Source organism: Diadema antillarum, unplaced genomic scaffold (assembly GCF_040938485.1).
Source record: "Diadema antillarum isolate AM-2024a unplaced genomic scaffold, OU_Dant_1.0 seq00000358_RagTag, whole genome shotgun sequence".
NCBI classification, from domain to species: domain Eukaryota; kingdom Metazoa; phylum Echinodermata; class Echinoidea; order Diadematoida; family Diadematidae; genus Diadema; species Diadema antillarum.
Window position 1 is genome coordinate 942,735 of NW_027271364.1, and position 72,089 is coordinate 1,014,823.

General features: G+C 39.2%; 3 protein-coding genes across 3 annotated transcripts in view; 2 read left to right on the forward strand and 1 right to left on the reverse strand.

Moving 5' to 3' along the window:
- Positions 1 to 4,410: 4,410 nt before the first annotated feature.
- On the forward strand, positions 4,411 to 13,015 carry LOC139731148 (uncharacterized). Its single transcript, XM_071642029.1, has 6 exons — positions 4,411 to 5,392; positions 6,125 to 6,253; positions 7,243 to 7,488; positions 8,552 to 8,787; positions 10,829 to 11,071; positions 12,831 to 13,015. Exons 1-6 carry the CDS (start codon positions 4,411 to 4,413, stop codon positions 12,906 to 12,908), a joined length of 1,914 nt encoding a protein of 637 aa, XP_071498130.1. The 3' UTR covers positions 12,909 to 13,015.
- Positions 13,016 to 23,695: 10,680 nt separating this feature from the next.
- LOC139731117 (protein tyrosine phosphatase domain-containing protein 1-like) lies at positions 23,696 to 45,075 on the forward strand. The gene is given in 14 exon segments (XM_071641998.1): positions 23,696 to 23,922; positions 31,717 to 31,797; positions 32,379 to 32,494; positions 33,805 to 33,905; positions 34,623 to 34,738; positions 36,529 to 36,618; positions 37,191 to 37,290; positions 38,393 to 39,007; positions 40,395 to 40,424; positions 41,401 to 41,502; positions 42,833 to 42,940; positions 44,594 to 44,647; positions 44,649 to 44,741; positions 44,743 to 45,075. Coding segments are annotated over 14 exon segments (2,166 nt in total).
- Positions 45,076 to 55,070: 9,995 nt separating this feature from the next.
- The window catches only part of LOC139731149 (acylamino-acid-releasing enzyme-like), a 20,662-nt gene continuing 3,643 nt past the window's right edge, over positions 55,071 to 72,089 (reverse strand). Inside the window, exons 5-21 of the mRNA XM_071642030.1 lie at positions 72,077 to 72,089; positions 71,208 to 71,437; positions 68,815 to 68,855; positions 67,597 to 67,718; positions 67,230 to 67,287; positions 66,371 to 66,471; positions 65,672 to 65,812; positions 64,836 to 64,962; positions 63,998 to 64,087; positions 62,537 to 62,617; positions 60,073 to 60,161; positions 59,050 to 59,160; positions 58,264 to 58,312; positions 57,439 to 57,469; positions 56,499 to 56,601; positions 55,971 to 56,077; positions 55,071 to 55,170 (exon numbers count right to left, since the gene is read on the reverse strand). The exon at positions 72,077 to 72,089 is cut by the window's right edge and continues 136 nt beyond it. Of these exons, the coding sequence (XP_071498131.1) occupies positions 55,071 to 55,170; positions 55,971 to 56,077; positions 56,499 to 56,601; positions 57,439 to 57,469; positions 58,264 to 58,312; positions 59,050 to 59,160; positions 60,073 to 60,161; positions 62,537 to 62,617; positions 63,998 to 64,087; positions 64,836 to 64,962; positions 65,672 to 65,812; positions 66,371 to 66,471; positions 67,230 to 67,287; positions 67,597 to 67,718; positions 68,815 to 68,855; positions 71,208 to 71,437; positions 72,077 to 72,089 (1,594 nt within the window). The remainder of the gene's footprint in view (positions 55,171 to 55,970; positions 56,078 to 56,498; positions 56,602 to 57,438; positions 57,470 to 58,263; positions 58,313 to 59,049; positions 59,161 to 60,072; positions 60,162 to 62,536; positions 62,618 to 63,997; positions 64,088 to 64,835; positions 64,963 to 65,671; positions 65,813 to 66,370; positions 66,472 to 67,229; positions 67,288 to 67,596; positions 67,719 to 68,814; positions 68,856 to 71,207; positions 71,438 to 72,076) is intronic.

Here is a 72,089-nt window from a genome sequence, read left to right on the forward strand (position 1 = left end):
CTGTTTTGACAGACACAAAAATCGAATGCCTGCAGTATATTTTACCAATAGCGTGCATCAGATCTCTGAATTTCAAGCCTGAAACGCAAAATTCTTACTCTTGTGGGAGGGGGTAGCCCCCCCCCCCCCCCCACACACACACACCTCCCCCCCCCCCCCCTGCACACTTCCCTGAATAATCTATTATGTATCTTTTTGTTATCTTTTTAAAGAAATAAAAGTCGAATATTTCACCAATGGCGTGCACTAGATCTCTGAATTTGGTCTGAAAATGAAAAAAAAAATCTCCCACGTGTGGGAGGGGTAGCCCCCTCCTACTCCCTTCCCCTGCCGGTTTCCTTGAATATTACTTTATACTTTTTTTAATGAAACAATTGAATATCTTACCATTAGTGTGCACTATATCTCTGAAATTTCAGGTCTGAATATAAGCAACATTTCTCTCGTGTAGGAGGGGGTCAATCCCCCTTCAAGTCTGAAAACACCACCCTCCCCTGCCCGTATCCATGATGAATACTGTATACAGTATTACAGTAGTGTACTTTACACTTGCTCTATTGATATAGGAAACAACTGAATATCTTACCAAAAGTGTGCACCGAGGGCAAATGGTTGTAACCATACCCGAAAGCTAAAAGCAGTTGATATTTGTTATACCGCATTCTACTTAATTTCAAGATATTTATGCTAAATAAATGAAGCATTGAAAATGAAGTCGTAGCGCCACTGGTCAGCGAGGTTTATAGGTACAGCTGTATAAGGTATAATTTCACAATGAGCAACTAAAGGTATTGTTTACCATCAATAGCAGTGATATAAGAAAATGTTTGAGTTATCACATTTGAGGGATGGGTCAGTTATTTCACAAAACATCCTACCATATAAAATTTCGAAATATAGCCTAAAATATGAGGAAATATCACTATTTTTTTTTCAAGATACCATAACAGTATAGACGGCTCAATACAAATTTATTATAATTGATTGTTCACATTTTGCATATCTAACAATAATCACATAATAACCAATGATTATACTGATTAACACTTTTTTTACATTAGTTGTTTCTATCCCTAACTCACATTTATACAACTATTTTGAAGCACTAAATCTGGATTTCTGTTTCAACTGTAAATGGTAAATCAATGCTTTTAAATTATTGATACACCGCGCGAACGATAGACTTATGCACATCTAGGGGACTATATAGCGAAAATTATTAACTGCACCTCTGACTACTCAGAATCGAGGTTTCATCAACGAAGGTATAACGAAAACTATATTGAACCTTGGACAAATCAGAACAGATAGTCATTTTATCAAATTCGGTATTGTTGATTCTATACGTTATGGTATGTAATCTTCTCTTTGCCTCCTTTGGATGAACTACAGCTTAAATGCTGTATGTATGTATGGTTAAAAAAAAAGAAGGAAAAAATGTGCCTGCCCTGTTTGTGCTCCTTACATTACCTACTAAGTACTAGTATATGACACACAAAATCTTGTAGTGTTCGCTGTGGAGGAGCGGCCGGCACATAAAACGTTGCAAATTCCTGACTTCGGAAGTCGGAACCAAAATCAAGTGTTTCGTTTATTTTTTGCGATTACTGAACCATGATTCTTGTATGGTTGTGAAGCTTCTCCTTTGATTATGAACAACATAAAGAGAATGTCATATTTTACTTTAAACACCTGTTTGCTTTGTTGTTGCTGCTGACATTATCAATTCAGTGATATTATTCCTATTGCATTCTGAATGATCGAGGTGAGACAATTCAAGAGCTCTTTCACTTTGCTATAGAAATGAAAAAGCATGTTAAATATTCTTTGTGATTTACCATATCGTTACCCTTCCGTTGATCTGTTGCATATTATAATTATCTGTAGGACCTAGGCATTTATGATATAAATGACATTTGCTGGGTCAGTTTTAGAAGCGAAAAACTGACCCAGCAAGTGTCATTATTATAAATGAGAAGTTTTTCGCGGAATTAGACATCCCATTGTCCGGTCAAATATAACAATAACGGCATAGGCCTATATTCGATCAAAACTTAAAAACAAACAAACAACAACAACAACAACAACAACAACAAGACGACAAACGAAGTGAAGTAGATTTCAATTTCATAGCGACTCGACTCGCTCAAGCAGCCCACCTGGGCCCCAGTTGCGTGCGTGCATCATGCATTGCCTGTGTGTAAAAACGTGTTGGTCTAGGTTGCAGCATTAGCATGCACACTAAAAGGCAGTTCACAGTATAGTATACTAGTATACAGTGCAGGCAGGCCCGAACCTCTCTAAAATTCTAAATTGTTCTAGCAGAGCTGGAAGAGGACCCGCACTCTAACGATAGATTGGGTGAGCTAATGACACAAGCAGGTACATAACATCATATATACACAGTATTTGTGTTATTTTTGGTATCGGTAGTGTGTTATTTACCTCGTTTGAGCTTTGATTGTAAGTTTAGTAAATCGCGAATTGCACGTTATGTGATGAACCACACACGATTTTGAGTATGTGGGGATTAATTAGAGGCATGTTTTGACATTGCCTTATCGGTGAAACGGTGCGGCGCGACGAGGTGGCGGTTTTTCTTCCTTGTGAGTGGAGCTGCAAATTGTATCCAGATATGTCAGCGGTCACAAACCTCTGAAACACAGTAGGCCGGCATATGTTAGAATTCATGTTAGACCAGCAGCTGTTCTTCGTCTTCTTCTTCCGTTGAAATTCATTCCTCTTTTTGTGTTACATAGCGTCTAAAAATACTCTAAATTAGGCCCAGAGCCCTAGACGCGACGTTAAGTTTACACGCTCTCATGTGCTCTAATATTTGTTGAGTGACACTGGGTGACTGATCACTGACGTGACAGTTGACATGCCAACGCCATATCGGCATCACCATCGCTCGCCTTTAATCCTTTCACATTTATTTCATTGATGAATTGCGTTCATAATGTCCTCGATTGTTAGAGTGTGACATGTGTGTTAATTGTGATGCGATGCATGGGGTTGTTGTAAAATTTATTCTTGGTCCTCTGCCACCATCTGCCAAGGTCTCACAAGGAAGTACATATCTAAATATATTCTAATTAAGTAAGGCATTATCGTGATATAGATGTAGTCCCCACCTAGATCCCCACCACAGTGTGCGTGCACCCGTGCATTTGGTTTAGGGTTAGGGTATAGGGTTAGGTAGGGTTTTATTTAGTACGGACACGCAGTGGTGGGGACTATATCATGATTATGCCATTAAGTAATTTGTTACATGCTTTTAGTCTTTTGCCGGCATTTGCTGATTTGTTTGTTCGTAAAATAACTGAAAAAAAGTTGAGAACAGATTTGGATAAACCTTGCACTGATAAACCAAGGGAAAGTTGGTGATGACAAGGAGCAGATGATTGAATTTTGATAGTGATCTGGGAATTTTTGAAGATTTTTATTTCTTTTGGCAAATTCTCATGGTCGGACATCCGGGTATTTTGCGTGTTACGGGTTCATGGATAGCGGTGGAGTGAAGACAAACAGTCGCGTGAGTCTGGAGTGGTAACGCTGTACGTGTTTTCTGCCGGGGCGCCCCGCGAGCATAGCGCTAGCGCAAGCTGTACTACTGTAGCTGTGCGGGCGGCAGGATTAGGCCCTAGGCCTACTCTAAATTAGGCCCTACCCTAACCTACTACAGTACTAACGTTAGGCCTATAGACCTACCTGAAGTTTCTATGAGGTACTAAGTATGCGTAGATATCGGGGTAGGGCCTACTCAAAGAGGTTCTACTGCACATCTGGCCATTTTGTCGGGTCGTTGATCCAGAGTCCTGCCGCGATTTCATACGGGCACAGGTCCAGTCCGACTGCCTTCAACTTAGCAAAATACCGGGACCGATTGATCGACAGGATCCAGATTTTTAGAATATTGCTGGCAAGACATGATGCATGTATCTCATGAATGATGGCACAAATGACAAAATGAATAATGAAAAACAGTCCCCATGTCTGCGTAGAGTTGCACATAAGTTATACGCGTCGCACATGCACAGCATGCAGTATGCGCATTTATATGCAGGCTTAGCGCATGCAAGCTGTTTGTTTTCACTCCAGTCAACCGGAAGTGACATGTAGCCGACCGCGAGAATAGGTACAGGGTACAGCGTGCAGTTGAGGTTTGCTCTTCTCAAGACACTGCGCCGCAGGAAGCTGATGTCATGATGAGGTATTGTGTAAAAACAAGGCTGGCTTCTCATTAGTTTTATCAGTGGGAAATTGGGCAATTTTTGACGTGTGTGTATGGGTCTAAATCCACAAGGTTATCTTTAGATGGGCATTTTCTTCATTTTTTGAAGGCCAATCAAACATTCCGGGATGTCCTCTACCTTTTCAATATCACAGGTAGCATTCCGGAGTTTCATCATGGCAGAGGACAAGAACAAGACGATGACACCGACCCCAACCCTGACCCCAGCATCAACAGCAACGCAGCAGGCAGCAGCTCTGTATCAGTTACCACCTGACCTGATTGCTCAGCTATACAACACTGCTCAAACAATCCTCAACGAAACAATTGCTGCTCATTCTAGTCCAAGCTCATCTGGGGATGTGGCGACAAATTCCAGTCAGTCGACTAGTACTAGTGCAGCTGTCAGTCAATATAACGTTGTTTCAGCTCCTGGCAACCGTAATGGAGCTCAGACATTCAATGCACCACCAGGTTATGGTATTGCACACCAGCAAAACTCATCATTTGGGGCAACATATGGACAGAACACAAGTGGCAGTCAGTTAGACAGGACACAGTCATACTCTGATCAGCAGCCGTACCACAGTCAGTGTCAAGGCACTTTTGGCCAAAACAATTACTACAATTACCAGACCCAGGAAGGGAACGCGGGACAGACAGGCTTCGGCCATGGCCAGAACCAGAGAGGGAGAGGGCGAGGTATGTACAGTCAGGGGTGGGGCAGGGGAGGGAGAGAACAAAGTACAGGCTGGAGCCAGGGAACGTCCCATGAATGGAGCAGCAACAGAGGGAGGGGAAATGTGCAGCAGCAACGGGGACGGGGTTCACGCGGCAGTGCCTACCAGCGGGCAGGATGGACGACCAGTGCTGGTACCCATGGCAGGACGGACAGAGGGCGGGGTACATGGAACACGTGGTCCTCCAGGCCTTACCGAGGAGGCTATCAAGGAAGTACTACAAAAAATTCCTCTGAGATCAGTGTGGGGTACAATTTTGAAGGCAAGCTGGTTGGGCCAGAAAGGTCTGCTACGTCCTTTGGAGAATTCAAAGTATGCAAAATCTGCAACGTGAAAACCAATTCCTCAGTTACAGCAGAGAGTCACTACTCTGGAAAGCAGCATCTGAGAAAGTTGAAGGAACTTGAACAAAAGAAAGGTATTTATAATCACCATACCTTTTTCCCCTAGAAAATAGGATGGACTCAGAATGTGCCAATTGCTTTTCATCAAGATTTTTTTTTTTTTTTTTTTTTGGGGGGGGGTACATTTTGTTGTTGAGCAATTACTACTTTTACTTCAACTACTGTAACCATGCCTGAGCTATATGAGAAATAATGTATTACAAATCAGCCAATGTATGGGCATCCAGTGGTTTGACACCTATTGTAGCAATGACACCCGTCATGCATATGGTTTGGATGAAAAATCTCAAAAAGGGAAAAAAAACCTTTGTGTATTCTCATTGACCTGCTTGCAGTCTGTAAATCCCAGCATTTCCCGGCACAGTAGACCTACTCCATGTATACAGTGTAAAAGTTTATTTATTTTTGTGTATGTATGTTTGTATGTATGTACAAGTATGTATATATATGTATACTTTTATTTATTTTTTTATTTTTGTGTATGTATGTTTGTATGTATGTACAAGTATGTATATATGTATATATTTATTTATTTATTTATCTATTTATTTGTTTATTATTTTATTCTATTTTAAGTTGGGGGAAATCACAGATATATAAGTAAACTTAAGATTTATTAATTATGTATTCATGCAATGCTACATTTTATGTCTATAGGCTTTCATGTAATGCAGGACAAGTAGTAGAACTGTTAACAGGCACGCTTCTTTCTCTTTTCTGCATTGGAATTTTTTTTGTGCCCCCAGAGCTTGAAAGCAAGTACAATTTGCATGGGGAAGACATGCATTGCAAGCTATGCAATGTGTCTTTTACTTGCGTGGATCAGATTGAGAAACACTATGGCGGAGCAAGACACAAAAGAAATCTTGATGGAGGTATGTTGACTTTTCAGTTTGCTTGTTATTTCTTTGTTGAGATAGACATATTAATTTAGAACCACGGTTCATCCTTCCGAGGCACTTTGCATGACAGCATCCAGTTTGATATGCAGTGAAGTCTAGCCATCGTACATTTTGATAGACTACAACGCACACAAATCTTTCAGCAGGTTTCTTTTTCTTTTAAAGATTTTAGCTGCCCTCATTGACATATGCTTTATGTGGCAAATTGGTCTGCTTTATGTGGCAAATTGGTCTGCTATATCTCCACCTTACTTTTACCAAGTGATTGCGTGTGTGTTATGCTTCTATCAGTTAGAGTTCCTCTGATGGCTATCACATGGAAAAAAAAATGTGAAGTAATCTCTTTCTACAGACTGCTATTAGTCAGCCAGTTTAGGTTTACATGACTTCACAGCAGTTCATCAGATGGTTTGGTTTATGTGCATGAAACTTGCATTCTTCGAGTTTAGGGAAAGTGCAAGTGATGAAAGGATGTATTTCCTGCGTGCAGTGTTACAAAAACAACTAGAGATGAGTGGAAAAAAATAGACAAAGCTTTGATTTTCCATGTGTAAGTTTTGCTAGCAGGGTATTTTGTGGACACATCTGAAGAAGTGCCTCCCTAACACACATTCAAATTTCTCAAATTCCCAATCAATCAATCCAATCAATCAATCAATCAATATATCAATCAATCAATCAATCAATCTATCTATCTATCTATCTACCTATCTATCTATCTATCTATCTATTTATCTATCCATCTATCCATCCATCCATCCATCCATCCATCCATCCATCCATCCATCTATATATCTATCTATCCATTTTTACGCTACGCAATTTTGTCTACATATCTGGTTCATTCTAGTTGTCTCTGTATATATCTTGTTTTCTTTTCCTCTGCATCGTAGCAGAATGTAACAGTGTTGATTGTTTCTATCTCATGTGTCAAATTTGATTGTATAAACCATCTGCATTAGGTGATGCCAAAAAAGATGACTCAGAAGCTGCACCTGATACAGGGGAAGATGGCGATGAACCACCCACTAAAAAGCAAAGAGGCCCTGAGCAGTCAGCTAGTGGGGGCGCTGGTGATGACGCAGCCAGCCAGAAAGAGTCTGAAGGCAGTGCAGAAGCAGCCCCACGCCCTCCCCCAAAACTCTATGTCTGTGACGTCTGCAACATCAAGACGACATCTCAGGGACTGTTGGACGGTCACATTGAGGGTATGTTTTGTGAGAAATGGCGCCACAGGGAATCCACATTACGACAAGGTCACTGGGGCTTCCTATTTTACCTCATTGTAACCGGTACCTTGTCACAAATGTGCTGTAAAAGAGACCAGTTAAAAACAGTAATAGGTAAATCCTCTACAAAAGTGGTCCCTCATAATCGAGCTTGTTGTAAGTGTGTTTCTCTTTAGCGTGTAGTGCCAATATGCAGGTCCTCTTTTGAATACCTCCGCCGCGCTACTGTATTAGACGTTACTATTTTAATTTGTCTGTCCATCTGACCATGTTTTTGTTACCTCCTCTCATCGTGACAACTTGAATCATGGTTGCCTAATGTCTATATAAGATCATACAATGTGTACAAAAATGAATAGACATGATCTGATTGGCTTATGATGTCATGCATCACTAAACAGAAGAGAGTGAGACTCCCATCAGAGTCTGATATTTTGCATAATCTCACGACCATCAGGATGCATGAGGTGAACTTTAATTGAATCTGCTTCAGGAGTGCTATGTGTTTTTGTTTAGTGCTGATTTATCTGGTAATGACAATAATCAAACCACACCCTATTGGATGTCTTGATCTGCATGATGCCTCTGCATGTAATTCTCCAATTAAAAATCCACATAGATGTAACACTTGTATGTACATCTACAGCTTCTAATGATTGTCCTTGAACATATCATGGGTACATACATTTATTTATTTTTTCCACCCGAACCTGATTTTGTAATTGTGCTACTGGTACTGGTATGATGATGGGTTTGTTGTTGTTGTTATTGTTGTTGTTGGTTTGTTGTTTTTTTTTTTGGGGGGGGGGGGGGTGTATCTGTGTGTGTTAGTCTATTCTTTTTTCTTTTTCTTTTTTTTCTCTCATTGTCCTGTGGTCTTCCAACTCCGGTGATATCATGATAGCATGTGCTTTATTGCAGTCTACAGTCATGTGGCTCAAAAGCTCTCAAAAAATTAAAATTGATTAAGATTGATGTATTGTATGAATGACATGACATGTGACTGTTCTGTGCTGGTATCTTGGATCCTGGTTTCATGCAGGGAAAAAGCATCAGAGGAGACTGAAACAGCTGAATTTGCCACAGCCCATCAAATTTCTGCCACAGGCACAAGCAGACAGCACCACAATGGCCGATTTCACTCAGTTTCAATTCAGCCCAGCTGAGCTAGAGGCAGCGAAAATTGTGAAATTTGGGCCCACTGGGAGGGAGAAGACATTCTACAAGTGTCATGTATGCAGCATTGAGGACATCAATTCTCCCACACAGTACAAGCAGGTACTTTCCTTTCACTGTGATTATCAGCAAAAAATAAAAAAAGAGTCAACCAGCTTACATTGACCACTTACAAATGAGTAGAAAAAGAAAACAAAAGCATGGAAGTTTTAACCCTAAAAAGACTGGGCTATTTTGGTAGCTCGAAAGACTGGGGGGGGGGGGGGGGGGGGGGGGCCTAAAGGCCCCCCCTCAAGATCTCGGCCGTGGATTGCGCGATCGCCGCGGAAATTTGCACAATGGTAGTGTGCGATGTAATCTACAAGATCGTTTACTTAAATTTCCCAAAAAAGACTTCTTTTATTTTATTTTGATTAATTATGCTAATTTATGCGAGAAATCAGACTCTTTGACCTAAATCAGTAAATAAAGCTCCAAAAGTGCTCATCTTTGGTCAAATTATTCTTTGTGGCATTCTTAGCAAATGTACTGGAAAAAAAATTCGGTATCAAAATTAATTTCTTATCTATTTTATTGTTTTATGAATTTCTTATGTATTTCGTTGTTTTTTCGACCTTTTGTTTTGATTTTTTTTAAACAAAATTTGTGGCAGACACTTTTTGAAGCATAATACTCCTAAAACAAATTAATTTTAGCCATTGAGAGTAAAATAAGCATATTTATATGAACCATGTGGAAAAACTCAATTTGCATTGACTTTGTACACAAAATCACATTTTTGAGCCATTTTCGGCCTCACGTGCACATACAAAAAGTTATGTAACTTCAGAACCGTACCCCCGGGTGTCACGAATTTGGTGTCAAAATGTGCGGGAAACTCGAAAGAAAAAAGTCATAGAGCATCGCGGCGAGAGCATTGCGTGTTGCAGATTAATCTCGCAAAATGTATAGGGGGGCCTTTTAGGCCCCCCCCCCCCCCAGTCTTTTTAGGGTTAAGATACTGTAAAATGAGGAATGTTCATGTGCATTTTAATTTCGCGAATTTTGCAGGAACCAAGATTCACGAAATTAAAATGCACGTGAAAGTTCTTGTCTACACTATAGGCATTGAATGTTAAAGGCAACTCGCGAAAATTTCATGCCGCGAAAATATTATGTTTTACAGAAATTGCTGACCTAAATATCACATAGGGTAAGCCCGTCAAAAGAAGACAAGATCAAGAAAGCCCTTTTTATATCTCTGTATGTTGATTCATTTACCAGGTTAGGTCATGATAAGATCTGGTCTGTCACATATCGTTGAATCTGCTTAACTTGTTTCTAGCCGATATGTCATGCTTTTCATTCACTTGTAAAACAATATGTCACAAATTTTGTGAGAGTCAAGATTTGCAAAATTAAAATGCCTGCAAAATTTCTTGTCTACGCTACAGGCTGTATATGCATTGAATGCCAGTGGCAGTTCGCGAAAGTTTCATGCCGCAAAAAAGGCTGTCGGCTCCAATTCGTGAAAATTTAATGCCGCGAAAAATATCTTGCTCTACGGTATGTTTGGATTTTCTTCAAAGCAGCACAATTCAGAGCCACACTCATGTTAACTTACACTGAACCTTGTCAGATGGTATTCTGCATTTCTTTGATGATGGTGTATATGGGTTCTGTTAATAGCAATATTGATACCTAAATTTAAGAATATGATTTCATTTTATATTAAAAGGAAAGGTGCCTGCAATAAAGGTAATATAATGCTGTCACCTGATTACTTCAGATACATTAGGTAGAAGGGAACATAGGACCTTAAAACCACAACAATTACTGTGTTGTATCAGGTTTATGCACTATATCAGGGTACAAAAATAAAGAGAAATGTAGAGTTTGGACCTGGAAAGTCATATAATACTTGTTAAACTAGGGTTTTATTATAATATCTGGGCCCTGTTTTATGAAGAGTTGTAATTGATTATATAGTTGATTTCAATCATAAGTCTATGGCAGCCTGTGTGTAAAGGAAATTTAAAATCGAATATATCTTTTGATAAAACGGAGCCCTGACCTCATTTTACAATGTTCAAAAATGTATCTGTAAGTTGATGTAATGGATTGTCAGTGAAACTTTTTCCTTGGAATATTGCGTGATCAACAGCACATGAAGAGCAAGAAACACCAGATGGTCCTGATGAAGAAGCTGACTGAGGCTGGGGTCATACAGCCGCAAGATCTGCCGTCCAGTGCTGAGAGTAATGAGCCAAGTTATGACCCCAGCTTTGAGCCATTGATACAGGCTGCCAAGATCATCAAGCCTGGACGATCTGGGAGAGAGCGGGCATTCTACAAGTGTGACATGTGCTGCATTGAAGACATAAACTCACCGACTCAGTTTGTACAGGTACTTCTGCCCTCCCTCGCTCTCTTTTAGTACAATGAAACACCGCATTAAAATTGGCATTCATAAAATAAAGTCAGACACACAGAATGCAGGAGATTCCATAAATAAAAAGATAAAGAGAAACTTTGGGAAAGTAAAGTTTCATGTTCCCCCCCCCCCAAAAAAAAAAAGCAACAACAACAACAACAAACAAACAAACAATCAATGCAGATACTTTACTATTAGAAACCATTCATACAAAGTATATAAGGTATAAATGATGTAATGAATCTGTATACAAAATTTGCAATAAAAAGTTTCCTTCTTTTAATGGGAAATCAAGTATAGCACTCAATACTTTTTATCAGTTTTGATTGGTGTTGCCATACATTGGTAATGATGATGTTTATGGGATAAAGGGTCGTATGCCTGTGTTTCATAAACAAAGCCCCACAAGATGATTTTTGACATTTATTGCTCAAACCACTGGGATAGTAGTAAGTGGATGACCTCATTATTTCTCCTAATTTGTAGATGTGGTTGCAACCAAAATCACCAGTCAGTGAAAATACACAAAAAAAAAATTAAAATTGTAAGACTCTGTTTTACTCAATATCTGATTATTTTGCAGCTCCTTATTCTTCGTAGCAGTCACCTTTATAATTATATGAAATTGCATTTATCCAGGCTGAAGAAAATGTTGCCAATCCACAGAAATGTTGAGTCATAGGCCGTGTCTGAGGACTTGAGAAAGTGAACGGAACCAAACTACATCATATCGTACCATACCATGCCTTGCCATAGTGGGAGCATTCTAGCACTCTGTGGAGGTAGCATACTTCACAAGCTATTTTGGGACCAAGTCAGGGATCACATTTTGTATTCACCTCATTCACATTCACCTCACACACCTGCACTACACACAGGTGTCTCTAACAAGGAGAATATTCTTTGTATTATGGTGTACCCACAGTGGACTCCCTTTATAACAAAGTGCTTGGGATGGGCAATTTTGTTACAACCAAACCAATAAACAATAAAAAACATAGAGCAGATAATGTTGACGTCTGAATTTTTGCGTTTCGTTGTAACCAGAATTTCTGAAGGAAATAAAGCCAATCTTCTGTCTCACGATGTGAGGTAAACACACACGCACACAAAAATGAATACGACGTTTCGGCTGCAAAATCTGCTAGCCTTTGTGTGGCAAAGTAGACCGAGCAATGCAGTGCGTGCCTATTTATAGTGGCGTTGGGAGTAGCTAGTTATTGTTCTTTTGTCACATGTTAAGGTTGTGGCGGGAATTTCGTTTTACTGTGTTTGCTATAACCAGACTGTACTGTACTGTATGTTAAGTGTATTCTTTTCATGTCAACCGTCAACAGCTGTTACTACTCTCTTGTATGGCATGGTATGGTATGGTATGCCTATGGAGCACATTGGTAAGCAGTCCACTTTTGTCTTGGTATGGTACGGTACTGTACACTTTGAGGGCCGTTAAGAGCCCCTCTGGAGCAAGTATGCTACGCTTTAGGACAGTGCTCAAATGCACCCTTAAATGCCTTAAAAGCTGACTGCCAAGGATTAGATAAATACTAATTTAGGACTTAACATTTACTCAGGAGTTCAAATCTTGTCTGCCAAAGGTGTTGTTCTTGTATGAATGTGTGCCATGTGATACTGAATAAGCTACAAATAGAGACTGACGTTTTTTTTTTTTTTAAGAGAGAGTTCTGACAATGTCGCTGCATCACTTTGTTCAATTTGGCTTCATCAACAGCATTTGTGCAACAGTAAACACCAGGCAGCCCTGAGTAAGAAGGAGGAATCTAATGCAGTCACGGAGCCACAAGCCTAAGAGGAGCTCAAGGAGAACAGTGGATGCCATGCAGCTGAGCAACACCACAGTGGGGGACTACCATGGTCAGTAGTTCTTGGACCAAGGCCCATCCCCCCAGTCTTGCCCACTAGACAGCAAGTCGCACGATGAGCTTCCGATGACCATTCTCGTAGGATCTCTACAGGACTGGGCATGTTGGTGGTGGTACGCCGTCATTTCCTGAGCAGTGCGTCCACCCACAAGCAAAATAGGACCTGACCAGAGAGAGAACGGCGCATGTGGCCGGCCACGGTTCTGTTGCTGAGCGTGTTGGTTGCTTGACATGAGATTGGATGGATGCTCGCCTTCCTTCAAAAAAATGTATTCAGACTGATTGTGATACAAGTTTGGAGAACTTGCATATGAGGGCTACTGCAGCAGATTTCCCTTTTCCTCAATCTCTTATACTGCATACAATATACAACCCATGGCCCTGATACCCTTTTATGTCACTGAAAAAGCATCATATGAGGAGGTATGTGTAGGAACCATTTATGTTACATGGCAGCCAACCACTGTAGTTTTTTTTTGGCGAATGGCGGTGTTCACACAGAGCAATATCACATAGAATTTATCCATTTAACCCATCCCTTATGGGAATCTGGTACACCAGGTTCCTGTGGGAGCAACTGATATACGGGAACCTGGTATACCAGGTTCCCAAGATGAAGACAAGAATGCCTGCTTTCGTGGCCTAAATTCATGCTTCTTTGTGTTATAAAGTCTCAATAAAAAAGTCTGAGAGCCCATCAGCGCACGCTCTATTCATACATCGCACCCAATTGATATTTCTGTTGTTCAAGGGCACATTAGTTGACCATGGGGAGGGGATGCATGCACCGCTTGACTGCTTTCGCACAGGTGGATTACCAACCTGTCTGTTCTCTGTCGACGGGCAAAAAGAATCTCATTTTGGGACATTAAAAGGTATTTAGAGAATTGTGGAAGGAACGGGTTAGGAGGTGAATTACTATAACCTAGATGGGCAAGGGATATTTGGGAAGTTGGGGTCCCAGTTCTTCTCATTGATATCAGTTGCCTCTACAGAAAGGGAAATTTGCACATGCATTGATCAGTACATACATTTTTGCTTTTATTGAAATATTCTATTTTGTTTGATTTCCATTTTTTCTGAGCAGTTTTATTACTGTGTGCTATGCATATTTTGACATTTTATAAGCATCTCAAAATTTGAACATATAGTGGTGTTTTTATCTGAAAGTGCACAAGTTGCTTCCTTTTAAGTAAAGCTGCACAATGGCAATCATATGGAAGGGACGATTTCTATGCAGATTTGTTCAATAATCGACCTGTTTTTTTCTCATCTTTGTATTTGAGTTTTTGTTTTTGTTTTTGTTTTTGTTTTTGTTTTTTTTTGTTTTGTTTTTTTTTTTTTGGGGGGGGGTATGATTTCTTATGTGTTTCCTTATTTAGGTATCCATTGTGTTGTTTTTATGACCAATCCAAAATAACACCACAATAAATACATTGATAGAAGTGTTAACGAAAGCTGAAAGTGGTTCATGTATTGACTTTTTGGAAGCAGACAATACTTTGCCAATAGAACATACAAGCAGATGCCTAGCAAGTGCATTTTTTGGTGGACATTAGATCAGTTGTGGTCTGACACCCATACATTTAAACAACCCCCACAAGTGTGGTAACCAAACATCCGTGTAAGTTCAGTATGCTGTAATAGTTATGTATATTTTCATCTATGACATGTGAATAGAAATTCTATCATTTCCATAATGTGCTAATGGTACCATGTATAAATCGAAACACACACACACACACACACACACACACACACTCGCACACTGAACTCTTTTTGTGCCAGTATGCCATATTCAAATTCCCAACTCAGTCAATGGTTTGCCGAATTCACACATTGTGTTCGAACACACAGCCGCACACAAACCAATTGATAAATCACAATATGCCACGGTACCTTGAAAGTGTTCTGGCCATAGCCTTGTCATAAAATTCTCATCACAGCAAAGCTTGCAATTTTATCTACAACTTTCCTGTAATGCTTGTCTTGCAGAAATGCTTCCATAAAAAGTTACATGGCTTTGAAGAACAGAACGTGTTGTAGAAGTGCTTACTATGCATTGCGGTCTCAGAATAATTGTGGCACATAGGGGGTTCACTGTGGCACACAAAGATTTAACCTTTGATAGGGTGGTTGCTATAGTGAGTTACATTCATGACAGTGGAAAAATGTTGCGGTGAAAGTACCAGTCAATGAAGACACAACAAAACTAGAGAGGGGCCGTCAAAGGCGGCAGACCCACGCCTTGTACAAAGTCGGGGTAAACATACTGTGCATTCGGTCATCTACCAGAATTCGGTCACTTAATTGCCAGTGTCCTTTATCACCAGCCACTGCGTTCTACCAAAGATCGTACACTGAAGTGTACGATCTTTGGTTCTACAGTCACATCACACGCAAATCACAATACATTTCACATACGGTAACACTCATTCACCACAGGAAAGTCCTTTAGTCTCCTCCAAAAATCCATCGAAAATCCCAAATTCCACCGTCAAAAGTGCAGATTCGGAACTTTTCCAAGCGCGCGCGAATTAAGTCCAGTTTTAAGAGTATTGTCTACGCGACGGGTCGCCGAAAAAGCGCTAAAAATCGAGAAATACGCCGTTTTCTTGCGGGATATTTTGCTTATAGCAAGCCAAGAGTGTGTTGATATCAAAGGTCGTATGAGTGTACGATCTTTGATGGTATCCACAAAAGCGCAAAAGAAAAACAAAATTTACGTACCCCCTAGGCAATTACCCCTATGATTAGTGTCTACGGGAATTATTCAATGCAAGGGTTCAATGCAAATGTCTACTGCACCAGTATTCGGTCACCAAAGAGCGCCGCAACGTCCCCGATGCTATTTTGCACCAACAGGGTAGAGCGCGATGCATTTTCAGCGGCCTTGCACACGCATTGACATTGTACATTGAGCGCGCATATCGTGCAGTGTGACTGCGACCGAGCAAATGCTCCTCCAACGAAAAAAACAATCAATTTTAATTTGAAAAATCATCAAAATACGGGCAAGTTTGTGACGACGGAGAACGAACTTTCATAAATCCAGAAGGACATAGTCCTTCAAATAGGCCTAAACGTAAATTTCGGAATTCTTACGAACATTTTAGCAGCGAAGTCCGATCGTTTGGGAGTTTATGTTTTCGTATGGTAGCGGAAAATCGCAAAGTGAGAAACGGGAAATTTTCGGAGTGGTCACTATACCATGGGGTCAAAACTTAAAGGTCGCACAGAATTTGCAAGGGTCAACCGATTATCACCAAAATCTAATCGATTCTTTCCTGTCACTATCCAGACATCCCCTGAACATTTCGTGCAAATCCGTTTACCCGTTCTCTTGTTATCTTGTACACAAACAAACAAACAAACAAACAAACAAACAAACAAACAAACAAACAAACATACGGAACCCTTTACATAACCCCCTGCCGATTTTCATCGGCGTGGGTAACAACACAGGAACCACAATATTTGTCTCCCACAATGGTTTGTAAATTAGGAGGGATAGAACTTGATAATGGCAGCCTGTCAAACGAGCCAGTTTTACTGGTTTCTGCTTGCACTAGATTTGTTATCATCATTATTATCATCATAATTCCAAGATCGCAAGGGAGGAAAACATAAGTTTCAAGTGCTTTAAATCATATTAATCACTGTAGGGCATGCTGAAGATTTTGAACATTTTTTGCATCCTCTGTGTAATGATTTTATTTGGGTTCTTATCTTGTGCGCCTATATTATTTTCTCACATAGGTATCAAGATGGGAGTTTTTTTCCTCAAATTCAGTTTTTGTGCATGTTTGACTTTCACAGAGCTGACACTGCATATTAGTACACTGTAAGTTGTCTCCTGTGAGACAAGAAGGATTTGAATATGTGACTATTGCCTTTGTAAGTCTTGATGGTGGATTTTAATGACATCTGGTGCATCTAGGTCATAGGCTGGAGCAATGTTGGTACATCTTTGTGTTGGTGAGTTGATATGTGGATGAAATATTTTATAGTGAATACGATTCAAGTTATTACGTGAAGTGTTATCAAGTGGAGTGAACATTATTCCAGTCATTTGATACATATCATCTGTGCAGCTACATGGCAAGCAGCATCACCCTGCTTTTTGTCATGTAAGTGAGTATGTGTAATTGCTGAATTGCTAATTTAAAAGGAGACTTTGTTGTAATTACTCGTTCCAATATAGATTTGTTGACAATTTGACTTGTTCTGTTTTGTGTTTATAATGTGATAGTACTGTAGTAAGTTTGGCCTTGTGTTCAGTATGTCAGAGTAGATGATTTTAGTTCATGCTGTTGTCAGCTGGTACTTGCCACATCATTGTGCAAACAGTTTATCAAAGAATTACCAACAGATTGTCCCGACGAGGACGGGAGAGTCGTGAGAGTGGAAATGGATTCTCTTGCACATTTGTGAAGATCTAGGCAGCATATCAAGAAACTTGTCAATCACTGTTTTAAGCTACTGAAATCCTTGCATCTGATTGGCTGAGAGTAAATTTGTCTGTGAAAATTACTGTGAAAACATTTTTATTAAATGCCCCCCTGCTGCTGGATAGTTTGCATCCTAAGGGTAAGAAATAATCTGTGCCAAAAATGTGGTCAAGTGATCACTGTCGTGATGAAATTCTGGAAGCAGGTGTGCCACTGCTTGTGTTAGAGGATATCTCCACTGTTTTTTACAGTGCACCAGCTACCAGTCATGCATGGATGCTGCTACAAGGCATTTGTAAATATCATTACTGACTGTATGGGCTGCTATTTTCACGAGGATTCAATTTTCACAAATTTTGCGAATCACTGTTAGACCACCAATTTAAAAGCTCTCGAAAATGTCTTTAATGGACAGGCATTAGTGCACTTATGATAGAGTCAGGGTCAAAATTGCGAGAACAACATCTTGTGAAAATGGCCGTGACCTCATTTGTGAAAATGTCTGTACACGGAAATGACAGTTTGTACAGTATCTTGTACTCATCTTTTTCTGTTGTCTGTACCTCCATATTCTGCTGATTGCATTAAAAATGTTTTGGGCAGTGACATGTACAAGTATTTGTTTCAAGGGTGTCTTCCTTGTATGTCTTGTCTGAATAAGGATTTTTTTTTCAATTGTAAAGAACTGTGAAAGTACTTAGCAGGAAGCTTTCTAACTTTATTCTCTGCGGCTGAAAGATTGGACCAATATCCCAAGACAACAATGTTTATTCTTATGAAGGTTCGTTTCTCTATTTTCAAAAGAGAAAAAAGAAAAAAAAATGAAAAAAAAGGTTCTTTAATCCAGAAATAAAATCCGGTTCATATTTCCGAAAATGGAAATTTTCCGTTTTGTCCAATAATGAAATAGGGTTTGTTCGTCTTAAAATGCCCCCAAGTCTCCTTGTATGTACAGTACAACTATTCTTTGTTATGCATGATCCACCATGATGATGATGATGATGATGATGATGATGATGGTGATGAAGAGGAGAAGGATTTTAGAATGAGGAGGTCAAGAATTAATGGAAAGGGGAGGAGGAAGAGCACATGAGGGAGGAGGAGAAACACTTATCTGTTGATTTCGTCAGTGATGGAATTACAAATTACAAATTACAATAGCTTTTTCTGTTTTCCAGTTGATCAATGAAAGCGTATGTGTGTGTGGGCATGCATGTGCTTATGTCTATAATGGAGGTGTAAAACCTGCAGGCATTCCTCTACAAAATTTTAACTTAAACTTTACGTCTCCTGAAAATGTGATTATTTCATTGAAATGCAAACATAAGGGTGTGGATGCAGAGTGTGGTGTACAATCTCCCCACGCAAACACTTCAAGCTAAATGAAATCAAATATGCTTTACCCTTACAAATATTATACAAATAATACACCGGTGAGAGTGCGTTTACTTAGTGGAGATGTAGCGCACTCGAGGGTATTTACAATTGTGAAACATGCACGAGGCGAAGCCGAGTGCATGTTGCACTACATTGTAAATACCCGAGAGTGAGCTGCATCTCCACTAACGTCACAAAGTCAAACCTGTGTATTATTTGATTTATAAAATGGGTCGAAAACTAACAGCATTTTTCATGTACCTTTGTTGGTCAATACCAGTCAGCTACATGTAGCACTCGCTCAAAAGTCAAGATGTCCGAAGATGTTCGTCCCAAACATTTACACACGTCGCACTCGGAAATCCTGCACATAAAAGTACTGTATGTATAAGAGTATACGTACGTGGTATACACCATGCCACATGTTATGCACAAGAAAGGCCGGCTGGCATCTCGAACTAGAAGTTGTTTACAGGATTGACAGCGCATATAATAGCGCGCGACACACTTGTAACAAATCATTGAGTGTGCACTGCTAGTGTAAACATTGTGACGTCAGTGACTTTACGCTTTTTTGCACGGCCGGCCGTGCATGTTAGTAAGAAAATAATGCACGCGCACGTGACTCATTTCAGCGCTTCCAATTGGCTACATTCTTGAACCCATTTTATAAATATGATTATCACTTTTAAGCCAATAATCATTGTTATTCTAATTATTATTAGCATCATTATTTCTGTAAACATTTACTAGCTTTAATGATATTCTTACTGATATCATTATAAATTTGTTATTGCTACATTATACTACCACTACGACTACTACCACTATTACTACTTATTGACTACTCTGCCATCATTAATGTAATCATTGTTAATTTATATTGGCAAGACAAAGTGCAGTTGAATAAAGTTTCTTTAGATGAATATTCTGTATAAAGATAGTAAATGATTGTAGGGCCTATATGGTATACAAAGAGAGGGAAAATCATACAGATTTTTCCAATGATGATTTGAATTGAACATATATGAAAAAACACAGTATTATTTTGTTAGAATGGTTGCCATATGGACCATTTACCCAACACAGCCAAATAACATGGCAGAGAAAGCTTAGACTATTATGTTTGACTTAAAGCTATTTATTCACTTACTTATCTATCTATCTATCTACTAAGTATCTATCTATCTATGTATATATATATATATATATATATATATATATATATATATATATATATATATCTTTCTATCTATCTATCTACTAACGAGTATTTATTTATCTTTAGCCAATTCTAACCAATTCACCAAGAAGCAGTGGTCTTCCGTGGGGCCCTGAATAATATGAATGAATATATGTTCATTAAATAGCAAAATGTACAGAAGAAAACACAGATATATAGGGCCCTCTATTGCAAAGTAACATGAAACACATATTCATATGCCACAATGAGTTCACCAGAATGCTCAAATATATTGATAATATGTGGATTCATTAGCTATCACAAAGATTTGCTTGTGTTACTTACAAATAACAACTTTGTTTAAATAATACAGAATGTATGAAGAAGCTGATCCGATTGAATTATCTGGCTTACTCTTTCAAGGAAAGAAGATATAATTGGGCTACACTTAGGCGTATTATCTATTAGAGGGAAATCTTGGCACACGCAGACTTCACCGTCCATTTGCCTTGTGTGATGTTCGGTATTAGGTGCTAAGTTTATGAACGCATTTAATATCACCATAACGCGATTGAACTCGAAACGTTCGTCAGACAAACATCTACTCATCCATAACAAATCAGTCGACGGGTTTTGCTCATTGTTGGTGTAACTGTAACATACTCAGTAACCATCTTTTCCCGATCCTCCAGCTGAGGAAATTCGAGCGTGGGCGGGGGTTCGTATCTCCCCCCCCCCCCCCCCCCCCCCCCCCCTCCACACTACACTCCGTGCCCACTTACTGTATTACATCGTACATGCTATTACCTATATTGTATGCAGCGCGGATCTCATCTCCATAGTACCTGTAGTAAACCAACCACGCATTCCGATCCTTTGAGCAACCAACCCGCGAGCTAGTCCGGTGCGTGACGTGAGTGGATGCCAATGGCCTGATGATCAGTCTTTTCGTGTTTCCCTCGACTAAATTAAGTGAGTTTGTAAAATTAAACAAAAGATTCTCATTGAATATATTTTAGTTAGTATCCCTCATGTTTGTGCGCTGAATGGTATTTTGAGATGCTGCAAACACCGATTTCAGTTGCCGTCTGTGAGAACAACCGTATCATATCACGTACTCACCATAATAGTCCCATTCGTTTGTTTTGACGTGTACGTCTAAATTGTTGTACAGTGTACTTGGAACCATGCAACATTGAACAAGCGCAAGCCACGGCAGTGCATGACGTGCATACGTGCAGTGGCAGTGCAGTGCAGTGCCAGCCGAGCCGAGCTAGCGAGAAAGGTCTAACATGTTACGATATGTCAAACACTACAGTATCTAACAACATTTACTGGTTTTTTTTTCATTCGGCTTTTAACGTTTCAGAGTTTAAATGCCGACTTTTTTGGCCAGAGTTGTAATTGCCCCGGCTGAGTAAAAATTAGAACCCGACAGATAGAAGGGAAAAAAAAAGGTGATAAAAAAAATACTGTTCTAGTCTGTGGATGTGCACGGTTACAACGAAATTCCAGTTACAACGCAGTGAAAATTCAGGCCGGAACATTATCCGCTTGCGCTTTAGTCTATGTCTTTATTTGTTCAGTTATAAATGGAATTTGGTATTTCGATTATAAATTCACGAAACTCGAAAGAAAACTGCCAGTCCCGAGGATTTTGTTATAACGGGAGTCCACTGTAGTGTTTAATATTAATGATAAAAGTTATTTACAGACTGTAACGTTAGGTCTGGGCCCACTAGGTCTATACGTCTTAATACATTTTGAGTACATATCTAGTTAAGATCTGTCTGATATTATGCACTTGTCAATGTAATGACTCACCCCACTACCCCCGGACATGGGTGCGTCATTTCCTCGTTTGGTCCGTCAAATTTGTGACCCAGGTGTTCGTCATTTTACCAGCTTTGTCCGTCAAATTTTTGACCGAGGGGTACGTCAAAATCCCATCATTGTCGGTCAAATCTTTGACCGAGGGGTGCGTCATGGTACGTCACTTGGCTATGGAAAATAACACGCATTATTTTAAACCGAGGGGTGCGTCCTGGTACGTCACTTGGCTATGGAAAACTGCATGCATTTTTGCACGCTACCAGTACCGGATACACGATACCGCGAGTGAAATTACAGTGAGCAGTGTCCCGCGGCAAGTGAAAATCAAATTTGGGAAGTGTTTTGGAATAAGAGGGAAAAATGCTTGCCAGAATCTGGCAAGCACATAATTTAAAAGCCACCCTTTCTCCTTACATTTTCCCTCCAACAAACCAATGAAATCTGTGGTGACAAAGGCGAATTCTTGACAGTAAAAGAAGCGGCAGCAGAAGAAACTGCCTGCAGCATGCCATTTTCTGCTCGCGGGGATAGCCCGACCAGACGCGCGACGCTGTTAGCTGTGCGAATCTCTACGTACAGCGACTAGGCTGTATGTAGTTACTCGCGGGAATGCCGTGGCGTGGTGTGTACCTGCGCTGCAGCTGCAGCAGCAGTATGCATCCATCTAACATTAGACACTAGAAGCTAACTCCATTTAGAACAAACAAACAAACTGTAACTGTATAGGCCTAGTGTATCTGACTAAGCAGTAAAGTCTGTAACTATAAATTACACATCCCATGATCGCAGTCGCTTTATAAATAGCGGTATAGCGACAGCCCTCAGACAGGGCTGTACCAGAGCGGCCCACAACACAATAAGCTCAGCGCGAATTTTACGATCGCGTTGAGTTTTGATATTTGACATCATTTTTTGTCACCTCAAACTCATTAAATGTAATCTTTATCGATGACCCTACATGGCTAGGTTTAATATCGATATTGACATGTACACATTTCACAACTTACCAAAAATGAAGATTTTATGCAGCATGTGCGTACAGTACATCTGATAATTGGGAGTTCACGCAATCTGAATGCACTTTTAAAGGTCAAGCTATCGACCGTGCTGCTACCAAAGAGCGCACGCACGCAAGAGATCGCTGCACTTCCAGTCACACATGGGCGCGCATAATTTGCAGAGTGGTCAACGCGCCATTTTGAATTCTGCAATGATGAACCCCGATGGTCAGGGATTGCACTAGAAAGTGCCTTTTTTTGTTCCATGGACTTATCGCGAGGGCTCTCTATGGACTTATGTACCTTCTGTAATGTAAGCATGCACTTTACATGAGTAATGTTTAAATTTTATATACTTATTTTTTTATAAGTTTTGTAGTTGCGTTGTGGTTCCATGATGTGATGGCGAGGCCCTGCTCGTCTGACGCCGTGCTCGGCACGGCATCTGGTCTGGCTATAAAGTCTGTAAATATAGTTGCAGACATTACCAGAGAAACACAAGCTGCCCATAATTCGACCACAACACGGTCCCATAAGTTGACCACCTGCGACATGTAAAAACCTGTATGCTTTTGCACACAGTCGAATCTTGGCACAGGAGGTCGAACCTTGGTGGGCATGCGGGTGTCGATACTGTAGGTCCATTGAGTATCTTTTAGAGTATCATGTTTATAACTGATATTTTTTTCAATGCCTCTGATCACTATCATGAAAAGATTGGTCAAAGTCAAACAGAGGACATTTGTCCAATTCTATGCATTCAACTCTGTTTCAGATGCCTTACACATCAAAGGGTGAGTTCAATCCTCTGAGCACCATGTGATTACATTTGTCATCATCCTGTGCTGAGTTCAGGAGGTTCCACCATCACCATGTCCTCCGAGGGGAGCAGGAGCGGGGTGGACAGGAGCACGGGGGAGCACATCAGCACCACCCAGCGCCCCACGGCCAAGTACAGCGCCCTCACCGACAGCCTACGAGTGCTCACCACCGGCTCCATGCAGTGCTCCATGTTCTGCGGGGGGAAAGGCTGCAAGTACGACAACCCTGCAAAGTGGAGCGAGGACCAGATGGCCATCAAGGGCCTCTTCTCTCACTGGTGAGCGAAGTTTGCATTGCACATGTCACAATGGAGGTTGCAAAGCTAGACTTCAGGGAATGTAGAACTCCTATTTCATGCAGACACAAAGATACACATAGTAATGTGTAAATACATTATGTGTATCTTTGTGTCTGCATGTAACAGTGCCTGAGAATAAAACTGAACCACCTTTTATTTGATTTTTTTAGTATGTGTTCAGATTCTAGATTATCCATGAAATACTCTGATTTTACTTTATTATATTCAACTTTCTGAGGTGGAAAGCATTTCTTTTTCAAGTATTGCTGATGCTATATTGTGATAAAGTTTCACTATTGTCTTTAGTGGTAAGGAATTACAATTCCTAAATTATGCGAATAATATTATGAAGTATAATTAGAATTCTATTAATAACAATGAAGTACAAGATGAAGAGGGTTAGCATATTCCTGCGTGCTTTGGCAGAGAGATCACACCAAGGAAATTCAAAGTCTTTTGTTATGATAATGAGTTTGGCACCCCAGTCCCTATAAATAGCAGGTATTCCCACTATTCGACATCTTTTTAAAGTATACGAGGCAGTATCCAAACATTCACACGATCACTCAACGTCAGTCTCCACTAACATTGAACAGAATACGTATCAACAATTATTCATCCGGATCAGTCATATATATCTTACAGGCATGAAGCCATACAGTAAAGTAATGAGCCTGGTCACGGAAGTTGCGACTGCAGGTAGTATGGCAAATGAGTTGACAGTTTCTGTGACGAGAAGAGAGAGGGAGGGTTATCCAACAATATGTTATGAACCCGCAACGCGTTCATGGGTGGGACCCTCTTCATCTTGTACTTCATTGTTATTAATAGAATTCTAATTATACTTCATAATATTATTCGCATAATTTAGGAATTCTATTACATAACACTTCGTACAAGCTTTCAGAGGGTTAGCATCTTCAAAGTAATACGCAGAAACTGTCAATTGAGATATGTTTCAGGCAAATGAAACAAAAAACTGCTGCACACGAGCGTTCATGATAGGTCAAATTTTATTCATGAGCAATCTGAGTAGTACCATGACAAGGTCTATGTTCCGTATGAACACATGATCACAAGGAGGAAAGAACAGTATAGTTTTGTAACAGTATAGTAACTATGAGTTACATATGTATCGTGTCCCCCATCTTCCTTATAACTTGTGAAGATGAGCTGAGAATGGTTGAAGCGAATTTTGCTTCTTGAACTGGCTTAGAATAAAAATCTCGAAAGGTTTTGGCATTGGCCACTCCTCCATGGTAACGCCTTGATTAAAAGCTGCAGTACTCGAGGCACTGCGGTAAATGTGAGCAGAAAACCGATGTATCTATGCCTGCTTATTCAATGTGCCCTTTTAGCACCTAGACAGGGTAGAAGTGATTACTTCTTTGTGAGGTTTTCTAGTAGAAATAAAAAATTTAGTCACAACGTGAACCTGACGCAAGGGTTCTTTTCGACTTAAGTACCCCATGAGCACTGATAAAACACACAACTTCTCGTTTGTGAGGAAAGAAGACAATTTAATAGATTGGTTGGCAATACCCTTCTTCTGTAGTTGTTTTCAATAACTCAACCACTTGAAAGACTGTACTGTCATTAGGAATTGACATGATGTAATGTCCAAAAAAAACTCAGAGTCTGCGAAAACAAGAGTCGCCAGAGCAATCAAATTCTCGCTTAGAAGTAACAGTCTTGCATTATTACCTAATGAACATAATTGAGAAACTTAAGAAACGTGGTGTTGTACCGTGGTTTGGGAGGTTCTACCTTTCAACACAGGTACTACAAACGGGTGCTTTCCCACGGAAAACCCGTCAGAAGAGGGCAGCACAGATGACAAGGCTGATCGATACGAATCTACCTTACTGTATTTTCCCTAACACATGCTGGTCAGACAAACATTACGATATTGGTGATGGATGAACTAAATGGCTCAAGCGATTGTTTGCGGCATCAACTAATCCACTGCTTTCAAGCTGAGTTATAATGTTTTTTGGTGTTGTGCCATGAATTTGCGATGAGCTCGGAAGTGTGCTCTGAAATTCCTAATGCTCGCCAACGTTCGCTGAGATAGGTCAGGCAGGGAGGTGGGAAGATATATCTCCCTGGGTCAGGCGAGTAACCTCAGCTCGGGCATTGGAATGGGAAGGGGAACCAGGCAGTCCCCTGGTAGGAGGGGTGGGGCTGCCAGGATCGCGGGTGAGCGGGAGCTACGATTGTGTCCTCCACAAAAGGGGTAATCGAGACTGCTCTCTGGCAGTTAATATTGTCCCTGCGGACTTGGGAAGGACCCTGGAAAGTAGGCAAAAAACGAAGTGGAGGAAAAACATAGTAGGGATGTAAAAATTCCCATGATATTGGAAAGGCATCGATAGCCTTAGGGGTCTTGTTCCCAAGACAAGTACGTAACCAATTTCCTATTGGCACTGGATGCGAAAAGATCAATTTCGGGTCTGAAGGAAGGTATAGATAAGAGCAACGAAAATATATATCAGGACGAAGACTAATTTACTTCATATCTCTCCGAGATAGATTAATTATCTGCTTCTATATGAGCAACACCAGCCAAGTGGGAAACAGATAGCCAAGAGTAGCGACCCAGCGACCACGCCTAAATGTCATATGACATTTTATTAAGTAATGGAATACTACCACTCATTTTCCTGACGTAACTGACAGCTGCACTGTTATCTGGATGAATGTGTTGCTTATGGGAGGTGTCGCACAGGGAGGCAAGGCCTCGATGAATAGCCAGTAATTCTAGCGCATTGATATGCAGATTAGCTTCCTCTCGAGACCCGACACCTTGAGCAAAGGAATTATCATTTACACAGAGTGTACCCCATCTTGAGGTGCTGGCATCTGTACGAATATTGTCAATGGATGACAGGAATGTCGATGCAGGATCCAAATTCCTTGCATGGCAAGGGAAGTCACCAACGAATTTCGTCAATGGCATTATTGTTTATTGAATTAAAGAGATGCATCAAAATTACCACCTGATTCTTGCACTGCTTTGGTTCTGCACGACTCTAGAACACGATAATGCCAACGACCCGCCGGTACGGGGTCAAATGGAGAAGAAAGAAACCAATGAACTTTGCTAAATCTCGAATTTTTGTCGAAGGAGACGACAAAATAGGATGCCCAAGATTCCTTATCTTGTCATTTTTTTTTTCGTCTAGATGGCTCGCCACCAAATTAAAGCCTGAGTAGGTCGGAGATGTTGTGACTTCCCAAAATTAATGACAATCCCAATGATGCCAGTAAATCCAAAACACAGTTTGTGTTAGCAATACTCTCCTCTTTAGAGCGGGCAAACAATTAGAATATCGTCCAAATAAATCATTATTATCATGCCTCTGCTTCTAAGAGAAGCAATAACGGGTTTCATTCCTTTAGTAAATACCCTTGGCGCTGAACTTAACCCAGAGGGTAAGCAAGTTAGACAATAAAAACGACCATTCCACGTAGAACAAATACTTTGATAATCTTCATGAATAGGAATGGAAAAATATGCATCCTTGAGATCCAGTGACGTTAAGTAGTCGGATTGCATTGATTAGGATTTCTTTAACACTTCGAAAAATTTCCATCTTGAAATGCTCATACTGAACGAACGAGTTCAGATTTTTCAAATCAATGAAGGATCTGAGATCCTCGGTTCTCTTTGGAACTGTGAATATAGTGGACAGAAATGAAACTTCCCCTGGGGAAATTTCTGATGTTGCCCCTTTCTGGTTAACAACAAAAGAAATTCCAAATTACAATGTAATTGCCGCATTTTCCTCCTCCGACAGTAGTAATTAAGGAGGAATAATTTTTGTTGGGATAACCGTCAAATAAGATCTTGTAACAACAAATAGTGTCTGAAATTCAGGGATCAGAAATAATGAGAGACCACGTCTCTTTGAAAAAATCTGGGTCGTCCCGCATGTAAACGGGGACTTACTAGTTTTTCTACATTAGATGGTGCGATGCTGGAAAATACGACGGTATGTTCTACCCGCGTGCTACCGAACGACCGACGACGCGGTCGGTCGGAGAAGGTGACTTTTTGGCCCTTGCACGAGGGGCGACTCGCCAGCATTTTTCATGTTGTTTGCAAGTCTTTCTCAAATAGCGTTTTCCCTATGGAGATCGATCTACTGCATAAATCATTATGCCCCTGTACTTCTGATTGAAAGCAAGTTTGAGCTCCTCTCGGGTCTCATGTTCATCTCATACGAAGATGTTACCGCACAGAGTAACTCCGTTGACCGCCAGTCAAGCAACGGGGGCTGAATGGACTGACCGTTGCTCCCTAGCTGCTGTCTGCAGCTCCCGGGTGATTTTAGCATTATTTTACTAAAGGGAACATTCACTGAATCACCGTCTTTTGCACTTCTGTCAGCTGGACGGTTTTCCCGGGGATTGAGGTGCACATTTGCTCCTCGACTCTCGGTGCACACACCGAAAGGGGGGGGGGGGGGGGGGGGGTCGAGGGCGTCATGTACTGTAGTGCATGGATTCTTTTTTCCACGTTCTCCTTTCACGGCATGACGGAGGCAATGTGACCGCCTTGTCAGCTGAGTGGTCAATCCATCAGAAACTGCGAGGCCGAATTCCTCAGGGCCTTCATACAAATTGTCTGCTTCCAGCTCTATGAGCTGGTCGCCGAAGCGGCGTTTGCACTGCCTCCCACGGGCTGTGCTGCCTGCACTAAGCTCTCGAACTCCGCCTTTGGGTCGGAGCTGAGCAGGTGAGTGGTTGCAGAATTCTGGCTGATTGTCTCCACAAAGTGCTCAGTAAATCAACTTCGCGGTCACACCGCGAAGGAGCCAGTCTGAAGTGCTCCCGCATGCAGCGCATGGCGGGCTGGCTCAGAGGTTTTGGAGACAGATATCTGTCCATCCATAAAACGAGATAATTGGGCCGATAAACGTCGAATCTCACTCTTCTGCGCCGAAAGATTAGACCTCAGCTCTACCTGATATACAGCCCCGTTACCGGCGGCTGTGAACCGTTGTCTTCTGTATCACTCAGGTTTGTCACACGTCGAAAAAGATCAGTAAGCGAAGCTTATAACGCACAGTTGCACTGTGCAAGCTAACTCTCTGCCGAACACACGAAGAAAAGATGTCGAATAGTGGGAATACCTGCTATTTATAGGGACTGGGGTGCCAAACTCATTATCATAACAAAAGACTTTGAATTTCCTTGGTGTGATCTCTCTGCCAAAGCACGCAGGAATATGCTAACCCTCTGAAAGCTTGTACGAAGTGTTATGTAATAGAATTGTATACACCAGCAATATTTCTGTAGGAGTACATCGTTCCTCCTTTTTATACCCCCGCCAAACGAAGTTTGAAGGGGGTATATAGGAATCAGCGGACGGTCGGGCGGTCGGGCGGTCGGTAGGGCGGTCGGTCCGTTGCAAATCTTGCGTCGCGAACTACTTCCTCAGTTTTCAACCGATTCCCATAAAACTTGGCACAGATGTGTGCCTTGGGTTGTAGATGTGCAAGACATATTTTTTGACAGTACCCAAAAGTATGTTGCCATGGTAACGGCATATTATGGGCAAAAATGGGTACAAATCTTGCGTCGCGAACTCCTCCCACAGTTTTTGATCAATTTTTATGAAATTAGGTACAGATGTTCATCTGAATATGTTAATGTGCAAGACACATATTTCCGCAGTGGCAAAAAGTGCGTTGCCACATTGGTAACGGCATGTTATTGGTAAAATATAGGGCAAAATGCTTCATGGCAAAACTGCTTCATCAGTGTTCTTCCAATTCTCATGGAATTCATATTGAATGTTTGTCTTAGGATATAGGTCAGCATGACACATTTCTTGACAGTGACAAAAAGTATGTTGCCATGGTGACAACTCACATATTATGAGCCAAAATGATGGAAAATTTTGTGTTGCAAACTACTTCCTCAGTTTTTGCCCAATTTCCATGAAACTTGGTACAGATGTGTGCCTTTGGTTGTAGATGTGCAAGACGCATTTTTTGACAGTACCCGAAAGTATGTTGCCATGGTAACGGCATATTAATGGCAGAAGATCAAGGAAAGATCTTGCGGATTTAACTACTTCCTCAGTTTTTTGACCAAAGCTTATGAAATGTGGCACACACCTTGATCTTGGTGGGAAGATGTGGAAGACATATTTTTCGGACGTGTCGGAAGCTGCGTTGTCATGGTAACGGCATATAAATGGCAGAAGATCAAGGAAAGATCTTGCGGATTGAACTACTTCCTCTGTATTCGACTGAAGCTCATGAAATGTGGCACACACATTGGTCTTGGTGGGAAGATGTGCAAGACATATTTTTTGGATGTGTCAGAAGCTGCGTTGCCATGGTAACGGCATATTAATGGCGGAAGATCAAGGAAAGATCTTGTGGATTGAACTACTTCCTCAGTTTTTGACAAAAGCTTATCAAATGTGGCACACACAATAGTCTTGGTGGGAAGATGTGCAAGACATATTTTTCGGACGTGTCGGAAGCTGCGTTGCCATGGTAACGGCATTTAAATGGCAGAAGATCAAGGAAAGATCATTCCTTGGGTAAGACTGTCGTCACGGGGCGGGGGTATTAATCACCTTAAGTGATATTTCTAGTTTTTTAGTGTATTATAAGTTGATCATATTTAGCTTGGATTCATACATGCATACATACACTGTACTCAATTGCATGTGCTCCCCATGGGAAAGTGTTTTGGAAATCTTAAAATTTCTTTGTAATTTTGTGTCTCAAAGCAACTCAGATACAGCTTATTTTGTTCGTCCCAATAATAAAGTACAAGTAGAGAGGCCAAATCTTCCAAGATGCATCATGCATGACATGTCCGACTTCAGATCATAACAGAAAAATTGTCACGTTGTTGGCTTGAGCAACCATATGAAATAATTATATGAATGCTGGATACGCCATATATTTCTTGAGTCTAAATTTTTGCGATTCAGGACTTCCGGACAATTTTGTGAATGGTTAAATTCGCGATCATGGAGTCTTGTACTGAATGGAGAAATGTATATGCGTATGTCACATTCATATCGACATTAGAGTCAATATTTTTGTATTAAATGGGTTAGTCAAATACCGGTTAGTGATTGGCCAAACAGAGTCACGTGATGGAGGTACATTCGTTATGTTCTCCCATGGGCGAACATTCTTGGTAATGTTCTCCCATGGGAAAACATTTCCACGTAACAAATGACAGAAGGCCTAGGACCGCGCTCGCACAGTGAATTTTGCTCATGTGCGAGCGAGCTATGTAGTGCGTAGTGCTAGCTGCACATGCATGCATGCTATGCTGGTACATGGTGGCCGTGGCTGCAGAGTTCGTAACTGAATCTCTACGATCTTTGGTGGTTGACGTTGACGTATTTGACTAACCCATATAATATAACAGATGATGACTTTTGTTATCGGGAACATGTACCAAACGTTCCACCCGAAGGGTTTGAAATGCTATTTCGGGAGGCTATAAGTCCCGAGACTTCGTCTCGGGACTTATAACCTCCCTCAATAGCATTTCAAACCCTTCGGGTGGAACATTTGGTATGTTCCCTCCCCCGCCAGTCATCATCTATATAATGTCTTTAATTTTGCGAATAGCAGCTGACTTGCAAAATCGGGGAAAATAAAAACCTCGTTAGATATTTAGCATATACAGTACTCAGGGGTGTTGTTCCAGAGTAATGATGGAATGTTCTACAATAATCATGCAATTCATAATCAGTGCTTTTGCAATTCAACATGTCTATTCGCACAGGGTGACAAAGAAGATCCTTGCTATGTCAAGACCATCTACAGATGCAGTCAGGAAGTATGACATCATCAAGCAATTTAAGCAGTAAGTACATAAAGTATCTCTCATAAATACGAGTGCAAATGGAACACATACTAACTAGGTGAATCTTTCTTGCTTTCTCCTTCTATGATTTGCTATTTGATAGTTGTTGTCTCTGAACATTTCATTGGTAATGCAAACAAAGTAAAATTCTTATGAAGGAGAAATTAATAAATGAAAGGAAGATATTATTCAGAGGTGTGAAGACTCAGGTTTGAGTTTCTTCAGTTTGTCTCCCTCTACATTTGTGGAGGGAGACAAACTGAAGAAACTCAAACCTGAGAAATTGATATTTTTAAATCTTCAAGGTTTATTTTAAGTAATACCAGCAATATAAGGAAAACTACTGATGTATGTCTTTTCTGAAGATACTACTTTGATGTTACAGCTATGTGTGGATCGAATAATGAACATTAAAAGATATTCAGGGCGAGGAGGGAAACAATGCTTACCTTCTGCATCAATTTCCAACATATTTTGTTTGATGCTGTTGTGAAATGGATAGCATTTTGTGACTCCACAAGACACATGGCTATGATACCAAAGCAATGGGTGAATATGTGACCTTTGTGTTTGACATGCAGGTATGGTATCAAAGCCATAATCAACCTACAAACACCTGGTGAACATCCTAACTGTGGACTTGGGTTGGAACCAGCGGGATTCTCTTACAATCAACAGGAATTCATGGACAATGACAGTGAGTTTTTCGTCCTTGGAAACAGCATTTTATTAATGTGTGATATGTATATAAAGTAAAGAAAGAAAAAGAAAAAAAAAAGAAAAATATGTATCAGGATATCTACAAATGTTGATGTTCTTTTCTACCAATTCATATGTGGATGTCCTCTTTTCTTTTATTCAAACTTTATTTGGGTGCTTTTCTAGTGGATTGCAACTCCAAATTCAAGTCGAATCAAATGTAGATAAGAGTAAAATTGGATGATTAGAATGAGAGTAGTAAAAGTTTCTTTCTTAAAATCAGACTTAATAGAAGAAAATTCTTGGGTATAGAAGTTTCACATGTTTTTAGTGATTCATTCAATTGTTTGCAACTTCACTGCATATTGACGGAGTTGATGTGATTATCTACTCACAAGTCTGCCATTATTATATAAGTTGCCTTGTCGGTATCGATATCAAACATATCAATGGATTAGATGAGAGATATTTGATGTACAGTTCTCTATAAATGCCCCTGGTATACTTTTGGCTCTTAAGCTTTGTGTTTGGGGAGATTTGTGGACTTTTGCTGGATACAAATGAGTTAGGGGCAGCTTTAGTTCATTGATTTTGAAATTTACAGACTGAGCAGATTGTACGACTTTTGAACGGATTTACTTAAACTTGATGCAAATCACACTGGAAAGCTGACAACATAATATGCTTGTATCCAACTAGTATTTGTATTTGTGTGCATTTTGGGTGTTTTTTGTCATCAACAGTTTACTGTACAAGCTGTAATTTTCATGTACAGATATTTTCGCGAAGTAGGAGGTGACAGACATTTTGGAGAGATGCTCTTTTCGCGAACTGACACTGAGGCGACATTTTTGCATGTTGTTAAATTTGTAGTTCAACTGTGATTCGAAAAATTCTAGAAAAATAAACCCTCTTCAAAGTAACAGCTTACTGTATACCCCATATATTTTGTGAGTCTAAATTTTCACGTATAGGGAATTCCCGACGATTTCGCGAGTGGTTCAATTTGCGATAGTGGAGTCCTCGTGGAGTACAGGCGTACGTCACATTCACATCGGGGATCAGACTCGATATTTTTGCGTGTCTTTAATTTCACGAATAGCACCTGACACGGGAAATTTGCCAAAATAAAAACCTCGTGAAATATTCGGAGGATACAGTATACAGTACATCATATATAGTGTTGTTTTACTCTGTGAGTATTGTATTGTATAGACAAGTGCACGAAGGACAAGTACTGACAAAACATTCTTGAGATTTCAGAACTTATGTTTGTGCGCTTGTCTGCCCTGTGTTTCATGTGTGCAGTTTTCTTCTACAACTTTGGTTGGGATGACTATGGAGTGAAGTCTCTGACCTTCATTCTAGACATGGTAAAGGTCATGTCATTTGCCGTCAAAGAGGGGAAGGTATGTCAGAGTTTTCACTTCCTTTTCATTGTCCAAGCATGTGATGACATGTTGTCTAACTAACCTCGCTGTAAAACAGATTTTCTGTTTTCCATATTCTCACAATGCAAGAAATTGTTATTGTTGGAGAACTTTGAGTGATCCTGTAAGCCAGAATATGGTGCATGTATGCATGTATTCCAACTGTTGGCTGTCCCACTTTTATCAGTCTGGGGTTTTGAAGGGAATCATTGCTTCCAGTGGATTGGTGTTGTACATGCATGACAATGCAGATGTCATGCCAGTAGATGTTTGAACAGCAAAGAGTTTGGATAACTTCCTCAAAATCAGTGCAAAAGAAATTGCTAGTAAATACATATTTGGCTTTTTGTTTAGAAAGTATTAAAATTGTGATATGTATTCTAATGAACCAGTATCGCAGTGCATTATCACATCATATTCAGGTGGGGTTTAATGAAATAAGTTTAGAATGGTTCAGCTGTTGTAGTAATGATGATGATAATAATTGTTATTTGCTATTATCATTCTTCTCCTTCTTTTTCTTGTTCTTCTTCATATTATTATTATTATTATTATTATTATTATTTATTCATTTATTCATTTACTTTTATTAATTTCATCATTATCATCATCATCATCATGGTTGTTATAACATTCCTTACTACTACTTCTACTTCTACTGTGGTAACCATCATCATTGTATGTTTTGTTGTGCAGGTGGCTGTTCACTGTCATGCGGGTCTGGGGAGAACAGGAGTGCTGATTGCCTGCTACCTGATATACGCCAAGCGTCTGGATGGTGATAACGCCATTCACTTTGTCCGGGAAAAGAGGTAGGATTTACAGCTTACGTTGAATTCATGATCTGTTCCTCAAATAATATAGAGGACAAATAAGTTCTTTTCATGATGATCTGCAGTAGCTGCTGTGGTTCCCCAGAGAGTCAAGCAACCTTTGAAGAGCAATTATGCATTCACTCTGTTAGTATGGCAGAGAAAATCTAATGAGTCCCATGGTACTCTTCAGTTCATCAGAAAGAGGATGTGGGCAGCATCAGGGATATGAGTCAAAAATGATGATGAGCATTCACACTGTCTGTCTGTATATAAACTGCAAAGTCCACGAAGATGCATCTGTTTGAGATAACATGATAACATGTTATCATATTTGATGATATGTTGGTTGTTGTTGTTTTGGGTTTTTTTTAGTGTGTGTGTATGCATGTTTGTGCTTGATTTCTCCTAGGTTTCTTTGTGCGAGGAAAAACTTTAACCCAGCTTGATAAGATTCTTGGAATCATATGTTAAAAGATATTTTTGTGACAAATTGGAAGTAAGCATAGTGCTTAAATATTTACGTCTAAAACTAGTCAGTACAAAAAACACACTAGTGGCATTATACAGTGTAGTCTCATTAACATAATTTTTGGTGCATTACGGTACAAGCTTCCGATGAATGGTAGATTTATCTATATTTTTTTAATTCAATTCCAGTTTTCCAACTGTTTTCTTGTAACTACTCATAGCATTATGCCAGTACTCATAAGGTTGAAGTGCATGTACCAAACTGTCACATTTTTGTCAGTCCAAGTGGTGTGAAACACAATGTTCAAAAGAATTTTAGGGATGTTATCTTTTCTTATAAATATTACCCCATTTAGTTGAGAAACAAGAAATTTTCAGTGAACATAATCTATCATTTGATCTTCGTATGTTAGTACATAGATGTCAGTCCACCATAATGAATGTTTGCAACAACAACAAAAAATCATTTTGGCAAAAATTCTAAAAGATTGCTTGTTGGAAGCAATTTTGGGGCAAAGTCATTATATAAGATATATAGAATATTATAAAATCTTATTGTATTGGGGAGTAATGCAAAATGGAAACAGAAATAACCCAATATCCCTGAAATTACTGCTTTTATTGTGAAAATACAAGGATCTATTGAGGGCTCGGTCACACAGCCCAAAAATTGCGTAAACGCATGAAATTTGGTTGTGCTTGCTTGTCGAGAATTTTCGCTGATTTATGCGATGAAAATCACTGATGAATTGCACAAGAACTACAGAAAGATCACACAAAAATCACTTACAAACCACACACTTTCAGCGCATAGGCGCGCAAATGCCCCAAATAGGGCGAATACGTGGTTGTGCGCGACGACTGAGGTCCACGAAAAACCATGCATAATCTGCGCATTATCACAAATGAACTGCGTATGAATTGCACATTATTCGCTCATTAACACGATAGCGGCAACATTTTCACGAACGATCACTGATGTTCCACGCATATTTCGCGCATTGTCCGTGTAAGAACTACGCAGACTACGCAAAAATTATGTAAAACAGTGCAATACTGCGTTAACTCTTACGCGAAGCCGAGTTTTGAGCTGCTCAAAACCTGGAATCACGAAAAGTGCCGATCCGGCGCATATCGGCAGACAACTATGAAGGTTCCACGTCAGACAAAGTCATGAAATGCGCAAATCGCGCATGTATCGCGTAAGGCTTGAATTTCTTGCGTGACTCATGCTTTTACGCGACTTTTCGGCTGTGTGACCAGGCCTTAAGTAAGTGTAAAACTCACCGTGTGATGATATGATTCCTTCCCTTGTACAGGCCTGGTTCCATCCAGACCAAGGGACAGGTGGAATGCTGCCAGCAGTTTGCCCAGTTCCTCCTCCCGCTACGTGTCATCTTTTCCTCCTGGTAAGATTTCTTCCCAAGATTCCTTTCCATACCCTCCCTTCCCCCCAAGAAAAAAGGTAAATGAATAGATAAATATAAATAAACACAAGGACGATTAGTCCCCACGTGCAAGAAGAGTTTTTCTCTTTTTTTCTTCTTTTTCTTTTTCTTTTCTTTTTTCCCCTATAGTTACTCTTTATTGTGTTTGTGTTGCTTGTGATGATGTGGTGTGATACTGTTTTAGCCCATTAGGAATAAGCTTGTCAAGTCAATTCAGTACAAACCAATATCATTCATTCTGTCACCAAGTATGCATTGGCCAAAATTACTAGGTTTGCAATATCAAATAGGCACACATTACCTTGTATGTGTGAATAAGTTACATTATAGATTGTAAAGTACATAAGGTACTTTGCAGCAAATGTGATACGACGAGCAGTCAACCAAGTAGGTAGCTAGGATCTTTTAGTTGTTGCATAAATCTTTAAATCAAATACATGTAATTTCATTCTTTCATGTGATTTTAGATAAATTTGATTCATAATCATTAAGACAGCTGTCTTATTTTGTTTTGTTTTGTTTTTCAATTTCAGTGATCCCTGTTCGTACCCATTCACACTTCAGCAGTTCATCAACAGGCAGAAACACATGCTTCATGGTCCAGAATCACGAGAGCTTAAACATATACCAAAGGTAAGTCAAAGCACTACTACTATATGATATTATATCCCACTAAACCCATTGAAGACGAGTCACGAGTATACTCAGGCAGGTGTCTATGGGAAATGCGTGTTATAGCAAAATCAGTCCGTCCTCAACGGGTTAAGAATGTTTGACCAATGGGATTACTTGAATTTGGAACACATGACTGAGAGATGTTTTTCTCCCAACATCCATGCCATGGTACTGTCACATAATGTGATATACTTTATCGTTAGCACTTTTTATTATACCCGCAATTGATAAGGTATCGCTCACGTGTATCAGCCATGGCCAATTCCGGCAGATGTGCCAATGTCATATGTGCTAGCAAAGCGTGGCGGCCAGGCATAGAGATCCATGTTCGCGGCCTAGCCTCCTCACAATTATCGATACATCAGTATCGCTTTTAATCATCTTAGATCTAACGTTAGTCTTGTTCCTTCGACTGCCACAGACCACGGTTGTACCACCTGTGTTGTAATATTCAGCACGAGGATAAAATAAAAATCTGCATGGTTGATGGAATACATTTTTATCAAATCTCAATTTTGTCAGTCGATGTGGGATATAAAGCAAATAATCATCTCCTATTTCTCGGGCAATGGATACAATCTAACATCGCCTCGGTGATGTTAGATTGTACCATCGCCCTCACTGTCGATGATTATTTGCTTATGATATGTATGAATATTCTCTTTGATATCATCATGTCTTATGTGTGTGTAGAAGGTATGAATGTATAATAAAGCACTTGTTTCAATTTATGCCCAGAATTGTATGAGTCGGACTGTTATTTCTTCAGTAAAAATGAAATCATTATGACAATTTTATCTGCATGAATTTTGATAAGTATCCATCATTTTGAACAAAAATGAGCAAGAAGGATCTCAATTTTGTTGTATCAGTTCAAATTTTTTTTTTTGTTAGATTAGGAAAGGAGGATGTCCATCCGCAGATTGTAAAGATCACATGATTATATAGCCTCAAGTTCGCAGATCCCTTGTTATTAATTAGACACACAAGTCATGACACGTGAATCAACCACTAGTCCGTGAGTGAACGATTCTCTAATTACCGTCTCATCTTTCTGCAGCTCATCAAGGTGGTCTGCCTTCGTCTCCACCAACTGGCAAAGATCAGAGACGTGCACACCACACACCACCTGGAGAGACAAGACAGTGCGGAGGCCATGAAGGCAGCAGTGCCTGGAGCATTCCATGACTCCAGACATGCCCAGGACAATGGCATATCATCCTCGTCTCCGAGACGTAGGAGAAGTAACAGCACTGGGTTGGTCGACACAGAGAATGGACTCAGCCCAGCCTCTGCCCAGAAGGAGTCTAAGATCCCTCCGGGGAGACGGAGTCCCAACCTGGACTTGCGCAAGATGCGGTTGAGCGATGGCAGGGCAGCGGTGTCGAGTTCGGAGGACGACGGCTCGTCGCTAGGGAAAGGGAGCCTGGGATCGCATCCATCCGGCCTCGGCCTGAACCGACTCAGGACTAGCACGTCACTGCTGAGTCAGGAGACCCTTGCGAGTCTTCCTGATCGCAGAGAGGTTGAGTTGGTTGCAGAGGCCTTTAGCTATGACATGAAGGCGAACTTGGCTGATGATGATGATGATAATGAGAAGGAGGATGAGGAGGATGAGGAAGATGGGGAAATGGGGCAGTCGGGGATTGAAGATGATGCAGTCACAGCGATGAGGGTGAATATAAGTCTTTCATACACATATAGTTATCAGTGATAGTGCAGATGATTTCATGACATTTGTGTAAAAGTTGTTTCCTCAAGGTTTGTCAATGTGTTGCCTCTTGCCTCTGTGCTGTTTTGTCAGGGGGGGGGGGGTCATAAGTTTGTTTGTTTTTTGTGTAATCATTCAACAGACACAATCATTATAGATATGCCATCAAAAGGAGTGCAGAATTGCAGAAGTCAATAATACTAATGTAGTTATTCTGATATTGGATTTGTGTGTGTGTGTGTGTGTGTTTCACTGAGAAAATTAATTCATATGACACGGATTTACTGCATCATTTCTTGTAGAGTTGAATGTGCATATCATTTGTCACTTCGTTATCAGCTATCTAGGACACTGATATCTTTACCAGTCCTCTTATTATGTCCCTGATATGATTGGAATCAGTAATGCTGCATTTACACCTTGCTCCTGGCGGCCAGAGCAATCACGTTTCAGACTACCATGGACAAAACAGGATGGATGTGAGGTGATGTGGGGGGATGGGATGGGCAAACATGAAACGCTGTGAATGCCTTGGATGCAGTGTTAGATTTTTAAACTGTCAAATTATTTACCACAGCAATCTTGGTGTTGATAAAAAATTTAGTAGGCTGTAGTGAAATGACACTAACAGAACAAAATGTGACACAATGTAATAGGTTGTAATAAAAATTGGAGGTGGTCGGTAGTGGGATGCAACGGGAAATATGTTTGTTTCAATTTCATATTCCCATTTCACATCACAAAAAACAGCATTAAACATCCAGTGTTACAAGATGAAACATATACACAATCACACATAAAAGACACAACAATGACAACAAGATTACAGACATAAATTTTTACAGTTTACAACAGGAGAAAGGTAAAATAGAAAATGGTGAACACATAAAAAGCCAATACGGCTATGTGTAGTCTAGCTTGACCAGACGCCTTGAGAACAGCGTCTGATAGCTGCATGTTCACTGGAGTGAGGACCGGAACGATCAAGACTAGAATGGGGGAGAGAGAGAATGTCCCTCCTACCCACGACCTGCTGCCCACGACACACTACGTTTCAGGTAAACGCAGCTGCCTTGGCCACAGGGACCATGGTGTAAAATGTAGCATAACACATTCAGACAATTTGCACATTGATATCAATTTATCTTGAGAAAGAAACAAAAAAAGCAACCAGATAAATTTGTTTGACAAGTCTCAGAGTAACTTCCAAATTTTGCAGTACACCTCACTTTTTCCGTTATTCCAAGCTGGAGTTGAGGGCGTATTCTAATTATAGCTGTGATGTGCTTTAATGCTTCTTTATAACCTGTAATATCATAATGCTTTATTCCTTTTCTTTTCCTTTTTTCAGAATCTGAAACAGAGAGTGGAATCACTGCAGGTCAGTATCTCCAGTCATGAAGTCATCTTAGTCTACAAAAATGCATTGCACATCAACTAGATCAAGAAAAGTAACACCTTGTCGATCAAAATGATATGAAACTGACTTTAAAGAATTCATTCGTAGGGAAGGTATACCACATTATGTGGTTGATTATGTTGTCAATGAGTTCATGATTCGCTTATTTCAAGTACGTGTGTATGTTTATGCATTCTCTGAGCATCTTCAGTGCCCCCAAACGAGATTCTTTTTGCAGGTCAACAGAGAACAGACAGGTTGGTAATCTCACTTGTGCGAAAACAGTCAAGCGGTACATGTACCCCCTTTCCACTGTCAACTATATGTGCCATTGAACAATGAAAATATCAATCAGGCACAAGGCGTGAATAGGGCGTGCACTGGTGGGCTGACAAACTCTTTTGTTATACACAAAAAACGCACCTGAATGGGGTCAGTGAAATCAAATATCTACTGAGCTCAGCCTTGATCGCTATGCACATGTTTATACGAGTTTATCAGCAAAACAAGTGCATGCTACATTAGAGAAAAAGTAGATTATACTGTGATACACGCAGTTTTCATCCAGAAAGAAAAAAGATATTGATAGAAGAAACTCTAATCTTTCTATTAAAGCCAGTTTTTCTGGGCAGCATAACACAAACGAATATGAATTTAGGCCATGAATGCAGGCACTCCTGTCCACATTGTGGGAACCTGGTTTACCAGGTTCCCGTAAAGAATGGGTTAACATGAATTTTAGGAAAAATTATATCTGTGAGCATATGAGATTTATGATATGCACATATTTCCTCCCTCCTCTCTGGGGAAAAAAAAATAAGTTCTGGTGAAATTATAGTTGAAGCCATTGATATTCGATGCCTGTGTTTACAATTTGCAACTAGTAATTGATTCAGATGGTTTTCTGCATGTGTGCCCATCTTTTAAACCATTGTGTCATCCCATCTTCCTCTTACAGCGCAATTTGAATCAGAGCGAGTCCGCCTGGAAGATTATAACCACAGAGGAGGATCCATTTGTCATCTCAGCGTTGATGTGGTCTTGGCTGGAGCAGCTGAAGGTATTAAAGAGAAGCTGTAATCACATAGCAGCGTACTCGTTTGTGTTTCTCTGTCGCATACATAATCGATCATATCTGCTTTCATTTACGTGATTAAGCCAGCTAGCTCATGTGTTCCATGAAGAAGTTTTACTTAGGAGATGTTTTTACAGTTGCATCTTTGCCCAAGGGTTTGGATGGTGGTCTAAACATATCATGTTGATGGATATGATGGAGCCATTGGCCAAGTTTGACTTAGTAGTGGTTAAATTCGAATTAAACTGATTCATGATTTTAAGAGGGCATCAAAACTGTTGAAAAATATAGATGATTGATTTCCACTAACTGTTCACATGTGAACTGAAATGTGCTTTGAGTGTGAAAAAGGACAGAATGAATGTATGTGTGTTTATGAGTACGTGTAGACTGTTGCTATGTATTGAAACACAATGAAACTTGTCTCAGCGGTCACTCATGTATTGCATCAACAAGCTTTTGTAAGTCTTGAAAACTCTCCCCAGGGGAAATATTATGTGTTAAAGAACATCAATACAGTGGCCACCTGTTTATTGCAGCCAATAGCCATCTAATATCTCTCCGATGGTCAATATTTGATTGTATGCAGTGGCTACATTGTCCAGTATCTGGGCCCTGTTTCTTAAAGCTGTTTAAAAGTTACACATGACTTTACAAAGGACTTGAATATGAAGTGCCAATTCATGTGCCCATTTTTTTTTTCGTATTTTTTAACAAAGTATGACTGTATGTCAGTATTTCTTCTACATTGGGCAAAAATACACTTAACTAAAAATGTGTGTTTAAATGTAAGAATACCTAGTCATTATCATCTGCAAATTTCAACTTTAGCTATTGAAATTAACAATGATTAGGGAACTCACTTGGCTTGCCATATAATAAGTGGTTCGTAAAGTCATGCATAACTTTACAGTTTTATGAAACAGGGCACAGGTTTAGCCCTCTTTGCATGCCTATTGAGTTGATGTTTTTAGACAACAGTATCTTTCTAACCAGCCAAATTGGTACCTACAAAATTTGTAGACTTAAAGAAAATATAGACAGAGAGCAACAACAACAACAAAACGTTTTGCCCTGATTTATACTTTTAAATACTACATACTTTAAGATGCATGGCACTCATATCTGAACAGTAAACATGGTGTCACAGGAATTAATCATTTATCACTGATGGCATAGCTTGGTATGCTCCTCATTATTGAAAATTATGAGAACGGCATAATTGAAACTAATGTAATCTGTGCAGATTACCAGACTCCGCCGGTTGTACACGATGTAACTTGCACTTAACTCTTTATTGAATGACAATCTGTAGGAACCACTTTTAAAGGAAGAAGACATGAAGACATTGATGGAAGACGACATGGAGGCGTTGATGGAAGATGACAGTGACATTCTTGAAGCCCTCACCCGTCTCGATAAGGTAGGTAATACTGCTAAACGAGGAATGTTCGCGTGTATTTCTATTTTGAAAAATTTGCGAGAGCCAAGATTTGCAAAATTAAAATACAGTTGAACCTCTCGTATCCGGACAAGTCGGGACCGGGGCTCATCCGGATAAGGGATTTGGCCAGATACGGGAGACTCAATGCTTTATACATGTACATATGTACATACACATGTACTGATGTAGCCCATTGCAGTACCACGCGTAGTAATGTGTATACTGCAACCTTTTCGTTGTTACACTCAGTAACAGACCCCAAAATAGAGGTTCGTGTTTGCAAGAATGAAATCATTTTTTTCAATAAATTCTTGGGATGATTTACCTAAATAATTATTAAGAAATGTATCAAGTAGATCTTGAAAATAAACAGTACGAGTCGACGAAACTACGCTTCAAAATTCGATCCATCTCGAAACAATGCATGTCTATCTAGATCTAGTCATATCGACGGCTGTGTATGGACCTATATGTGGCAATGCGATATCAGAGGACTCGAGCGCATGATCTGTCCATGTTCTTGCGATGATTTGGGGATGTTAAAATGTCTGAAGGTAAGCAATTTGGAAGGAAATTTGATGTAATGCGTGTTAATCATGTTGGAAGTAATATGTAATTCATGTGTGTTTGTGTAAGAGTTCTCAAGGAGTTGGGAATCCCCCTTTCCTCCCGTAATTATATATTTAAAAAAAAAATCACGGCGAGATTGCGTCCGTATAATAAGAGAGATCCGGATAAAGGGACGCCGGATAAGGAGAGGTTCAACTGTATACACAAAATCTCTTGTCTACACTATTTGCATTGAGATTTTGTTCTTGTTGTGCTCATTTTTTTTTCTTTCGAAAGGACGTTAGAATATTCTGCATAGTAAGAGAAAAAGTTTATTAAGTTTTACATGAGAAAAAAAAAATTATTTTGTCTAATCACACCAAAAACCAAAGGTTTGTTAGGTGCACAGTTATTATTTATGCTACAGAGAACTTAATGTGATGCAAGGAATGCTATAGATTATTTTCATAATAGGTCTTGAAATTGAATTACAGTTGAACCTCTCTTATCCGGCCTCCCTTTATCCGGATCTCTCTATTTATATGGACACAATCTCGCCGTGATTTTTTTTTTTAATAATTACGGGAGGAAAGGGGGATTCCCAACTCTTTGAGAACTCGTACACAAACACACATGAATTACATATTACTTCCAACATGATTAACATGCATTACATCAAATTTCCTTCCAAATTGCTTACCTTCAGACATTTTAACATCCCCAAACATCCCCAAATGTAACAATGAAAAGGTTGCAGTATACACATTACTACTTGTGGTACTACAATGGGCTACATCAGTACATGTGTATGTATATGTACATGTATAAAGCATTGAGTCTCCCGTATCCGGCCAAATCCCTTATCCGGATGAGCCCGGTCGCCCGACTTGTCCGGATACGAGAGGTTCAACTGTACTAATAATTACGAATTCAAGACCAAGTGGTCTGGGTTGTATTCTGATGGATTTGTCCAAAAATGTGTAACAGATTTTTCTCACATAATACTCAAAATAGCAGAGCCCATCCAGGTGTGTAACTGATCACGGTACGTGTATGTGCTATGTTTGACCCTATCTCCGTCAGAACCAGCGATTCACGGCGGAATGCATCCTCAAAACGATTGCCGGCCTGCGACCTTTTGCCCAGCCACACCAATGCTCGCCTTGTGCAGCGATTCATCGCCGCAGCGACACAACGGCAAGCCGAGCACCTGCGATGTCGCCTTTGGCAAGTTTGTTGAGAAGTACATCGACGCCGTCAGAGGCAACCTTCCCTCCCTGGAGTTCAACGACACGACGTCGAGAACAAGGCGTCAGTCGAAGGAGACGGAGAGGGAGCTTCCAAGAGGGAAGACAGGAAAGGAAGAGAGAAGAAGGAGAAAGGAAAGAAAAAAGGAGGGGAAAGGAAAGAAGAAGGAGGCAGGCCTGTCACCAAGGACGCTGCCTCCCGTTGCCAAGCTACCCGAGAGGGAGCAAGAAAGAGACAATACTTCATCTGATGAGGAGCAGCCAAGGCAGTTCATTGTCCCCAAGAAGAAAGCAAACGTCTTACCTCCCATATTTTGACAACGGTGTGGGTGAGCATACATTCTCAGAGCCAAGGAGGCATAAGACCCATCTCTACTTACGTGTGTCTCTCTAGTACCTTGACTGACATGTTACATTTGTTGTCCTGTGAAAAGACAACATAAGGTCCTCTTTTGTGTCAGAACAAAATTGATCTTTATCATTTTACTCCGAAGAATGTAGGAAACAAGATCATATAATAAAATTGCAATGATGGTTTGTTTTTTTGTATACTAAATGCTGTTATCTTCATTGTGTGCAATACTTAGTGTTGAAGTGGGAAATTTGAGTGACATTTCCCTAAAATTGCACTGTAATCAAAGCGTGTACACTATGAAAAGTTACAAATTATAGCTCAGGTCGCACTAAAATGCACTGAATGTTAAAGATGTCAAAGAACTCGGCAGATTACAGGATTATGATTTGTATGCACTCTAATAATATTGAATAAAATATTTGATAGTTAGATGACTTGACAGTCAAGCAAAGTTTTCTACATCCAGTCACAATATCGCACACAATCACTGTTGTGTTTGGACAAAGGAAACCCTGTAAATCATTAGAGCCACAACATTTTGATATCAATCCATTTACAAATGCACATTAATCTGCGTATGATTTTTGTTTTAAATGTTATAGGGTACTTGAGCAGCATAATGTAAATTGCCTAGGTTTGAGTTTTGATTTGAATTTGTTTTTGTTTGTTTTGAACATCAGCTGTTATCCTGAAATCACCAGATTCAGATTCATCAAATTCATCTTTTATTGGTCTATGATAAAGACATTGAAATGTTGTTTCCATTGACATTTGTACAATAATCATAACAATACAAACACATCTCACATTGCAATTACTTATTTTAATGAAAGTTATGATGAACGCAAATAGCACCCTACAAATCTATTACACAATCATACATAATTTGCACAAAAAATCATTTCTGTAACGCGAGCTACTTTGACCCTTCCCAGGCCCCAGATCCTACACTCATGTAGGATCTGGGGCCTGTGAATAACATTACATGAACGTAATCTTAATTACAGTCGGCAGACATTACAAAGGGCCATAGATATTGGACATAAATGCTAAATCTGTATTGTCTGTGAAGTGAAATATGCACCATAAGCTCAAGGATGTGTGGACCTACGTACATATGCACTTTGTTGCATTCCGTCCTCTGTACAGATTATGATGAAGAATGGGAAGCATATATAGGGAACATCATATGTCGACTTCCAGGCCATACACCACTGTATTCAGCTTGTTTAATGGTCAAGTTTGTTTCACTGTTACTGTGCCTCCGTGAAGAGGCGTGTCTGAGTTCATGTACAGTGACGTGTGTCCCAAAGCATCAATGCTCGTGGGCTTTTGCGTCAGTGCGAGATTGCCAATCTTATCTGAAATAGATCACAGCTCCAAGTCTTCTCCCTGCCTATCATCCAATGAATGTATTTAAAGAAAAGATTGCTCCTGTCGGCATTGATAATTGCTATGTCAGATACAGTGTAGTTACAGCTTGACATTAGCGGTGGCCCGTTGGCCATGGGCCACTAAACTGCCAAAATGGTTATCTTTTTTGGTTGTCCAATTGGGCAGCTAAGATTCATAATGTGTTTTTATGATTCCTTTTATTTCAGGCCACTACGTTTCTTTTGTCTTCATACAAAATTTAGATTTTAAAATTCTAATGGCCAATAGGAACCACGGGAAAAAGAAAATTTGTGGCAAGCCCAGCTTGACTAAGGTGGATCAATGTTGATCATAAAATTTACATGCTGTCTCTCATCAGAGATGCATTGTTAATATATTGTAATGTTGCACTGCCCTAAATTAGATCTTATAAGCCAGTTCACAGTTAGCAATGGTCTGCAACGACCTTTGAATCACAGACTTTTCCAAACATAGAAGAGCAGTTGAAAAACAGACAAGCGGTGATTTACACGTAAGTGCCAACTTTTGTTCATTTGATTGAAAAGAATACACATTCACCTGTACATACATTGTACCAATGTGCACTTGTTAATAATATGCCCATTGATAGCATAGTTTTCATGAAGACCTCTCCGGTCTTTCAAGTACCTTAACCCATTTCCTACAGGAACTTGGTGGCCTGTGTATTAAGTCTATGGGCATTTCAGAACTCAATATGGAGTCGGTTAACTATGAGTCAATTTCAAGAGAAGGTCCGCAATGGCCTTTATCTGCACATGCTCAAGATTGTAACTGTGAAATGGCTTATTGCACTGCACAGTGTTTAGGCTAACATGTGTGTGATCCATGCTGATGCCATTGCACCTGTGGACCAGTTCTTCATGACAAGGGATATATATATCCTAATAGATTATTTTATTTGAGTTTCGCACCACCGCAGATGAGCATTCTCTCCTTTCCCTTTCATTGGTCATTTCTCTTCACATGTTTGTTGATTGTTTGTTCTTGCCCGTAAGCTGTGGTGTGTTTAGGATGCCATGTGTTCCTTAAGTTGGATATCTATGCGGTAGGATATACATGGTTTTACTACTGAGAATTCAGTTTGATTTGTTGAATGTCCTTTGAAATTGATAAGAGTTAACTCGTACAAGCTTTGAATTGAGAATTTCTATGAATTTATTCAAATTGGAACATATTAACACATTGGAAGTGAAAAAAAAACAGCACTAAAGATATTATCACTTGGTAGATATATGTAATGAAAATGAATTAGTTAGAAGCATAAAACATGCTGCTTTATTTTACTGTCTTTCACCAAGAGAAAAGAATATTTATGAAAATTATAAATGGCACTATCTTCAAATATCTGTTTAAAAGTAAAAATATTCATTGAATTTTACAGATCTACTTATAAAGCTTTATGATTGATGATAAGATATATCAGCCCTGATATTGTTATATTGGCAACTTGTACAGTATAGGGACTGTATAGGAAGTAAAATGTCTAAAGCTCTATGTATGCATGTCTTCTGGTATTGAGTTGACATGCTGCTGCAATGGAGAATGGCAAAGCCACAGGGATTCCAGTCTCAATGATCATTATTAGTCACTTTCTACCAGGCCTTCTCTCCTTTGACTTGTGAAATTGCTAAGTTACTTTGTCTGTGGCACCAATATATTAGATGTATTCGTGTGATGAAAACCTAAAATGGCATGAAAATGCTTCATCCTGCCAGGAAAGCGCATGTTTTAAGAAACAATAGACCAAACAGGTTTTAGTTATTGTATTCTTCAGCAGCGACCGGGATGCGATATTGATGTTAAACATTAAAATCTGTTTCGAAGTTTCGAAGCAGACATATACAAGGTTACGTGTATATACCTCTGCTGCTGGCTGAACGGATTTCACAACTAACCTGTTTGTGATGGAACGCGTCTGTAGTTGCTGCCACTGTGCATGGCAACCACGCAACCTGTGACTGCGCGTTTCGTAGCAACCATGCATTGTCATGCCATGGTATGAAGTAGGTCGGGTCTCGACTCGTCCCTCCTTGATGAGCCAAAGATGAAAGGATATAACCTTAACCATGGAGTCTTCTAATGCACCATGTTTGTGACACTTTTGTTGCAGAAGCTGAGACCTCTTTTGGACATACCTCTGTCTATGATAGGCAATGAAGTTCATGTTTCACAGCACAATACATTTCCCTTGAAAACATGAAGGGAAGGAGTGGCATGTCAATACTATACAGTTTGTCAACCAAAGCTGTTTTGATAGAATTGCCTATGATTACCTTGCCATCTTCTTTGGTTTTCATGTACCTGTTTGAGTTTTCATGTATTATATCTCCAGCAGAATCTCCTCGAAAAAAATTGATGATTGTATTGGCTGAAGAAAAAACAAAACAAAAAAAAAAACTAAAAACATTTGCTGTGACCTGCTTGCTGTGTCTAATTTATGTAGATTATGCTGAATTAAATTCAGTAATGAATGATGTATTCATGGTTTGGGTTATATTGTGTAAATATGTGAAATATCTATAGATATTCCTGGATGTATCTGGGGTAAAGTCTTTCAAAATGAGCAAAAATAATTTCATCCACCAAAACATAAAGTGACTGCATGTAGAAATTCTCTTCTACAGCCATGGAATACAGACTGTATTTTTTACCAATTGAGGCAATGACAGATAAAACTATTGTGTGTTTGTATTTATGCTTTCTCCCTTTTTTATTTCTCAAAGGCTGAGTTATTCCTGTATCAAGCAAATTCAAGATAATATGCATTGGCTTGGCTCTATATTCAAAATAGGTTGTTTCACAGTTAGAAAATTGAGCTGCATGGAGGTGTTCATGTCACCTTAATGCATTTGTAGTTCGAGTGCATACAACGAAATCCAGCAAGAGATGGTAATTTTGTGTTATATTAAAAATGTCAGATGTTTTTCTTTGTATGTCTGAAACTGTTCCAGCACGTTTTCTTGTCATTCATGTATCCTAATTTTTCTTGCTCACATATTACCTTGAGATGACTCGAGGTCTGTCAAAAATGTAGATATATATAGGATGTATATATGATGAAATTATAATATATGCTATGGGAGATTACACTTACATAGGGGTCATAAATTAAATTTTCATGTCTCAGTGATAGTCCATGGACAAATTTAACATTTCTACTGTAATAGGATTTATTTTGTGTAGTTAGTTTTTATCATAGGTCAGCCTATGTGGTTGCCATGGTGAGATGGCTATGTACTGTTATCAGTCACTGCCAGTTCTCTCATATCTAAATACTACTTCTGCTAGCTAGATCCTGTGATGGCTCCCAAGCGGCACCATCAAAACTTGCAGGAATAGTATCAAGATGTTTGTGACACAGATGGTTATCATGTGAGTTTTCTAGCCACACCAGCTGTCTAACAGCAGCATCACTTCCACAAACATGCAGTGGCACCTGTATCAAGGTTTCAGACATTCTCAATTCTTTATTTTCTCTTTGTTGTTTTGTCTTGTTCGTTTGTTTTTGTTGTTGTCACTATGTCCAGTTTTAATTTTGTATATACAGCTGTAATTACATTGTATGAAATTTTGTGCAATCTTGTGAGGTAGAAAGCTGCCACTGGTACCTTTGCTGATTAAGGCAGCGTGCAAGATTCCTGTAGCCATTGTCAGTGTGAACGCAATGGATTTAGAAGATACCATACTCAGCCAGTGGTCTTTTGATTCCAACATAGGGATAACACTCTTTGGCTTTGCTTTGCCGACTTTGGTTGATTTGTCTTGTTAATATATACAGTAGTTGGAAATTTTGGGTAGTTTTTGTGCCAGTACGCGCCATGTGTGCTCAGAGGAGTGTGTTCCCCCAGTCGGCCATCAATGCCAGGGGTCACCTTGATACAGCACATCAGTCAGCAAAGTTAGTGACCCTTTAATGTACGCAGTCCTCCAGATTTTCCTGAAGAGTTTTTTTCTGCTTACAGTATTTGGTGCCAAGAGAGCATTTGACAAGACTTAATTCCCTGTGTGCTTTAAGTGCCACTTGGCACAGAAAACTCCAAAGCAACATACAGGCTGTGTTAAAGGGACTGTACAGTTCTGGTTGAGGTGAGGATTTAGCTTTAAACGTTTTGCGAGATATTCAGAAACCACTCTATGAGATGTCAAAGAGCATGCAATTCTAAGGGGAATCAAAAGTTTATTTGATGAAAATCGGTTTTGAAATGGCCAAGATATCCAAAAACAAGGTGAAACAAAGAGATCCTAATAAAAGACATGGCTTGTCGCCTTTTATTATTATCACCTTTTTTTTATATCTCAGCCATTTGAATACTAATTTTCATCAAATAAACGTTGGATCCTTCTTAAAATTACATGCTCTCCCATATTTCATAAGAGGTTTCTCATTATCTCACTTAGGAATGTTATAAACCCGACTCCTCACCTCAACCAGTACTGAACAGTCCCTTTAAGTCCATCGCACAGAAAGGGTTAAAAGCTCCACTTGCACAGACTAGTCAAGTCTTCACAATGTAGTTCTTTACATTACTTCTTGTGCTTTGCTTTCTTTTGATGTTTAACTTTATAACTAATATACGGCACCTTAACTATATAAGGCACCTTCAGATCACCTTGAACTTAATCACGTGTCCGACTTAAATATGCATTGTCTGTGATGACCAAGACATTGTATAGATTTGTATTCAGAATTTATTCTGGTCAGGTGAGCCCTTGCCATATAGAGTTTGAAAATTATGGCTCCTTGTGGGTTTTGTTTGTAGACTTATTGCGCATGAGAATATGCGAGAGATCCCTCCCACGCACCGATGTTGTTCAAATTTTTTTTTAGCCATGTTCTAGATAAGGAACAATGGTGCTTTGTTCCTGTGATTCAACATGATTTGTATCAAAAGTTCTCAGTTTCACTGCAAATTTAGGAGTGTTACATCCAAGGATGATTCCAGTTCTTGATATGTCACATGAAAAGTTGAAATGACGAAGAACCCATTAAAAAAGCAGAATTGGCAAATGTATCTGCAGGAGTATTCTGCCTACATCACCTTATGCTGTATAACTTGTAAATTCTGCTCCAGAGGTGAGAACATGCAGTGTATATACAGGCAACTCCCATTTATGATGAAGTCCTTACTTATAGGACTGGAAGTTTTCTTTTGTTATATTGCAATTTCGTTACAGCAGAACAGATGAAGTACCACAGGTGTATAAAAATACATTTATTATTTTAGGGCTTGAATTTGTACCTTGCTGTATTACAGCATTTAGTTATGCCCTGTGTTCTTATAAAATGGGCGCAATGTATTCTTTATAGTGCATTGGAAAAGTGTGTTTACCTTCTGTGCATGTGTTGTGTGAAATTGCAGTGGGAGTCAAAAAATTATTTGCAGAGCTGCTAGGTCTCTTATTCATAGGCTCTCTGTAAACTTAAATATTTCATGTCCCAGTAATTTCCAAAAAGGCCACCACAGCCAGCAAGGTTCCAGGTACTAATTGTAGCATTTGAGGGAAACAATATCTGAATGGAGTTAGTAGACAATTTTATATTTGTTATGATGTAATTAATACAGCTGTGATCAACTTATGTGTATTGTCTCTGTCATTGATTTGATGTAGTTAACACAAGTTGCACAATAAATACATGTCAATTTCTTTATCAAAACAACAACAAAATATGATGTTCAATTTGTGTTCTTATGCAATCTTTCTAGTCTCATCAAAACAAACATAAGCGAGCAAGCACACACACACACACATGTATACATGCGAATTTGCATTCACATTTACACATTTACATTTGCGAATTACCACTGGCATCATTAAATGCATAATACCACTATGGTGTAGATATGAACTTTCGCATGCATTCTAATTTCGCAAATCTTGGCTCTCATAAAATTCGCAAAATTAAAATGCATGTGAAAATTTCTGGTTCAGTACACTGTACATGCACACACATACACTACATCTTGCACATGGTCTGTACTACATGTATATAGCAAAACAGCTGCAGACTTTAATTGAAGACTGTGAACACAAAAACAGATAAATGCCATTTTAAAAGAAAAAGAAAGAAAAAGAAAGGTCATCAATAGAAAAAAAAATCTTTTAAATGACACCACATTGGTTTCATTACAAGAAATTTTTGAAGATCTTATTAGAATTATTACAATGTACTTATATTTTCATTAATTTCTTTGTTTTTTTAGCAGCTTTGAATCTCAGATACCTAGAGTTGGTAAGAATGGATATATTAGCATATGCATCTGAACTCTTCAAATGTTCCTCCTGCATACCGCAAGGATGATTTCTCCACAAAATTGTCTTCCATCTGTCATTCATTTTCATTGCGAGGGCCACACCTGCTAGCAAGCACACACTTGTACTTACAGTACAAATTTCACCACTCCCATCCAATTTCTTGACTTGTCGACCACACAAACTCTTGAGAAGTGAATGGCAACTGTATTTCTCTTTATTGCAATTGGAGTAACATTACATTTATTGTAGTATCTAATTCTTCCATTGTCCTGGAATACCACACTGACAAGTGCCCAATCAAAGTGTCCTCAATTTGTTGGGTTTTTGTTGTTGTTGTTGTTGTTTTTAAAGTTTATGGTACATGTATAATTCTATTTCAGGCACAATACAAGCTGAACTTTACATTTTCACTTTCCAGCCTCTGACATAAATGTGGATGCATTTTACATCTTCTGTATGGTTTCCACAGCTACAAAGAAAATTGCCCTGAGCGCAATATCTGATATGAACACCTCCAAGATGCTTATGGTTACTTCTGTACAGTCAACATGATGATCTTTCACAGAAAATAAAAAAAAAAAACCCATAAAAACAAACAAGACTACCATCTTATCTTTTCTGTTCTGTGTGCCAGTTTGCCTGTATGTATACGAAAATTAAGAACTGAAGTGAAAACATAGTTCCCATATGCCTCCAAAACTAATATTTGCTTTGAAAATACACACCTTCATATCAGAAATGTGTGGGGAAAAAAAAAAACATCTGTAATAACACAATTTCAGTTGGGCAACAGCAAAAATGTAAAATATTAGCCAGACAGATTTGCCACAATTACTACAATCTCAGAGCATTCTACTCATGGTTACTACATTTTTCTTTCTTTTAATAAATGATTAGTTATGATCTAAAAAAACAATTATTGATAATTGAAGAATTGGGCCACAGCAGTATCAACAAATTTTCTTTGATAGAGTGAAATGCAAGCAGATTGTTGTAAAATACTAGGGCTATGGCATAGATCCATCATCATCCAACGTTCCACCTAACTACTACTGAATGGAGAGGGCATTTCAGGAAAAAAGTTGTTTACTACAATCAAAACTATTTTCCACCTTTGTTCTCAAAATACTCCAAATCAACTCGATATCCTGGAAATCACACCAGCCAGACGAGTTTCTCTAGACTCTTTTAATATATGCACGCAAATTCCAAGTGGCGGAATAATGCATTCCTAATTCTAAGCACTTCTGAGAACTATGTTTTGGGATGAAGTGTTCGTGTAATTTATCTAATGAGAAACTTGCAAAGCACATACTGTGCCCTTTCTCAAAATTTGATTATTCCAATTTTGTCAACAGTCCGGCAGTTTACTTCACTTCAAATTTTGCATTTAAACGTCCCCCTCTGTACAATGGTCATTTAATTTGCATCCAGTGAATTTCAGTCGTGATGATTACTGCAGATGTGAACAGTCCTATCCTTCACAAATTCAGGATTATTGTTTGATCAAGATATCTTTCACATCTTTCTTTTTCATCATTTGATTTTTTTTTTCCTGCACCCACTAGGCTACTGCTACCAATTAACCAGTATGTACTGTACCTGTAAAGCAGAGGGGCAACCATGCTTGTGATCCATAAGTACAGTATTCAAGGTGGATTGAAAATCCAAAACAATAGCAGGGCCCCCGTCTTATCAAAAGATAAAATCGATTATTGTAAATTCCCTTACCAATCAGGCTGCGACAGACTTATGATAGAAATCAACCATATACTCAATTATAACTCTTCATAAAAAGCTCCCTGAAGCCACACTATCATACATGTATTTTTACCAGTCATTTTCACATCAGGGGATGGAATTAAGCAATGGACATTGATTAATTTGTCACAGAAAAAGACACACAAATATATATTCTGTGCCTTATAAATTCATATGTCACATTATAAGCATGTATATGTCCACACATGTCCATAATACAATGTAATAACAAAGTATATGTCTGTACTAGAGGGCTTTGATAAGAAATTCTGAATCGCTGTCTTTGTATTATATGGGAGAAACTGAATTAAGACACAGACAGACAGACAGACAGAGAAGGGGACATATACATACAGTGTAGATTTAGATTGCAATTAGCAGTTACCTATCCCACCAAGATATCAAAATGTGATTACATGTAAAGGCAATTGGTGGGTGGGTGGTCAAAATGCCAGAGGTACAAAAAATAAAAAATAAAAAATCATCATGCTAATCTTTGTGTACACATTGGAGGTTCAAATTGACATCATAGATGTGCAGTGATCCAGGTGTACATGTTCATGAAACAGTCAGCCTCGGCATCGACTTTGCTGATGGGATGGCTGTTGTCTGCATACATCAGCAATCTGAGGTCAAAAGAGAAAATATGCACCTTCCTATGAATGTATTCAAATTTTTGACACAAAGAAGCTACTAAATTTACATTTCAAGTAAAAAAATACATCATTCAAATCCATTACTTCTGAGCTCACTCCATGTCACTCCTAAACAACCAAACCTCCAATCATAAGCATTCTTCTTCTTTTTTTCTTTTTTCTTTTTTCTTTTTTCTTTTTTTTTTTTTTTTTTTTTTTTTTTGGGGGGGGGGGGGGTAAGCCCTCCACATTGTTTCATATCCGTCCTACAAAAATGACATGCATGCAATTTTTTAGTTTGTTATACACGGTGATGCTCTTAACATCTTACCTACTGTAGCATGATCTCCCTCCCCCCCCCCTCCAATATGCACACCCTCACAATCTAATAAGGAACAGTACATGTCTTGTTTGATATTTAGTCGTCGCTACTTTTAAAAGTGCTCAGTAATTCTAACCTTAGGTTTGAGTTTCTTCAGTTTGTCTCCCTCTACAAATGAAAATTTGTTAAGATCACAACTGCTGATCTGTAAATTAACAAACATGTCGGAAAAAAGGAACCAGTGGGACTCGAACTTGTTATCTACTGCTTTCCGGGCAGCAACACTACCACCAGGCTGTCCCTGGTTGCCGGCAGTGCCACTGGTTCCTTTTTTCTGACATGTTTGTTAATTTACAGATCAGCAGTTGCGATCTGAACAAATTTTCATTTGTAGAGGGAGACAAACTGAAGAAACTCGCATCTGAGCCTTCACCCCTCTGAATAATATCTTCCTTTCATTAATGCTAACCTTGTTTCCACGCCCCTAGCTTTGAGCATCTCATGGAAGCGACGCCCTTGATGAGGAGGAACTCGCAGATCTACAGCGCCCAGCATCACGAGTGTTGGCGTTTTTACCTGAAGAAAGGACAGAATTCAGTAATGTCACAATTCACAACTGTGAAAGCAGGGTTGCGCAAACACTCACACAAGTCACATAGAAAAATGAGGGAGGTTTCAAAAAGAGCAATCAGGAAGATACCTTTGTGTTATACACCATGCATCTCAACAAACAATCATGATTCCCAAATTACAGAGGCTTTGCATTTCTCTTGTTAAAGCCACTGTTTACCATTGGGAGCATCGATTAAGAAAATGTTTGAGTTATCACATTTGATGCATACAAATATGTGAAGTTCAGTTGTATCCCTTCCAGAGCCATCATCACACTTCGGAACAATCTGCATCTACTAGTCAATGGAAATCTTTCCTCATTTTTTCTTTCCCTTGTTTTTCCTTTTTCTTTCTTTTTTTAAAGCCAGAAAATCATTTTGTTTACCTTGTGAACATGGGCCATGGGAGAGGAGCTGAACATCCTGCTCAACATCTCTGGTGAAGGAGGCGTGGCATAATCGAAATCATGCCCAGTCTCTGTCATTGACCTTGAAAGACAAACACGCAAAAGTGTGAATTGTAGCCAAAAAGAAAAAAAAAATGCATTTGTCCCATTAATACAGCTCAGAACGATCAATGAAGAATTCATATACACAGCATGAAAAAAGGAAAAAAAAAATAGGTGCTATACCCAACATCTGAGCCATGCATACAATGGATAAAACATGAATCAAATGATGAATCAAATGATTTGTACATTGTCATAGCTGACTCTAAAGATCAGAAATGCACAGGTGGATGTGAATGGTTTAATAAAAATTTTGAACATTGTGAAAGTTTTTTTTGATTGTCCACGTTATTTGATACAGAGTCATACAACCTAACATGCCAATCAAATATTTATAAGTAGTTTTCAGCCACAGCTGAAACCTGAGGGACAGTACGTCTTGAGCAAACCATAAAATAGAATTAATGTTAATATTTCACTCCATAACACACAAGAATGCTCTCACTGTGGCAAATACATGTAAAGTACTACTTAGGAAAGATACCTCAGAACATCACTTCCAACCTCCACACAAGGATATGTAAAAGAAGGAGAAAAGAGTGTTCATCAATCTCTCATATTTTGCTATCAAAGAGATGCCGAGACAAGGAACTCAAATGTTTAATGAGCTCCTTCTTTTCTGAAAGGAATATTCCTTTAAAAAAAATAATAATAATAATAAAGGAATAGTATGTAGGTCTGAATCTCTATGTGGGTACAGTCTGAAGTTTTTTATCTCTTCCTTGTGGCTACATAAGATAAAATTTATCATCTCTACACATATCTCGGAACGACTGACTACAAAAAATGAAATAAGAGTCATATAAGGGTGTCTTACCAGGAGGGAATATCCGAGACACCAAACATGGCTGAAAACAGTTACAAAAAGCACATAATCATGTAAGTACAGAAACAATCAGATAGCCAGAAAAAAACAGTCTGTTTGCAAGATTAGCCGGCTGTGTAAAAATATTCACAATAACTCTTGTCTGGGCACATGGAAATGACAACAGTAAGAATGAAATGATGTATCCATCACAGAGAAAGTTATGCACGATTGAGATACATGTATATACTGCAGCCGTTTTGACCTCAAATATCTCTGGGGACATTGCTGTTGTTGTTTTTTCCTTAATGTGAGTAAACTCACTTGACCTATTTTAATCCTTAAAGAGGAATGAAACCCAAATATACAGTACATGTGTGCTGGATGAATGCAGGAATATCAGTTAACACGGCAGCAAAGCTTGGGAAAAATCAGAAAATCTGCTGAAAAGTTGTGCATTTTTAGAGTTTCCATGCAGCCATCACTGGATAAGAAGACTACTACAGTTTGTGATGTCAAGTAAGTCCATCAATAAAAATAAAATACAAATAGAATTCCACAGATTTTCATTTTTAAGGAAAAGTACACATTTCCTCGACTTGCTACGGACATAAAAACCTGTATGTTAATGGCTAATATTACCAGTTTTCCCCTTGCTTTTATGAAAAGAGTAATTCAAGTGCTCTATCATTATGCTAAAAAAAAAAAATCTATGCATTTGACTGTAGTCTCTCTTCAATATCAAAGTCCACATTTTTTTTTAAAGAGGAGGAATCCCCCCTCAGAAGGCCAAATACCAGCACCAAACCCTTGATTACACTTTCTGGCCACTCATACCTGCAATATCTGTGACTGGATTCCTTGTTACACAGGCCTTGTAAAAATCCTTGTTGTGAACAACCATGCAGAGTAAAAAGGAGAAAGGATAAGAGAGGGGGAAATCAATAATCTACATGTTATACAGCCCTATACTAACTTTGTGATGCCACACAAGACATTTGCAGGATGTATAAAAAGATAAGACAACTTTTACACTAGCTTTCATTTTCACACACAGTTGTACAAAGACTTAATTCAGTTTAATTTACTCATGCTACGAATAAAGACATATTAATGAAGCAATGAATAGCTAGGAAAATGACACATGAGCTAGGCTCAGCATTACATTGTAGTTGTGGCGCGATGGCCTGGGGCCACTAAAAAATTGAAATAGGGCCATCATATTTATAAAATGGCTATCTTTCGGTGGCTTGACTGGGCAGGTAAATTTGCCTTTCTTTTTATTTCAGGCCACTACAGCTCTTTTTGGGCCACCATAATGTCAAATTCAAAGGATTTTAGTGGCCCGAGCGGGCCACCAGAGAGAAAAGTTAGTGTCATGCCCTGCATAAGCGCAGGATAAGTGAGAAGCACGAACATGTAATTGCAATATGCTCTCACACATCATTCTACAAATGCCTGATATAGAATGTTACCACTCACAATGTAAGGTTGACTACATGGATCATATCAGTTATTTCAAGAAAGTCACAAAGATTACATCCTACTCTATAACTCACTAATCTCTATGGTCACGACTATTGGTTAGTATTCACGCTATTCGTAGACATTAACTCCACTCACTGGATACTGGCCAATCATGTGTGTCGACAGAAAGCCCCCATGTGAGCCACCCGAGACTACCACCTGCTCAGGGTCTGCCCAGCCTCGCTTCAAGATTTCTTCAGCCGTAGTCTGTATTTCAGATAGATGGTGAAGTAAGTAGTGAATATTTGTTTCTACTAGGCAAAATTTCATAAGCATATTCACTATGCACGAGGTATGATACCAAATATTCAACTTTAGCAATGCAGGAAACATAAAAAAGTCTACAGAGCATTTTTTTTTCTTCTTTTCTTTTTCTTTCATCCATACACACATAAATATCAAAACTTCACACATCTACTGGGAAATTGAAAAATAAGTAGAAAAGATTCTTTGATGTGATAAAAGAAATTTTTTACTAACTCATAAAAAATACTTTGAATTTTTATATAAAGCACATACACTGGTACAATCAGTAGTGTATGCTGATTACCTGTGAAATTGAAGAACATGTGATTATTACACAATTAAAACTCTGCCTTCAACATGTGAATATGAGTTATTTGGGGAATATGTAAACCATGATTAATATATTTTTTTACTTATTTTTTTTTTTACGAGTCAAAGAGTGAATCATTCTGTTGTCAAAGTGAAGTCAAATCAATTATTGATGATAAAATAAGCTGATTTCTCAACATCCATGTATTTTGCTCTCCACAACAAAAGTAAGAAATGAGTAACTTTATGTACATGTATTTGTCTCCAGAGTACCAAAAATACTCACAATCACATCAATAGCTATATACCATGTTCAGTGGTGAGACAAAGCAGAAATCACTTCGCAGCATATCAATGACATTTCCTGTTAGTGCCAGTCACATCTCCTACCTGAACATCCTGGACGTCATTGATGAAAATTGACATTCAAAAACAATGTAAAACAAAGCAAGCGTAATAACAGGTGGGTCCCACCTTTTATTAGGATTGCTCTGTTTTGGGTATCTCTGCCGTTTCAAAACCATATCAATGACATTTCCTGTTAGTGCCAGCCACATCTCCTACCTGAACATCCTGGACGTCATTGGTGCCCACATGGCCAGGGAGTGAGTCCACAGAGGCCTGGCCAAAGCCCACAGAGCCTCGGTAGTTCACTGGCAGATGGACAGAGGTGGCATATGAAACAAAACTACTATGAATGCATTCACATTGAATATTCCATTGCATCACAGGATTTTAAAGACTTCCAAGTTTCACTGACTCTGCAAAGCAAAGACACAGAACACTCTGTGTGGTTGCTGCCTTGCTTTAACCCTATTCTAACTGGGCTATATGAAACCAAGTTTTTACTGGGGGGGTCAATTTCAACCTCCCTTCAGATCTCGGTCGCCGATGGCGTGATCACTGCAAAATTTTGCCCGAACGTAAAGCCGGATGTCAACTACAAGATTATATGGTCACACAATAGAAAAATATTGATTTTTCTATTTTTAGTAAATTAATTAGGCAAATTTATGCATGAAATCATATTTTCACCTGTAACTCCATTAAAAAGACTAAAGGATTGCTAAATTTTTTGTGTCAGAATTCCTCAAGACACATCAAACAACTTTCAAGCAAAAAAAATAGCATAATCACGTTTAATTTCTTTTGTTTTTTATTGTTTTGTGAATTTCTTATGTATTTTATTGTTTTGTTTTTTTACCTTTTGTTTTATTTTTATTGACCTTTTGTTTTCTATTGTTTTTTGCCAAAATTTGTGGCAGGCACTTTTTCAAGCTTATCTACATTAGAACTGATTAATTCCAATGATTTAAAGTTGAAATAATCTAATTCATATCAACAAAACACACAATTTGCATTGGATTTGCACACAATATCACGAATTTGAGCTGTTTGGGGGTTGACATGCACATGCAAAACATTATGCAACTTCAAAACTGTGTACCCGGACGTCACAAATTTGGTCTCAATATGTGCGGGAGACTTCCAAGGAAAAAAGTCATGAAATGGCGTGGCAAAATCTTTGCGCGTTGTGGAATCATGGAGCAAAATGTTAAGATAGGTTAAGATAGGGTTAATTGAGATTACTAGAACGTAGTACTATGAACATTGAACAAGCAAAAGTCAGGCACATGAGTTTATACAGTAAGCATGAGTCATTTGGACTTGTGTGATATTTTGGTTTTAATACCTACATGTATAAAATGTGCATACGAGACTTACCTTCTCAGACTATGATCATACACAATCTGTACGATGGTATTAAATGACACTAAGATCTGGATAAGCCCACAGACTCCTATACAAGTAATAGTGTAAAAATGCAAAACTATAGTAAGCAAATAATCAACGTTGGTGAAGGTGATGGGACAAACTATCACTTCCGAGGCGATCTGGATGTAGCTATCTTTCCGAAGCGCAGCTGAGGAAAGATAGCGTACACATTCAGATCGCCGAGGAAGTGATAGTTTGTCTCATTGCCTGAAACTAAAAGTTGATTATTTGCTTTATATTCCACATCTAGGGTCCTAGAAATTCCCAGTTTATTCCACATCTGAAACCGTTTTAGCTGTCTTTAGGTATCCTTAGGGCTTAGGCTACGTGTGCGCGTAGATGACAAAACAATGAATTTGCTGCGCGCACCGCGCGGCACCGAAGTGAAAGTGCGTTGTACTGTGTACTATCAAGTGACCTAGTTAAATGATAGTCCACAGTGCAACGCACTTTTATTTCGCGCATACTCATCTCGCATTAAGACTGTATGGACTGCCAGAGATCAGCAAAACAAACAGCTGTCTTTACTGATGACAAAACAATGAATTTGCTGCGCGTACCACGCGACACTGAAGGGAAGTGCGTTGCACTGTGTACTATCAAGTGACCTAGTTCTTCTCAGGTGATGTGATGGGCAAAACTACGCTTTATCACGTGATCAGCTCTTGACCAATCCTATAGCAAGATTCTTAGTATGTGGAATATAATAGAAAATAACCACATTCGATATCACTCCAACTCCTGCACAGGATGGCAAGTAACTGTAAACTCGATTTAATTTTACCCATTGCTAGGGGACTAAGATATATATATATATATATACAGCTGTATATATATATATATATATATATATATATATATATATATATATATATATATATATAATTACATGTTTTCTCTCTGGGCATTGAAAGGAACCTGTGGTGCATGGGGAATTTTGTACTATAATCTCTAAAAATGAACTAATACATTCACATTACACAGCTTGAATTTTAAACCTGTGGAGCTTGACGTCACAAGGGACATCTCCTGAAATCACAATGGTCCTGTTATTTCTCTCTCTCTCTCTCTCTCTCTCTCTCTCTCTCTCTTACATACCAATAAAACTATAGCATGTTAAATTAGTGTCCTTTTGAGTCAGTATTCTGAAACGATAAAGGCCAAGCACAACTTTTCATTCTCACACAGACTACTACCGATGCAAGAGGGAACGGGACGACTTTTGAAAAAACTGAAACAGCATCAGTCTTACCGAGTGCAATGACGAAGCCAAGGCGACAGAAAGCTGTAGGGAAGAGAAAGTAGTCTCCTGCATACGCTGAGTGTGGTCCTCCTGGAGAGTGATCAAGAAGTTTGGCAAAATTTAAAAGCTCTGACTGGATTCACTTAAAGGACAAGTTCACCTTCATAATGAGGGTTGAGAGACTGCAGCAATATTAGTAGTAGACATTAGTGAAAGTTTGTGGAAAATCAGACAAACCATTCAAAAGTTATGAATCTTTTCTGCGCAGTTACTGCTGGATGAGAAGACTACTACAGTGTATGATGTTACATGTGCAAAACAATATACTTGTAAGGAAAATGTAAAGAGAATTCCATAAAATTTCATTTTTTTTAAAGTGCACATTCCTTCAACTCACTACTGGGACCGTTTCATGAAACTTTTTGTCAGTGATTTGCAATGACAACTGTTAAAAGCTACTGAAATCCTTGCGTCTGATTGGCTGATAGCAAATTTGTCGGTGAAAAAATCCGACGAACTTGTTGATGAAATGCCCCCTTACTGATGTATGTCACGGGTAATATTATTCCCCTGTCTCCTGAAAGAGGCAAATTAAGTGCTCTTTTATTATGCCAGAAAAGGGAAAATATGTTAAATTTTGTTTACATTTTCTTTATACCGTTCTACGCATGTGACATCACCAGCTACATAGTCTTCTCATCCAGTGATGGCAACAAAGAAACCTTCGATTTTCCACAAACTTTGACTGATGTGTTCTAGTAATATTGCTGCATTCTCTCAGTCCTTATGTATATGAAGGTGGACTTGTCCTTTAACCCTTTCTCTGCCAGACACTTTGGATAGTGTGTACAATGCTACAGGCTTCTCTGTGCTGATCGACACTCAAAGCACGCGAAGGGTTAAAGAGATACACTTTATGCAGAACAAGTGTGCACTTACTACACAACAGGAGCAGGTATATTGCAAAAACACAAAGTTTGAAAGAAAAAAAAAAAACAGGTGCAAAATTACATCAGATTCATATGTTGCAAAAGATGTACTGTTGTAACCTGTGGACATACAGTAAATCATTGTGAGGGTAATGCAGCTAAAAATTTTGGTGAAAAGAATACTGGCTCCCTTTGTCAAGGAATGAAAACAGACAGAATACTTTGCAGTCCCTGAACTTTCCTTTGTTACATCAAGGTTTTATGAAACTTCCACTATTCTGCTTCACTTTTTGTTTAATGTTTAATGCATTTTATTTAAAGTTGACTAGAGCATGAAGTGGCCATCTACTTCAAGAGAAAACTTTTCGTGCAGGTGTCATTGCTGCATGGTAGAGCAAAGCAATTTCTAAAACGTGACCCATGAAGAAAGTGAAGACATTTTAACTGATGGCAACCACCTTTCAAAAGAATAATGCATGTTGTGATGTTCAAAAGATCAGTTACAGAATTGACATTGACAAAGCAGAAAAAAAAATCTCACCATGTGGCCATACGATAAGAGGAGGTTTTCGTGGAGACGAACTATCTGCTGCGGGCTTCATGATGATGGCTTCAAAGTCCAAGTCCCTGCCTATAGTAGTCAAACATTCAACAGGTTTTAGTAACACTGTGATGCAGACTACTGTCACAAAAAACAAAATGCTCTCTCAAAAAAATTTTGTACCCTATGCTTGGAGTATTTGATCTGCATGTTATGAATATTGTAGTCACTTGATAAAAACAGAAAATAAACACATTTTGAAAGCCACTAAAGTCCTTCCTTAAAAGCTTCAGCACTATCATTATTTTTCAATTCATTCATAGCACAAGGACTTAGATTACTGTGAAAAACAAAAATTATCTTTCAGACACTTGATTACACCAAATTTTGACAGTAATAAAAATGGATGCATTGTCAGAGAATAATGTAAAAACTTCACTTACGGTTAGCAGTATTTAAAATGAAACATGCTAGCTTTTCCGCAATTAATAGAATAAAAGAGGTTAGTTTGTTATCAAGACTTGGAAAAAAAAAGGGATTATTTTGAGATTGAAATGAGTATAGAACAAAACAGAACTAAAGTCTATTACAACACCTCTGCCCTATGGAACGATTTACTACAGAATTAAGACAATTCACTGATATTAATTGATTCAATTCTGCTTTGAAAATGCTTTTTTTTTTACAGTGTAAGCAAACATGAAGCTTGGTACGATCATTGTAATTGAAATTGTATGCTTTTGTATAATCTTTCCATTTTTCGAGAGCATAGGGACATATGCACTATGTGTTACGTGCCATATAAGCACTGTTAATTATCATTAATTATTATACTGGCCTTCCTTTGACTGAGGTTGTAGTTGTATGACAGACCACTCCAGGTCTGAGAAGTTCACACACGCCTCATGCAGTGGTTTCCACACCGGGCTCGTTGCCTTGCCATTCCTTGGCAGAGTGCCAAGAACCTACAAAACGAAAGAGTCATTCACACTTACGGTGAAAAACCACAGTATTTTTCACAGTATTTTACAATGTGAGCACAAAGACTTTGATAGCGAAATAACGCCGTATTTAGGGTGGTAATTCAAACTTCGTGCGAATTACACAGCGAAATTCAAGTGCAAGCCCTGTCGTGAAATATCATCATTTTTATTTCTCAAGTGGCTTAACACACTCCCTGTCTTCTCCCCATACGAAATATGCATATGCACAGCACAATATCTCCAAAAGGTGTACTTTCGGGCCAAAAATACCACAGTATTTCATAAATGAGGCTGGTACCAACTGGAATACCGCAGTATCTATTTCCATGGTATTTCCCATAATGAGAAAAGTGACAACAAATTCCACTGGGATTACATCCTGTGATATTTAACGCTACTAATTTCCATCTGAATGCACCTAAAGTGAGGCTTTGAATTATCCATTTGTATTTCTTTCTAGTAGTTCCAGAACCTCAAACAAGGGAAAAAAAATACATACATTGTTAGTATTCAAGGATACACCATAGAATGTCTCAGCAGTGATCATCTCACATCAAATGTGGTCTCCAAACAGACCTCTCCCCCCCCCCCCCCCCATCCCACACAAGTTATAAGGAACAGTCTACCCCAAAAACCTTGCCTGCTATGTGAGTTATTCACATTGGGTAAGGGTTCCTTTCATCAAACTGACCAGTTGCCCTGAGGTGACGGGAGATGATCTATAGGCCAGGACCAGTCCCTCCAGGTGGTCACAGAAGGTCCAGGACCTGAACTGGGAGTCGTCGGTCACCCTTGTCACTTCTCCGGTCCTGATGTTGACTGTAATCATGGCCTGCATAGAACACATGGGATTGTACTAATGATGCACACCATTAACCAATTTCACTCTATCAATATCATCTATTCATCCATACATTAGAAGCATATAAGCCTCTTTTTCTCAAATGTATTAAATATGAGACTCAAAGCAACTGAGACTCTACTCCATCCTACATTGTATTCCAAGACAGTCCAGTGCTGTGATAAACTCAACTGCATTGGTTAAGTCCAGTTCCAGGAAAGGAGAAGCATCCCTTTCAATATGACTTGGCTTTGCAGAGTAATACTTCCATGACCTACACACAGGACTGTATACAGCAAAACACACTGTCTTTCTGTGCCACAGAAACACAATTGATCAAGTATCCATCACTGTGTAGTATCAGTTCTATATCAGCTCAATTTCAATAATAACTATAATGGACACTTTAATAGTCTTGATTTCTGATGAGAAAATAAAAAACAGATTTGACATGACAAGCTCCCTCTCATTCTTGAATAAAAGTCTACATTATAGTTCACTAGTGTCAAGTTAGACAGGGCTGGTTCTCCCCAGCACACACTCTATTACCTTGGAACTTCTCCACATACTGCTCATGATTAGCGTCTCACTGTCCAGCCAGCAGCCTCGGCCCAGACTCGCCACATACAGACCAGGAAACGGGTTTGCCACTGTTGACACGACAGAATGAAACGTGCTTCACAGGTGAGTTTCTACACGTTATACAGTTTAACTTGCCTTAGCGGTCACCTATCTATAGCAGCTGCCTGCCATATGCTGCCACTAAAAGATCCCTCCCCCCATGAAAATGCCATGTTAAAGATCCTGTGTATAGTGGCAACCTGTTTAACACGGCCTACGGCCACCAATTTGTATCCCATGGTAGGTGATCAACTGCATATGGTAGCCACGTACCCATACATAGCCGCAGCCAAGCCAAATTTCAGCATGTATATTCTGCTCTACAGCCATGCAAAGGTAGGCCACGCACGGCAAACATTTCAATGACTGCCATCGCTGCATTCACCCGCCATTCAGGATCGACAGGTTTCACTGCACCACAAATAAATCGCCCATGAAAGTGCCTACGAGTTTGATTCCTCTATTCATCTCATGCACAACTCACTTAATATTGCAAAAATATCTTGCCATATTTTGTAAGTCCTAGAAAGCATTGTATGGTATCTTTGGCATTTTCTGGTGTAATTCAAGTTTCCACATTAAGAGTAAAAACAATACTCAAATTGATACAGGGTACTGTATTTGCTTGAAATGTTATCAAACAGCATTAGTCTTAGTGTGACAACAAGTGGAGCCAACAGTTTGCAAGATTCTTTGAATTCTTGTAGGAAGACCCTCTCCTCCACTACAAAAACTCCAAAGACACCTTGGGCAATTTTAGGACTGGTATAAAAGATTTTCTCCTTACCTGTAGGTGATTGTACGATATCCACACCAACCCTTGTTTCCTTACTGCTCCACTCACACTTGTTCAAAGAAACAGAACAAAAAGAACAAACTTGGAAAGAATAAATAATCATTAAAAAAAATACATATCATGACAAGTTTTGACACAATCATATCAATGGCCAACAGTCAAATATAATGTGATTATCCCATGGACTGTTCACATCGACACAGTTAACACACACCAAGACTCATACAGCTCATGGAATCATCTGGTAATATCCAATATCATTGTCTCACTAAGTTTATACTCTTTTTAAGGTGGGATTGGGTGATTTGCTAAAATGGAATGGGTATTTGGTATTTTGAGAATTGTTGCCTTCACGTACCACCATAAGCTGTTCACACTTCCTATGGGGTCCATGGCAGGAGTTCCTCAGATACACGAGGGCGGAGCCATCAGGATTAAACCTCGGAGATGACACAGACTGGTCCGTCACACTGATTGGCTCTGCAGGTAAGTAAGGAGATGCCATCATGCTTGATATTACTGCAGGAAATGTACGACTTTAACTACTTTCAAAGGACATAAAGACAAAAGATGTTTGTTCATTATAATATCATGGCCTCATGCATGATAGTCACTGGTTAAAATTACACACAACACACATAAATGCTATAAACAGTGTTTCAATCACAGCATATAATATTGCACATGTGTAAAATTAATTTTGACAATTTTGGACACGTGTCAACTTTTAGATAAATTTTGCAACTAATCAAGTTTTCACAGGTCAACACTGTATGTAACAAGTAAATAACAGATTATTTAAAACAAAAATACTATATGTAATTCAAGGTAAGACAAGTCTCGAAAAACCAAAATTATCTGTTTTCCTTGGAACACATAAATGCTATCCATTCATAACACATAAAATACTAGAATGGCACATTCAAATATTTTCTCAACCCACCTCTAAGTTTGGTGACGCAGAATGAATATCTGTGTGACATATTCTATGATTTTCTTCTAACAATTCAAGCCTTTTCATGTGCGGTAAACAGGAAAGATATCTCTCCAACACTCCAACGGGGCTATTCAATTTCCATAACAATGTGTTAACAACACTGTGCCATGCACAGCACAAGCTCTATTTGATTGCGCCCAAAAACAGAGAACTCTATCTCCAAACGACTATAGTTTTGTAGATTTCTCAGCAATTGTTAAGACTTCTCAGCAATTGTTATGTGTTGGGAAAAGAAATGTCAAGTCATAAGCTCTGAAAATGCATTTCTATTGGGAAGTAACAATGTTTTAGTCTTGATTAAGAGTAAAACATTAGATTCCATTACCGCATATATGCTTTGCCCATGCCTGCTGCACAGTATCCCCACATTACCAGAAGTGCACAGGCAAATGAACACTGAAAGTCTGACCATGCGTGATCTCCATGTGTTGCATGAGGGCGCATGAGATCACCACATTCATTTGCATACAGCATACGGCCAGCCTATGTACCTAACCGCTAGCAACAAAGTGTTCTCATTTATATGCAATAAGGAGAATTCTGCTGACCATCTCATAACACGAACAGATTTGTACTTACTGCAAACTCCATTCTCAAGGTCAAGATGGTAGATGGCACCCCTGTTAGCAAAACAAAGCCAACAAAATGAGACTGCAATGCAAATAGTCTCAATGCCAGTGTAAACATCTCCATACTGGAGAGATATATATATTCTTATATTAGATGGTTTAGACAGTTTCTGGTATGTGATTGGTCGAGAGCTCATCACGTGATGCTGTTTGCGAGGATCGCAAATGTTATATTTTCCCAGCTCGTTATATTGACCAACTGGTCAACTGAATATATTTTTTTCCATGTGTGTCGCCCTCTTATGGTTGAAAAACAAACAATTACATCAATATAAAGGTGTGGGACCACGTCGGTAACTGGGAGGAGCAAACGATTACTATCGATAACTGCAGTCTGGATCGATATGATCTGTTCCCACTCACCCCCCCCCCCCCCACCACACACACACACACACACACACACACGATACGTGAGAGAGTAGACGGCACGGCGCGGCGCGGAGTAGCGTCATGCGCTAGGCCTGCCTGGTACGTGTGGATGGAATTCGGCTTCCTACATTGTACAGTATATAGGCTACCCAATGTACACGTACCGTTTGCGGTGCACGTATCGATCGGCCCGCGAAGTTTGCATTCACACTTCAAAATGGAGCCCCGTTTTGTCTATAGTAAACGACGACGAGCTCGATAAGATTTTGGAGGATAAGGAAAACATGGCCTAAACCAAGCGAGTTAATAGTCTAGAGACATTTTGTTCAGTTCAGTTCTTAGAACGAGGGCAATTCATGCATCTTTGTATTGACGTAACTTAACGACGAGTTAGACTAACGTTAGATCCAGGCCTAACGTTACATCGAACAAACCACGGTTGTGGAGGACTAAGTGTACGACACCGAGCAGACTGGTTTGCAAATCACTGTGTTTCTACAATGTTCATCTCTACAACAGAGGGGGAAAAAAGACTGATTTTGAAATTGCTGCAGATTCCTGACGACTGGAAGGTAACGTTAGGCCTACGTCTATTACAGTTATAATAGAGTCTATCTAGAAGGCCATATAAGTATAACATTTATAAACATGTAACAGTTAGAAGGTTCTATGTGTTAGACTCAGAGCTAATTAGAATGTAGACATAGACTCTAGATATACTAGTATACTTCTAACGTTAGGGCCTAGGTCTGTAGAAACAAAAATGTCAAAATGATAAAAATTGCCCAGGTGGCCATAACGTTTAAGGCCTAAAGTTAGATTTGTTTTGTAAGTAGATTTTCTAGACCCTAAAACATCTTTTGGACCTGATCCTAATTCAACTGTAACGTTAGGGCCCAAGCGTCGTTACTTGATTTGAGCCTAACGTTAACGTTAGTAGACCCTAGGGTCTCCTGTCGTTTATAACCGCTAGAGGACATGAGCCTAGCAACTAACGATGCTACACAATCCAGTCGCCGCTTTACAACTACAAAATCGCGACAGCGCGCACACAGCGTCTGGTCGGGCTAACATCTGCGTATAAACAGTTAGGCTATATACGTCGTTAGTGTAGGCTCTTCTGTAAAGCACAATCGAGGACAAGGCCATCTAATATAACAGATATCGACTGGTAGGGGGTGGAATGTAACAATCTCTGGACCGCCAGGGAGTTATATTTTCCCTCGTGATCATATTTTCCCTCAGCGCTGCGCGCTTCGGGAAAATATAATCCCTTGGGAAAATATAACTCCCTGGCGGTCCAAAGAATGTTATATTCCACCCCGTACCAGTCAATATCTGTATAATATTAACCAGGAAATTATCACGGGGGGACTAAATGTCACACAATCTCTGTGAAAAACAAGCATTTAAATGCAACAAGTTTCCTAAAAAAATATAAATATAAAAAATCACATGTGATGTGAAAGTGACTCTTTAGGTTATGTGACAAGATTGTCAATAAGAATGTCAGTTTGTCGAGTTTCGTTTTTTGCTCCCTACACAAACAAACTAAAAATGTGATGCTTTGATATAAAGGTAGGAAGCATACTACTTCTGGCATGATCAGTAACATCGTACACAGAGTAATGTAAAAAAAACGACAACAAAAACAATGAAGGAAAAGTTACCTCAGACCAAGGAACGATGACAAGGCCCTGCATTTATCACACATTGTTTGTATATCGGGCAAGCAGTTTTATCACATTCATGTAAACTTGTTTCAGATACATGTGAACTGAATGCTGTGATAAATCATACCATGATAATTTATTACATAACAATTTATCTGTCCCATCAGTGAAATATTAACTCACTGTCATCATCCTTTGACTTCCACTCTTTAAAAACCTACAGGTCAAACTATTAGAACAGTAAAATTCTGATTGCCATAATTAGCATGAAGTGAGGGAGTAGAAGGATGTTTGTGATTACTTCCTATTGCTGCAGTAGATTAGCCCCACTCTGTATGGCTCGTTCTGCCATCCGACAAAGACTATGCCACTGTCGTCGGGCGTCCAAACTGCCTGCCCAGCAGACACAGCAGCGGGCTGACCGTCCGGTACAGTGACCGTCTCTGTTTGAAGGTCCAGGATGCACGCAACCGGCCAGTGCCTGCCAGTCAGGAGTTCCCCCCACTCCTGACGGTACAAAAATTGATCGCCCTGCAGGAGAGAATATTTGCCCAACAGTCAGAATCCAGATTGCATCACACAAGCGAGAGCATGCTGCAAGCAAAAATCATACATACACTGTATATTCATAATATTAATCCAAAAAGTAACAATAATGTAATTTATCATAATAGAATTATATATCATTATATCTAACACTCATCAGGGGACATTTGAGTTACACTGTTAATTTTCTTCTTCTTTTTTTTTTGAGTACAAATGCCATATATCAAAATATATCCTAAATGTCCTAAGTTATATACAAGTACACATATTACCGAAAAACAACCTGTACTACATGTATTTCACGTTAGAAGATACAGTGCATGGTAGTATCTATGTCTAAGTTATATGATACAGTTCTATTCTGATAAATGCTGTATATAACTACATTCACACTTACATACTGTGAAGTTACTTCCTGATTTGTTCATTTCACACACATATAGGGACCTACAACTGTATACATACATACACACAATGACTGTATTAAAGACACCAAAAACAATCAAAGTTCTCAACACCTACAACCAGACATGTTGGACTTTCAACACTACAAGCACAGTCATTTCAAGGAAGACATTTGCTATCAATTAATAAATCTTTGCTTAATTCTTTGGCAAGTCAGACCTTATTTGAGTCG

Excerpts from the sequence above, each read along its gene's own strand:
- LOC139731148 (XM_071642029.1), top strand. The coding sequence starts at position 4,411 with ATGGCAGAGGACAAGAACAAGACGATGACACCGACCCCAACCCTGACC. Across the intron at positions 7,489-8,551 it reads GTTGGACGGTCACATTGAGG|GGAAAAAGCATCAGAGGAGA; the intron begins GTATGTTTTGTG and ends GGTTTCATGCAG. Across the intron at positions 11,072-12,830 it reads CACCGACTCAGTTTGTACAG|CATTTGTGCAACAGTAAACA; the intron begins GTACTTCTGCCC and ends CTTCATCAACAG.